The sequence below is a fragment of the Mytilus californianus genome, unplaced genomic scaffold (assembly GCF_021869535.1).
Source record: "Mytilus californianus isolate M0D057914Y unplaced genomic scaffold, xbMytCali1.0.p SCAF_8, whole genome shotgun sequence".
Lineage (NCBI taxonomy): Eukaryota > Metazoa > Mollusca > Bivalvia > Mytilida > Mytilidae > Mytilus > Mytilus californianus.
In genome coordinates this window covers 45,321,121-45,393,209 of record NW_026262734.1, presented here as the reverse complement: position 1 = coordinate 45,393,209, position 72,089 = coordinate 45,321,121, and the positions used below count along the sequence as shown (strand labels likewise).

Sequence of the window (72,089 nt, the reverse complement as noted above, 5' to 3'; positions counted from 1 at the left end):
AATCAATTTTTGTCCATTTTACCACTGTGACATTAACTTCTTTTCCACAAGCACGCATTATGTATGAATAAAGTTGGAACGAATGTAGAACAATAGGTCACAGGACAAAAAGTCACGGACAAAAAGTCACAGGACAAAAAATCACAATTCAGTTTTTGAGATTATTTTCTATGAATAAGAAAATACTTATTTGAAAAAAAGTCTTGGTACCTAAACGGCTTCATGGTGCTAAAAATATATTCTTTCACATGATTAAAATGTATACATCTTCAATTATCAAGGCTAATTGTCACAAATAGAAACTGGGTGTATCTTTTGACTGGGTAATGAATTTGCCTGGAACCACACACACACAATAAACAATGCGACTAGTCTGTACCGCCTCTGACTCTGGGACTAACTCTTGCAACAAAAGACGACTCTGGTTAGAGCGATGTATAATCTAATAAGTTCAGCATGGATTACAATTGTACAGAGTTGGAACTGCTCAGTGTAATACTAAATCCAATCTGCCATATCGAAATAATCAAACAGTTTATATAACAAACCAAAAATTACTTGAATAGACTTGATAAATATTTCTCTAAATGAGTGACAAATTCAATTAAGGGATTACAGAAAAATTAGCACATAGATAATAATTAACAATAGAACATACAGTCTTATTTAGGGAATTAAACATATACGAAAAATAGATGAGTTGAAGTAAAATGTCGCTAATTGTAAAACAAATTGAAACATGAAATTAGATTTAAGCTTAATCTTCTAAACTTGACTTAAACCTTTCACAATAAAAATAACAAAATCCCTTAGTGAAATATTGCAAATATAACAAAAACATTGATTTTACAAAATCTTTTACAAAATGTCCAAAAAGTCTCAAAATCAATTTTTGTCCATTTTTCCACTGTGACATAATGAACAATTCCCTAAACTGTAAAAGACTATATAAAAATTATGTAATAAAAAATAATTATTTCAACATCTTTCTCTTATATATTCAAACATTTGTCAACAAATTATTTGTGACTTTTTGTCCTATCAAATTTGTGACTTTCTATCATGTGACTTTTTGTCCTGTGACTTTCTGTCCGCTTGCCATTAAAAAGTGACCTCCCGCACTCAGGGAGATTGATTGATTGTTGGTTGCTTAACGTCCAGTGGCAAATATTTCATGCATGTTCAGGACGAGAACAAATTAACAATAAATACATTAGGGTTGCAGGTCGGGAAAATTTGGACTGCCACGTGAAAATGAGGGTATATTGGATAGGGACAAAAATTTAGCCTTGCAACAGGCCACCTAAGAACCACTCAAAGAGTTGTTGCAAGGGTTCTTAACGTGCAGAGAGCGTGGCACTCTCTCTACACGAGGCATCGAATTTAACGTTCCCATTCTGACCGGACATGGCTGCATACTTGATACATCCCGCACAGCCAAACGGACGCCCCACTTTTGCAAGGGTTTTACTGCCGGTCGGAAGAAGACCTGTAGTGACCATATTTCTATTCCCCAGTCACTCAGGGAGAGAAAGCTGCCGATACTACCAATGCTAATTGTTAGATAGAATAATAAGTACATCAGTCATTCTCAATTTTATATTTATATAATCAAAAAATGCATGCTGGTGCTTAAAAAACTGTTTTAAATAATTAATTTAAGGAATGCCCTGATTTCAAAAATTAAATCTTTATCTTTTGCTCTCGATTGATATCATCCTGCATATCATGTAATATTGTTCGCTGAACATTCAACGATCATAGCAAAGCATGTGCACTTCGGAATGCAGTCTATAGAAAAAAATAAATAAACTTGTTTTAGATTATGTACATTGGAAATCATGAATCGTGTGTAGTGTTCGACCGATAATCTTTTCATCTATAAAATAGTCGTAAATTACCATTAATATAATTATTCTTTCGCATCTACGTAACTCTATATGCGTGTTTTTGCCACTTTACTTAGAAAGATGTGCATGTAATTTAATTTTTTTTCAACAAAATTTCCTAATTCAATTTGCTACTTGTCTACAAAAAGAAACATTTATCTCTCAGGTAAAATATCAAAAATGAATCTAGAGTTTTGCATGTACAAGGACGGCTGTGAATTAAGGATTAGTTACTTTATGGAAAACTCATTTTCCTGGATGGCAGTACACATGCACTTGTATTTTATCGTTAGTCTGTCTTTCAATAATTTACAGTTTCAAGGAGCACTCTTCATCTTTTGCAAATAGATAAAGAATAAAATGAAAATTTGTTTTCGATTGCATTCAGGCAGGGAGAAACATATTTTTGTATGATTTCAAATAATTGCAGAAGATTTTTAGTACGGATATAAAACTATTCTTAATCTTTTCCAATTTGCCAATATAATTTGGTGTTTTTTTTCTGCACACGGTAGATGAAAATTGTATGATATAACTTTTTTCAGAGGTTGGCGAATCTTGAAAATATGATGTTCCCGGGAGTCACACGTTGCTATATAGAATTCTTGTAAAATTCAGAAACTTACAGTACGGTCATATTTTATATTTCTTCGTTTGAAAAGAAAGTGTAAAAATTTGAAGGCGAAGACGGAAAAAGGGGGAGGGTTGTTACACGACACGTTCTTTGCAATTTAATGTTAAACGAATAGGAACTATCTACAGAGACGTATTATATGTCTCTGCTATCTAACATCTTTTTTTCAAATATCGAATACACAATCAAATCTATAACTTAATCATGTTTGCAGTAATTTTTTTATTGACATGTTTCTGAAGGCATTTGATTGGACACCAGTTGAATGTAGGTGTGGCAATCTATCACTTTTATCAAATCAGCTGTCTTATAAAACAAACCTGTGTGCGATGATGCTTAAACACAGTCAACTATTTTTTTTTTACAATGAATTGATCACCAAAAGGTCATTGCTGCTGTGGGCTTGTCATATAAGAAATAGACAACGCTTATATATATATATATATATATATATATATATATATATATATATATATATATATATATACGTATTAAGAATAAAAAAAGGGATGACAAAGGAATATTACTCTACATTTGATGGAAATTTAGACTATTTCACTAGCATAGCATGTGATATACAGATGAAGAAATAACGCCGAATGTAGAGAGGATAAAACAAATTTGATGATTTTATGCTAAAATTATATATTTTGCAATCAAAGGGGAAGCGTACACTCTGTTCGCCCCCTGAATCCGACACTGACCTAGCAATTACGACACAGTTGATCAATTAACAACTAAGTTAACAAAAAAATAAATAGAAAGCGTGTTTTGTATATCCTTAAACTGGGAACATTTTATGATATTTTGTGGACAATGCAAATCTTAAATCAGTGTTTCAAAGTTATAAAAGATAAAAAAATATATTGTAATTTCTGCAAAAAAAAAAAAAAATAAATAAAAAAAAAAAAACGTATTTTAGAATCACCAAATAGTTGAAATCGGATTTGGATTAGTTTTGTGCTCAATGGAATTTAAATAGACTCTTTTTTAATATTTATTCCTTTATAGTGACTATTTTGAGATCGAATTTAATGAGGTTCATATTAAGTATGTGCCAAAACAGGAAAAATATAATTTAATCTACCAGACTTCGTTTGGATATGACATGTCTTTAAATCTAATACAGTTGAAATATTGTGGGAGGAGGGGAGAAGTTAAAGACTGAAAAGTGAAACTTTTTTCTGTTAATTATGTGCTATAAATTTAGGTACATCTCTCAACGATTAATCTTCCTCTGTGTATATTCATGGCTTGAGGGAAAGAAAAGCAATAAATCATTGCTCAATAACCCTTTCAGTTATGATTTGTCAAAAAATGATTTAAAAGTAATCAAACGGAACTCAAACTGTAGGAGATGTGGGTTATGCGTCAATATGACATCAATCAAACGACAAAAACAGCATAAGAACATCATGAGGGCAACATATAGTCTTCAACAAGAAACGGGGGTCTACACAATATGTCAATTTCTAAATCGTCACGAGTTTATATAAAAATTGTGAATACATTTAACAAAAAACAATTGAAGATCTGCCATTAAAACGCTATTCTCCAAATAATGTAACAGGCCAGGCCCCGTGTTCACTAAAGATACGATACAACATGTTGTATCGTAATTATTTATCGTTAATATACGACATGCATAAGACATGTCGTAATTTGTATTCTCCAACGTTGTCGTAGTACTGTTGTAAGTTTCTCGCAGTTGCTAATGTCGTTAATCTACAGAACAATCATTTTACGTAACAGAGGAGGATTGTGTTAAGCAAGTGCCCGATTTGAAATCCATTTATAATTTAGTACAATGCTCATCACACTTTGTCTTATAAATATAATAAATAAGAACCATTTATGCCAAACTACTAAATTATTTCAAATATTTTTCTGTTTGTAACAATTTAATATATTACACGTACATGTTCCATTAATGTGATACTTGAAAAACAGGAAATTTGTAATCAAATTACGTACTAGTAAATCAAATAAGAATTAAAATTTAACAAGAGGAAAATTTGTATGCTTTCATTACTTTAATTAATTTTGAGAACTGATAATGCGTATATTGTAAATGTTCCAAGATTAAAGCTTTTCTGTCGATTTACCCCCATCAGGAACGCCCAAACATAAAATTTATAAATCCAATCTTAAGAATAATAATTGTTGATAGTGTTGTCTATATCAAAATAAGAAGATGTAGTACGATTGGAAATGAGACAACTCTCCACAAGAGAACAAATGACCGGTAGAAGTTAGCAACTATGAGTCATCGTGCGGTCATCAACAATGAGAAAAACCTATACCACATAAGCAAGCAAGCTATGAAAGGCCCCGAAATGACAAATGTAAAGTGACAATCTAAACAAGAAAACGAACGACCTGGTTTATGTTAAAAACAATAAATTAGATAGATAGATACATTTATTCTCATAAAACCATGCAAGTACAAAGACTAGAGAAGTCAAAATACAAAATACTAGATGTGATAACGTAAAAAAATTAAATAAAGTAAATAAAAATAGATAAAAATATATAAATTGAATAGGAAATATAAGTATATATGCACAAGTAAAGTAAATAAAACGAAAAACAAATATAATATTTGGGTTTTGACATATGAATTATCATTAATAAGAAGTTAAAAAAATAAAACGTTTACAAAACAGGAACCTGATGTTCAGTAGTTGTCGTTTGTTGATGTGGTTCATAAGTGTTTTTTTATATAGATTAGACCGTTGGTTTTCCCGTTTGAATGGTTTTACAAGTTAGTAATTTTTTGGGGCCCTTTATAGTTTACTGTTCGGTGTGATCCAAGGCTCTGTGTTGAATGACCGGTAGAAAAAAGGAGCGAAAAATACCAGAGGGACACTTAAACTCATAAATCGAAAATAAACTGACAACGCCATGGCAAAAAAAAGAAGAAAAAAAAGACAAACAGATAAACAATAGAAGTTAGCAACTATATGTCACCGTGTGGTCATCAACATGAGAAAAACCCATACCGCATAAGCAAACAAGTTACGAAAGGCCCCGAAATGACAAATGTAAAACAATTTAAACAAGAAAACTAACTACCTGGTTTATGTAAAAAAAAAATTAATGAAGTATCATGAATAAGAAGTTTACAAAACTTTGAACATTTCGAAATACTACTGATTTTCTACCCTAGGAATATAGATTACCCTAGCTGTATTTGGCCAAACCTTTAGGGATATTCGGTCTTCGATGCTATTCATACATCGTACTCTATTTGATTTTTTGATATTTTTTTGTTAATTCCGGTGTCACTGATGAGTCTTTTGAATATGAGAACAGCATCTGGCATTCAAAATTTAAATCCTGCTATCTATGATGAGCCTGTTTATACATAACAAACGAAATCTGCTGAATTACAGGCTCCTGACTTGGGACAGGTCGTGCCACTTGTACCTAGGACTAATTAGAAAATATTCATAAATTGGGCGTAGTAGTTACTTTTTAATTATTATTTTGCCTTACCAATGACATTCTTAACTCTGAATGTATTTACCATATGAGGAACAAAAAAGAATTCAGTTATACCCATCTTAAGATTCAATGGTTAACGTATTTGAACAAGATTAAAAAGAAATAAACAATCTGATTTTATCCTGTTACTCGAACTCTTATTTATTTATATTCGTGCACTAATAGTTATTTTCATGATAACTTATTATTTTTCTTTTATTTCCCTTATGTGTTAACTTTGTAGATAACAGTTAATTTTTCCAGTTTTACAACTGTATGGGCTCATTTATAAGACAAAACGAAGTAGTCAGATAACTTCCCCCCCCCCTCCCCCCCCCCCCCCCCCCCCGCTGTTAGATAAAGGCAACAGTAGTATACCGCTATTCGAAATCATAAATCTATTGAGAAAAAAAAACAAATCCGGGTTACAAACTAAAACTGAGGGAAACACATCAAACATAAGAGGAGAACAACGACACACACAGAAACGAACTATAATATAACAATGACCATTTTCCTGACTTCGTACAGGACATTTTTAGAAAAAAATGGTGGGTTGAACCTGGTTTTGTGGCTAGCCAAACCACACGAGAGTCTGTTCGTTTGTTCTTTGATTCGTCTGTTTGTTTGTTTGTTTGTTTATTTGTCATTCTGTCCATCATTTGTATCAGCAACTGCTCCTTAACAGATTGATAGAATTTTAAAAGAATGTTTGAGTTAAATTTGGGAATGCATAAATATCTGCACACTGTACATAGAGCCCATTTGTAACTCTCAGAATCTTTAACATATAATGCCATTGTGCATCCTCTTAATTGTTTTTAGTCCGAATTATTTTTTGGGTTTCTTTTACCAAAACACGGAGATTGCCATTGTATTTTTCCGATATCTGTCTGTATTTTGTTTATTTACGCGAATCATTCAAGACGGAAAACAATATTATTTCGGGGTACTTCTCTTTTAGGAATATCCAGCTCCCCATTACATCTACTTGGATGTTTAAGAATGTTTCAAACCGATATTAGCATATATCAAGTTGCTCTCTGTTTAAGATGTACTTCCACCATCATAGAGACATACTCATAATTACAACTTTATGCCTTTGACGTCTGCATCTATAAATAGGAAATCATCGGGCTTTCATAGGGATAAGAACTATTAAAAAATACTCTTGTTCGTCTAATGAATCGTTCGTTTTCTCTTATATTAGCACTGCCTCCATTTTTACGATCACGATTGACAGTTACGACAGGCATCGAGCAGTCGTAAGTTTGTTACAATATTTACAACACATCGCATCGTAAGTTTCTTTTATGAATACAAGTTGCAATTTACGATATCGTAAAACTTACCTTACGACAGTCGTAACGTTACGATAGTTTTGTGAATACGGGGCCTGAATATAAAAATAAAAAAATAATTTAAAAGGTACCAATCTTTTACTACTTAAAGGCATAATTTCCCCTTTCTTTAACCTATAAGAGAAGTTTACCAGGGGCCTGGTTTTCGACATGTCATAATCGTAAGATATGTCATAACTTTTGTCGTAAACTTAAGACACCTCGAAACATGACTTATAATGGTCTTATGATTATCGTAAAAGTTACGACCTCTCTTCGACTGTTCTAAAGTGACCAGTGTAATTTACTGCATTTATCCATGTACAAGAATTAAGGACATTTCAAGGCGAGATAACTCGTGTTATTTTTCTATTCTGGTTCCCATCTTGTTCTCATCGTCTGGTGACCAGTAGATAAGAATACTAGTAGATAACTCCCCTAATAATGTCACTTTGACGTTATGTCTATAGGGTAATTTATGATATTAGCAGTTATACGATAATTCCGAACGCAATGGATTTAAGAAAGAAACCCCGCGTACACTATACACAGATGAATGACGGAGAAATTGCCGATAGAAAAGAAATAATTAAAAAAGAAAAGTTTCGCATGCCCTATGATGTAGAAAGAATATTTTCTCTTAACGATGATTCAAAAGAGATACGTTTACATGTTATTATATTTCCTATATTTATAATATATGTATATCTGTTGATGAATACTTTTTTTTAATTTTTTTTTCTTAATCTAGTAAATTTTCTTATTGTATGAAATTTGTTACCCTGTTCATACTACACACGACCTTTTCGGAAGCTTTAAGATAGTCCAAATAATTTATCATCGGTGTTTCTGATTTTAACAAGTTCAATAAAAGAAACCTTTTAAAGCCGCAGGCAAACTGATCTATCCCTGTATATTTCTTTTTTATATTAATTGAGTTAGATGAAAATCCAATATACAAATCCTTTCAACATCAAGCAGGCTTGAGTATTATCTAGATTATGTTTTATAAAAAAAAATAACATTTAACTATTAAACGTGATTCTGGAAAAGGATAGACAATTTATGAATATGACGAAGACATAATCTTTCAATCAGGAGCTGGCATGTCAGTAACTGCTAGTAGTCCTTGGTTAATTTATCATGTATCATTGTCATTTTGCTTTGTGTCTTTTGTTATCTATTCTAACATCGGACTCGGACTTCTTTTAAACTGAGTTTTACTGTGCGCATTGCTGTGTGCTTGTTTATTCTACATGGGCTAGAGGTATAGAGGAAGGGTTGAAATCTCACAAAACATGTAAATAAAAGCTACAGAAAGGCAATATCATAAATATGACAAGATGTACATTACTGTCAATTTTAGATTTTATTTGATATGGGTAGGTCACATGTATTCGATATTGACATTGTATAAGCCAGATGTATACTCCATGCTGAATTTTATTTGATCTAGGTAACACGTAAAATCATTAACACCTGTCAATTAAATTGTAATATTTTCCTGTCCTCTAGTAGTCTCTCTCTATAGTTATTAAAGGAGTAGATAATGATAAATCACTGAAATCTTCACAATTTTAGCATTTGAGTTAAATTTTAGACGGTTTCCATCTTAAATGGAAGTGGCCGCATTTGTGTTCATTCTTAATATTTAAATGTAAGTTGTATTTGATGATGATACATAACATATATAAAGGTTGAGAGTGAACACGGTTGCGGCCACTTTCATTTTTGACCAAAACCATCTGAAAAATGTATATATTATGGCATATTTGATAGATTTTTCATATTTAAGCTTGAGTTTGAGCGACTGAAATGACTAAATCAGTTCAAATCTTTCACATAAAGTAATTCAATCGAATGAAGTAGTCGTGTTTAAAATGTGTCCAAAATCTTTCATCAGATGAACCTGAAATTTGAGGCCAAAATTGGCCCTTACCGACCTACTCCTTTAACTCCTTCTACAGTTTGAATGCTAGAATGTTTTTACGTCAATTGCTGGCTGGTTTAGTGGTTTGTACATATATTGAAGGTGTGCATGTGGTCAGGGTTTTAATTTTTTTAATATTTGTTCTTTTGGGGACAGTTGAAACTATTTTAAAATAACACTTTGCATCTGCGGGGGCATCATTTGTGTCTCACAATAGAATCTCAGATAAAGTTCTACATTGTCTTTGTTATGATACAGTTACTTCAGAGTGAAGTACGGGGCATCACTTTGTCTAGTTAATTTTATAATTATTTTTTGTTGTAATTAATCTTATTTGAAAATATATTTCAGCCGTATCTCATTTTTTTTTTTTTTTTTTTTTTTTCCCACTTTATAAAATTAGTTTATATGTGTTACCCTATATTCTTATATGTAGAATACTCTTAAACATAAGAATAGAGGGCAACATATATAAATTATTATTGTTAAATCGCATTGATAAGAGTTTTCAACACTTTAGACAAGGTAAAAAAGTTAATGTGAAAAGAATATTTTCAAATATAAATAAACCGCAAAAAAATAAAAAAAGGGGCGCTCCCAACGAGCCCTTGTGCATGGACTACTATATTTTCAATATAATATTTCAATGATACCTCGTAATTTGACATATCTCAAACAGAAGAGAACCCGACTTTCAACACGATAGGGACAACAGTAAATACCAAGATGGTGCCTCGGTGGCCGAGTGGTCTAAGTAGTTCTACTACTGTAATCACTAGCCAGTCAACACTGAGGTTGTTAGTTCGAATCCCGCTCGTGCGGGTGCACTCGACTCCAATCTTAATTGACTAGGATTGTCAGTTTTCCTATCGAAGGTCGGTGGTTTTCTCCGGGCACTCCGGCTTCCTCCACTAATAAAAACTGGCCGCACGAAATAGCCCAAAAGCGGTGCTTAAAAGTGGCGTTAAAACACCAAAAATCAAATCAAATCAAATATCAAGATACAATGGATTTTATTACACCATTTCAAAGCTAAAAAATTGGTGAGATCTCTATAATTTATTAATTTTATATGAGATTTATAAAATAGACATAGTATTCGTTTATTTAGCTAGTGGTCATAATTCCCCATAGACAATAACGTTAAAAATTTTCAATGATTACGGTTCTCTGTGTGGTAGCTGATAAAGCCATCCAGCTGAGCTGTCCGCAATTCTTGTGTATGTTTGCACATGCAGCCTCCCATACTCTCATTTTGTTTGTTGTTGTGCTACTCAGTCTGCCAAATAGTAAAGACTTACTCTTCTCTATTTCGTCGATTAAAATTTGAATCTCCTGCGACCTAAAATGTGGACTCCTTTTCTTACTCACGATTATGTATAATAAATATATATATTGTTTCTTTCTTTATATAGTAGTTTATTAACGTATTAGCACGGACATTTCGTTAAGCGAGTACCAAATCTTAAAAGTATTCACAATTAAATAACACTTCATGTATAATAATACATGAACGGGCGAAGTCCTAAAATTTTATATATACAAACTAAATGCAAACAAATTATCAACTCAGATGTTATTCCTTTTCCTTATAGCTTCATGTTCATTATGATGAAAAGAATAAAATATTCGTAAATAATAAAAATGGTAATAATAATTATCTTCAAACTTATTATTTTTTTAAATATTTTTATCATTTTTTAATCATTATTTAAAATAAAAGAAAATATTTTCACTCATGACAGTCATAAGAGCATCATAGGTATGACTATCTTACATTTACATTTACATTCTATGACATATCATATGATAGTCATAAGATGGTCATAAAATTTGTCCTAAGATATATCTTAGGACATATCTTAGGATACTTTCGAAAACCAGGCCCCAGGAGTCATGGATTGAATATCGTCCACATATTTCCCAAACGGTCATGTAAATTGATGGCGTCCTGTGTTAAAACAGAAGTAGGGCACCCGAGCCATGCAGATTAAATGGCATACATGTACACCGATTTGCTTGTTCAATAACTATAACATATTAAACAAAGCCCTGCGAACAGTTCTCTTTTGCTCTCAAGCTAAGTGTCATCGTCATATGTATAATGGAAGACAATAAACAATTTGTTATGTATATACCGTCTGCTGTTAATTCTTACCTAGGCACAAATTTAAAAAGTAGTCGTATTGCGTAATAATTACGAATGTAAAATTATCGATTAGATAACTTCAGTAAAATATGCACAGTATCTCTTCACTGGCGTGTTTTAAACAGATATGTTTATCTGAAAATAAGAATACAGATTTATTCGTGATGTTGATAATTTCTCTTTATTCTTGTATCGAATTTTGTTTTGATTTTTCATTAAAACTGTACCGATAAAGAATTTGATAGACACATTCAGGGATATTTAATTGTCATTAATTTTTTTGATATAGTTGAAAATAATCTTATAATTGAACTGTGACTTTTTGTCCTGTGACTGCTTGTCCGTGAATTTTTGTCTGTGACTTTTTGTCATGTGACTTTCTGTCCTACATTCGAATAAAAACAAACAAATGCGTTGCACAGTAAATCTACTCTAATTAATGGATTTTCTTATTCTTTGAAACTTACGTTGCGAGGAAATCAAATTAAAAAAAGATATAATTGAAGGACCACGTCTCTTTTACGTCAAAGCATATTCTAATGTAGGGAGAGGACTTCAGTAATGTTGTTATACTGACTTCAATCCAATTTGCTACTTTTGCAAAATAAAATATTTTTAAACAAAAACAAAACAAAAACAAGGTAAACGAAAATAAGTCACTACTGGTAAAGTAACTAAATAGTTGACCAACATATAATCACTGTTCCCGCTTTTATACCTATTTTTCTTATCGTTCATTGCAGTTATCATTTTTTTTTTAATCATTAATTGTTTTTAATTATGCGACTCTAGGAAATGTGAGTAGATCTGAATGTGTACAGATTAATCAAATTAATCTTACATTGTTTTAATACAGGTCCGTTAATTGTATCTTATATACAAATATTTTACCTGTAAAGACATGTAGTTTCAAAAGCACGGGAGATGAAATTGATTTCACATCTGGGTGTCCAAGATACACGATGCGATGGCTCCGTTTATTGTAGTAAACCCTTATTTTATATATGTAAAAACAGCATGCGAGAAGAATTTTGATTTCACAGCTGGGTGCCTAAGATACACGGAGCTCCGTTTATTGTAGTAAACCCTGCACACTTGATGGTTATAAAAATGCCATCTGAATTTTTATTTGATTTTTCTTTGTTTTTTTATCAATGATTGTTTCAATATAAACAGATCTTTAAAAATACAGGATTCAATAATTTCCAATTTCGTTTTTTATCTAAATATTTAGTACATACCCCAAAAAAGAAAGATTATTAGTGTATATATAAGATTTGGTAATTATGCAAGAAGCTGAAAGTTATAGAAATGTGACCAAAATTAAATCTAAAATTTCCCCAACGTGATTTTAATTTGTTAACCAATTCTTTCTGAGTCTTCCGTTTAACCCCCCCCCCCCCCCCTCCACTTTTTGTCTCTTTTATTCCAGTCTATGCTTATTCTGTTAATGAATATGGGAAGGTTTTTTCCCTAATTAAATTCTTCAGTTTCTGGTTTCCTTGGTCATTGAAGAACAACGCACAGCCTAAGCAAGATAAAAGGTATGTTTTCTAAATAATCGGGTTTTTTTTTTCATTCCCTTCTCAGAATATATGAGCGTCTAGATAGGGGTTTACAGAATAGAGATCAATGAGCTAAAAATATTCAGAATGGAGAACAATGGACTAAAAACATAGAGAATAGTGGGGAGCTAAAATATAAAGAATAGAGAATAAAGGGCAAACATTATAAAGAATAGAGAAAATTGACCCAAAAAATTAAAGAAATTAATACAGAAATGAAGGATCCCCATCCATTCCCTCATATATGTATGCCCATGATATACTCATGGACAAAAAACATGTCACATTAAACATAATGTGCAAAGTTTGTTTCTCATATAAAATATAAAGATACTATTCTGTTTTGCTCAAATCTTGTGTTTAATGACCACATTTAAACGAAATGCTTAAAAAAGAGTTATTGCCTCAAGCCAAAGCAACCTTTGCATACTATGTGACATAAAATCAATTTTGAGATCCACTTTTTCAGTTTGTTCAATTAAAAAGTCCGTTGGTGAAGAATTATCAAAATTTCAATTTCAAGCCAGAAATGAGTAACAAATGACACGTGAATGAAAACAAAATTCCGGTTTCTGACCACACCCGTCTAGCTTTCCTGCTTCACCAGAAGTGATCTAAAAATTAAAAAAAAACACGGTTTATTGGAAAATTATAAAAAAAAGGAGATGTGGTATGACTGCTTATGAGACAACTCTCTACCTAAGACCAAAATGTCGGTTTTCTTACTATACAAATCCTTGGTTTTATATAAGCTCACTGCGGAACAGAAACCCACACCTTTTAAAAAGTCGGCATGTTCGACTGTCTGACCGCATAACCTCGTTATCCGTTGGGTTTTGCTCATTTTCCTGGTCTTTAGGTTTCTATAGTCGCCATTTTCTAACTATTCTTCTGTTTACTTATCTGAATTTCGAAAGTTTAATCTTAATAATGTCAGAACCGTAAAGATGTTTTCGCGAAATGTGTATACTCGCCATTCCAATTATAAAATATTAATCATTAGCAATTGCTTAACAAAGTTGTAGTGGTGCATAACGCTTGGTAAAATAGTTTTTATCCATATATCATAGTAATGTAAAGCCCAATTCTAAATCAACAATTGAGCGTCAGTGGCAAATATTTCTCGCATAGATAGCCGAAAATTCAGTACATCGGGTCTGATTCAATGCTTTTTAATAGGATTTTTATGACTTACACCGTCCTAAGATGCTAAAATACTAATAGCTGAAACGTGCATTATTTCAAGCTATATCTCAAGAAAATCAATTTCCATTTGAAATATGATATATGCTTATATTAACATAATGTTTCTAAAAGTAGATATTCAACAGAATTTTTTTCTTACTCAACAATTTTCCTTTTTAATTTGGCAACTCCTCTCTTGAAGTTCTCTTTTTGTTCGAATTTGAAGTTTTTAAAACAATACAACAGAGACTAATTATATGGCCTCAATTAACTATTTTCGTTTCCTGTCAATCATTTACATAGACTGCCTGTACATACTATAATACGGAAGAAAATAAAATGTTGAAAAAGGGGTCTATAGAAATACCGCAAAGGACCACCTTAATTAGCGCTCTAAAACAAGATTTCGCACTAGGGACTTGATGGGATAGTATAGTTGGCACAAAGGACATGAAATTTAGAGTGCATTTGTTTCTGACCCGAAATTTTGTCATCGATGACTATGATCGTTTAGTAAACGTTAAGCTGCTAGAAACAAATACTTCGTTTAATGAACTTTATCGACCCCGCGCAGTGAGACAGAAATAGATAACACACACGCACTGTAAACAAACAGGTAAAAGTGCGGGATATGAGTAACCAGGACTTTGCGAAAACAATACGTGATCGTAATTATTTAAACGACAGATGCAGAAACAAATGCATCGTTTGCACGTCTCAACGATAAACGATCAACGACTACGTGACTATTTTGCGCGTACATCGTTTATGTGAACGATGTCAACGTTGACCAAAAAATGTAAGAAACAAATGGATTAAACGACTACGCGCGTAATCGTTTACATCGTTTAGGTTAGAAGCAAATGCACTCTGTGGCACCGTTAAAGTCCAGAATTCATCTGAAGTCCACAATAAATTTCCGTTAAAGTCCATAACGCCGCTAAAGTCCACAAACTTTCGCTAAAGTCAACAAAATGACCTCCACTAAAGTCCATAAGAAAACGCCGTTAAAGTCCACAATAACAAGTTACGCTAAAGTCCACAAAAAAAAAACACCGTTAAAGTCCACACATTTTTTTATCCCGTTAGTGCAATAAAAAGCATGGCCTTTTGTTCTTGGTACTTATTTCTTTTATCAGTTTGATAAATGAAAAAAGTACAGTTTCTGTAGAAGATTTTGTTCCATTAATTTGATCTTTGTATTCTGATGATCCAATCAGTGACTCAAACAGGCCAATTTGGACATCCTTTCTAAAAAGTTTTCTAGTCATAGTAAATTCGTTAGTTATTACATAATTACTGCATTCTTCAAGTACAGTAACTGTTTTTTTTCCTTCTTATTCTTTGTATATAATCACTTTTTGACGTATCTAATATACATAGCAAACGTAAAGGGACATGTTATTGATAAATTGATTTTGTTGCTGTTTAAAAACATGAGCACGTACCAGAAATTCGGAATATGAATCGATTTTGCTAGATTTAATTAAATTGTTAATAAACATAAGCACATGGACATGGGGTCATAATAATGTATCCTGCACTCGGGCCCCTCCAGCTATTTGTTCAACTTTTATATAGATTACCGATATAAAAGTAGAAAACATAGCTGGATAGTAAAACAGCACAAATGAGTAAAAATATCAGTATAGATGACCAGGAATAGGTAGGTAAACGTTATATATGTATAAGGCTTGGAATCAGAACTTTGGCAAAATATTGCCTCGTAAAATAGGGGGAGGACAGGATATATCATCACGACTCCATGTAACTGCATGTGTAAATATTATAAGTTATTGCTATCGGATTAACGTATTTAAAAACACCAGGCTGAAGCTAGCGAACAATAACTAGCGAACAATAAGCCAGCGAACAATAATGCGATATATCTAAAAACCGAAAAAATGAATAAGACAGCAACGGCCGTTAAATGAAAAATATTTAAACAGGCAGAAATTCCGTCCAAATATTGCAATTTCAACTCTATCATGAAATGGTATTTATCCCATCCATTGATAAAACAAGTCACATCTCTTTTTAGTCTAATATTCAGTACCACAGTAAATCTGCATCTGTCAACGGATTATTTGTAGGTGTAAAACCACCAATGCACCTACTTCCATTTAGTACATATGTAAAAGTAGTCCTTCCCTGTAAAATACAGCACCTTTGATGTCATTGTTAAATTGAACTAAGATACACATTTGCAGAAATGGGGGTTGGCCTATTCCATGGCTTCTTGAGAAAAATAATGAGGGGTGTCACGGGCTATGACTATATAGGTCTTGTAGAGGAGAAACAGGCGCATCTTTTGCGCAAGGTATCGAAGGGCGCTATGTTCAAAAATCTGAAACTAGAGCTCAAAATTTGAAATTTTTTTGTTAAAAACAGGGGAAATGGCCTATTCCATGGCTTCTAGAGAAAAATAATGAGGGGTGTCACGGGGTATGACTATATAGGTCTTGTAGAGGAGAAACAGGCGCATCTTTTGCGCAAGGTATCGAAGGGCGCTATGTTCAAAAATCTGAAACTAGAGCTAAAAATTTGAAAAAAATTGTTAAAAACAGGGGGGTTGGCCTAGTCCATGGCTTCTAGAGAAAAATAATGAGGGGTGTCACGGAGTATGACTATATAGGTCTTGTAGAGGAGAAACAGGCGCATCTCTTGCGCAAGATATCGAAGGGCGCTATGTTCAAAAATCTGAAACTAGAGCTCAAAATTTGAAAAAAATTGTTAAAAACAGGGGGGTTGGCCTATTCCATGGTTTCTAGAGAAAAACAATGAGGGATGTCACGGGGTATGTCTATAAAGGTCTTTTAGAAGAGAAACAGGCGCATCTTTTGCGCAAGGTATCGAAGGGCACTATGTTCAAAAATCTGAAACTAGAGCTCAAAATTTGAAAAAAAAGTGTTAAAAACAGGGGGTTGTCCTTATTCCATGGCTTCTAGAGAAAAATAATGAGGAGCGTCACGGGGTATTACTATATAGGCCTTGTAGAGGAGAAACAGGCGCATCTTTTGCGCAAGGTATTGAAGGGCGCTATGTTCAAAAATCTGAAACTAGAGCTCAAAATTTGAAAAAAAATTTCTTAAAAACAGGGGGGTTGGCCTATTCCATGGCTTCCACAGAAAAATAATGAGGGATGTCACGGGGTATGACTATATAGGTCTTGTAGAGGAGAAACAGGCGCATTTTTTGCGCAAGGTATCGAAGGGCGCTATGTTCAAAAATCTGAAACTAGAGCTCAAAATTTGAAAAAAAATTGTTAAAAACAGGGGGAATGGCCTATTCCATGGGTTCTAGAGAAAAATAATGAGGGGTGTCACGGGGTATGACTATATAGGTCTTGTAGAAGAGAAACAAGCGCATCTTTTGCGCAAGGTAACGAAGGGCGCTTTGTTCAAAAATCTGAAACTAGAGCTCAAAATTTGAAAAAAAAAAATTAAAAACAGGGGGTTGGCCTATTCCATGGCGTCTAGAGAAAAATAATGAAGGATGTCACGGGGTATGACAATATAGGTCTTGTAGAGGAGAAACAGGCGCATCTCTTGCGCAAGGTATCGAAGGGCGCTATGTTCAAAAATCTGAAACTAGAGCTCAAAATTTGAAAAAAAATTGTTAAAAACAGGGGGGTTGGCCTATTCCGTGGTTTCTTGAGAAAAATAATGAGGGGTCCATGGTTTCTAGAGAAAAATAATGAGGGGTATCACGGGGTATGTCTATATAGGTCTTGTAGAGGAGAAACAGGCGCATCTTTTGCGCAAGGTATCGAAGGGCGCTATGTTCAAAAATCTGAAACTAGAGCTCAAAATTTGAAATTTTTTTGTTAAAAACAGGGGAAATGGCCTATTCCATGGCTTCTAGAGAAAAATAATGAGGGGTGTCACGGGGTATGACTATATAGGTCTTGTAGAGGAGAAACAGGCGCATCTTTTGCGCAAGGTATCGAAGGGCGCTATGTTCAAAAATCTGAAACTAGAGCTAAAAATTTGAAAAAAATTGTTAAAAACAGGGGGGTTGGCCTAGTCCATGGCTTCTAGAGAAAAATAATGAGGGGTGTCACGGAGTATGACTATATAGGTCTTGTAGAGGAGAAACAGGCGCATCTCTTGCGCAAGATATCGAAGGGCGCTATGTTCAAAAATCTGAAACTAGAGCTCAAAATTTGAAAAAAATTGTTAAAAACAGGGGGGTTGGCCTATTCCATGGTTTCTCGAGAAAAACAATGAGGGATGTCACGGGGTATGTCTATAAAGGTCTTTTAGAAGAGAAACAGGCGCATCTTTTGCGCAAGGTATCGAAGGGCACTATGTTCAAAAATCTGAAACTAGAGCTCAAAATTTGAAAAAAAAGTGTTAAAAACAGGGGGTTGTCCTTATTCCATGGCTTCTAGAGAAAAATAATGAGGAGCGTCACGGGGTATTACTATATAGGCCTTGTAGAGGAGAAACAGGCGCATCTTTTGCGCAAGGTATTGAAGGGCGCTATGTTCAAAAATCTGAAACTAGAGCTCAAAATTTGAAAAAAAATTTCTTAAAAACAGGGGGGTTGGCCTATTCCATGGCTTCCACAGAAAAATAATGAGGGATGTCACGGGGTATGACTATATAGGTCTTGTAGAGGAGAAACAGGCGCATTTTTTGCGCAAGGTATCGAAGGGCGCTATGTTCAAAAATCTGAAACTAGAGCTCAAAATTTGAAAAAAAATTGTTAAAAACAGGGGGAATGGCCTATTCCATGGGTTCTAGAGAAAAATAATGAGGGGTGTCACGGGGTATGACTATATAGGTCTTGTAGAAGAGAAACAAGCGCATCTTTTGCGCAAGGTAACGAAGGGCGCTTTGTTCAAAAATCTGAAACTAGAGCTCAAAATTTGAAAAAAAAAAATTAAAAACAGGGGGTTGGCCTATTCCATGGCGTCTAGAGAAAAATAATGAAGGATGTCACGGGGTATGACAATATAGGTCTTGTAGAGGAGAAACAGGCGCATCTCTTGCGCAAGGTATCGAAGGGCGCTATGTTCAAAAATCTGAAACTAGAGCTCAAAATTTGAAAAAAAATTGTTAAAAACAGGGGGGTTGGCCTATTCCGTGGTTTCTTGAGAAAAATAATGAGGGGTCCATGGTTTCTAGAGAAAAATAATGAGGGGTATCACGGGGTATGTCTATATAGGTCTTGTAGAGGAGAAACAGGCGCATCTTTTGCGCAAGGTATCGAAGGGCGCTATGTTCAAAAATCTGAAACTAGAGCTCAAAATTTGAAAAAAAAAATTGTTAAAAACAGGGGGTTGGCCTATTCAATGCTTCTAGGGAAAAATAATGAGGGGTGTCACGGGGTATGACTATATAGGTCTTGTAGGAGAGAAACAGGCGTATCTTTTGCGCAAGGTATCGAAGGGCGCTATGTTCAAAAATCTGAATCTAGAGCTCAAATTTGAAAAGAAATGTTAAAAACAGGGGGGTTGGCCTATTCCATGGGTTCTAGAGAAAAATAATGAGGAGTGTCACGGGGTATGACAATATAGGTCTTGTAGAAGAGAAACAGGCGCATCTCTTGCGCAAGGTTTCGAAAGGCGCTATGTTCAAAAATCTGAAACTAGAGCTCAAAATTTGAAAAAAATTGTTAAAAACAGGGGGTTGGCCTATTCCATGGCTTCTAGAGAAAAATAATGAGGGGTGTCACCGGGTATGACTATAAAGGTCTTGTAGAGGAGAAACAGGCGCATCTCTTGCGCAAGGTATCGAAGAGCGCTATGTTCAAAAATCTGAAACTAGAGCTCAAAATTTGAAAAAAATTGTTAAAAACAGGGGGGTTGGCCTATTCCATGGTTTCTACAGAAAAATAATGAGGGGTGTCACGGGGTATGTCTATATAGGTCTTGTAGAGGAGAAACAGGCGCATCTTTTGCGCAAGGTATCGAAGGGCGCTATGTTCAAAAATTTGAAACTAGAGCTCAAAATTTGAAAAAAAGTGTTAAAAACAGGGGGGTTGGCCTATTCCATGGCTTCTAGAGAAAAATAATGAGGGGTGTCACGGGGTATGACTATATAGGTCTTGTAGAGGAGAAACAGGCAAATCTCTTGTGCGAGGTATCGAAGGGCGCTATGTTCAAAAATCTGAAACTAGAGCTCAAAATTTGAATAAAATTGTTAAAAACACGGGGGTTGGCCTATTCCATGGTTTCTAGAGAAAAATAATGAGGGGTGTCACGGGGTATGACTATATAGGTCTTTTAGAGGAGAAACAGGCACATCTTTTGCGCAAGGTATCGAAGGGCGCTATGTTAAAAAATCTGAAACTAAAGCTCAAAATTTGAAAAAAAATTGTTAAAAACAATGGGGAAATGGCCTATTCCATGGCTTCTAGAGAAAAATAATGAGGGGTGTCACAGGGTATGACTATATAGGTCTTGTAGAGGAGAAACAGGCGCATCTTTTGCGCAAGGTATCGAAGGGCGCTATGTTCAAAAATCTGAAACTAGAGCTCAAAATTTGAAAAAAAATTGTTAAAAACAGGAGGGTTGGCCTATTCCATGGTTTCTAGAGAAAAATAATGAGGGGTGTCACGGGGTATGACTATATAGGTCTTGTAGAGGAGAAACAGGCGCATCTTTTGCGCAAGGTATTGAAGGGCGCTATGTTCAAAAATCTGAAACTAGAGCTCAAAAGAAAAAAAAAAATGGTAAAAACAAGGGGTTGGCCTATTCAATGGCTTCTAGGGAAAAATAATGAGGGGTGTCACGGGGTATGTCTATATAGGTCTTGTAGAAGAGAAACAGGCGCATCTTTTGCGCAAGGTATCGAAGGGCGCTATGTTCAAAAATCTGAAACTAGAGCTCAAAATTTGAAAAAAAAATATTAAAAACAGGGGGGTTGGCCTATTCCATGGCTTCTACAGAAAAATAATGAGGGGTGTCACGGGGTATGACAATATAGGTCTTGTAGAAGAGAAACAGGCGCATCTCTTGCGCAAGGTTTTGAAGGGCGCTATGTTAAAAAATCTGAAACAAGAGCTCAAAATTTCAAAAAAATTGTTAAAAACAGGGGGTTGGCCTATTCCTTGGTTTCTAGAGAAAAATAATGAGGGGTCCTTGGTTTCTAGAGAAAAATAATGAGGGGTGTCACGGGGTATGTCTATATAGGTCTTGTAGAGGAGAAACAGGTTCATCTTTTGGGCAAGGTATCGAAGGGCGCTATTTTCAAAAATCTGAAACTAGAGCTCAAAATTTGAAAAAAAAAATTGTTAAAAACAGGGGGTTGGCCTATTCAATGCTTCTAGGGAAAAATAATGAGGGGTGTCACGGGGTATGACTATATAGGTCTTGTAGGAGAGAAACAGGCGTATCTTTTGCGCAAGGTATCGAAGGGCGCTATGTTCAGAAATCTGAAACTAGAGCTCAAATTTGAAAAGAAATGTTAAAAACAGGGGGGTTGGCCTATTCCATGGTTTCTACAGAAAAATAATGAGGGGTGTCACGGGGTATGTCTATATAGGTCTTGTAGAGGAGAAACAGGCGCATCTTTTGCGCAGGGTATCGAAGGGCGCTATGTTCAAAAATCTGAAACTAGAGGACAAAATTTGAAAAAAATTGTTAAAAACAGGGGGGTTGGCCTTTTCAATGGTTTCTAGAGAAAAATAATGAGGGGTGTCACGGGGTATGTCTATATAGGTCTTGCAGAGGAGAAACAGGCGCATCTTTTGCGCAAGGTATCGAAGGGCGCTATGTTCAAAAATCTGAAACTAGAGCTCAAAATTTGAAAAAAAGTGTTTAAAACAGGGGGGTTGGCCTATTCCATGGCTTCTAGAGAAAAATAATGAGGGGTGTCACGGGGTATGACTATATAGGTCTTGTAGAGGAGAAACAGGTGCATCTCTTGTGCGAGGTATCGAAGGGCGCTATGTTCAAAAATCTGAAACTAGAGCTCAAAATTTGAATAAAATTGTTAAAAACACGGGGGTTGGCCAATTCCATGGTTTCTAGAGAAAAATAATGAGGAGTGTCACGGGGTATGACTATATAGGTCTTGTAGAGGAGAAACAGGCGCATCTTTTGCGCAGGATATCGAAGGGCGCTATGTTCAAAAATCTGAAACTAAAGCTCAAAATTTGAAAAAAAATTGTTAAAAACAGGGGAAATGGCCTATTCCATGGCTTCTAGAGAAAAATAATGAGGGGTGTCACAGGGTATGACTATATAAGTCTTGTAGAGGAGAAACAGGCGCATCTTTTGCGCAAGGTATCGAAGGGCGCTATGTTCAAAAATCTGAAACTAGAGCTCAAAATTTGAAAAAAAGTGTTTAAAACAGGGGGGTTGGCCTATTCCATGGCTTCTAGAGAAAAATAATGAGGGGTGTCACGGGGTATGACTATATAGGTCTTGTAGAAGAAAAACAGGCGCATCTTTTGCGCAAGGTATCGAAGGGCGCTATGTTAAAAAATCTGAAACTAGAGCTCAAAATTTGAAAAATAAATTGTTAAAAAGAGGGGGTTGGCCTATTCCATGGCTTCCACAGAAAAATAATGAGGGGTGTCACGGGGTTTGACTATATAGGTCTTGTAGAGGAGAAACAGGCGCATCTTTTGCGCAAGTTATCGAAGGGCGCTATGTTCAAAAATCTGAAACTAGAGCTCAAAATTTGAAAAAATTTGTTAAAAACAGGGGGAATGGCCTATTCCATGACTTCTAGAGAAAAATAATGAGGGGTGTCACGGGGTATGACTATATAGGTCTTGTAGAAGAAAAACAGGCGCATCTTTTGCGCAAGGTATCGAAGGGCGCTATGTTAAAAAATCTGAAACTAGAGCTCAAAATTTGAAAAATAAATTGTTAAAAAGAGGGGGTTGGCCTATTCCATGGCTTCCACAGAAAAATAATGAGGGGTGTCACGGGGTTTGACTATATAGGTCTTGTAGAGGAGAAATAGGCGCATCTTTTGCACAAGTTATCGAAGGGCGCTATGTTCAAAAATCTGAAACTAGAGCTCAAAATTTGAAAAAAAGTGTTTAAAACAGGGGGGTTGGCCTATTCCATGGCTTCTAGAGAAAAATAATGAGGGGTGTCACGGGGTATGACTATATAGGTCTTGTAGAAGAAAAACAGGCGCATCTTTTGCGCAAGGTATCGAAGGGCGCTATGTTAAAAAATCTGAAACTAGAGCTCAAAATTTGAAAAATAAATTGTTAAAAAGAGGGGGTTGGCCTATTCCATGGCTTCCACAGAAAAATAATGAGGGGTGTCACGGGGTATGACTATATAGGTCTTGTAGAGGAGAAACAGGTGCATCTCTTGTGCGAGGTATCGAAGGGCGCTATGTTCAAAAATCTGAAACTAGAGCTCAAAATTTGAATAAAATTGTTAAAAACACGGGGGTTGGCCAATTCCATGGTTTCTAGAGAAAAATAATGAGGAGTGTCACGGGGTATGACTATATAGGTCTTGTAGAGGAGAAACAGGCGCATCTTTTGCGCAAGGTATTGAAGGGCGCTATGTTCAAAAATCTGAAACTAGAGCTCAAAAGAAAAAAAAAAATGGTAAAAACAAGGGGTTGGCCTATTCAATGGCTTCTAGGGAAAAATAATGAGGGGTGTCACGGGGTATGTCTATATAGGTCTTGTAGAAGAGAAACAGGCGCATCTTTTGCGCAAGGTATCGAAGGGCGCTATGTTCAAAAATCTGAAACTAGAGCTCAAAATTTGAAAAAAAAATATTAAAAACAGGGGGGTTGGCCTATTCCATGGCTTCTACAGAAAAATAATGAGGGGTGTCACGGGGTATGACAATATAGGTCTTGTAGAAGAGAAACAGGCGCATCTCTTGCGCAAGGTTTTGAAGGGCGCTATGTTAAAAAATCTGAAACAAGAGCTCAAAATTTCAAAAAAATTGTTAAAAACAGGGGGTTGGCCTATTCCTTGGTTTCTAGAGAAAAATAATGAGGGGTCCTTGGTTTCTAGAGAAAAATAATGAGGGGTGTCACGGGGTATGTCTATATAGGTCTTGTAGAGGAGAAACAGGTTCATCTTTTGGGCAAGGTATCGAAGGGCGCTATTTTCAAAAATCTGAAACTAGAGCTCAAAATTTGAAAAAAAAAATTGTTAAAAACAGGGGGTTGGCCTATTCAATGCTTCTAGGGAAAAATAATGAGGGGTGTCACGGGGTATGACTATATAGGTCTTGTAGGAGAGAAACAGGCGTATCTTTTGCGCAAGGTATCGAAGGGCGCTATGTTCAGAAATCTGAAACTAGAGCTCAAATTTGAAAAGAAATGTTAAAAACAGGGGGGTTGGCCTATTCCATGGTTTCTACAGAAAAATAATGAGGGGTGTCACGGGGTATGTCTATATAGGTCTTGTAGAGGAGAAACAGGCGCATCTTTTGCGCAGGGTATCGAAGGGCGCTATGTTCAAAAATCTGAAACTAGAGGACAAAATTTGAAAAAAATTGTTAAAAACAGGGGGGTTGGCCTTTTCAATGGTTTCTAGAGAAAAATAATGAGGGGTGTCACGGGGTATGTCTATATAGGTCTTGCAGAGGAGAAACAGGCGCATCTTTTGCGCAAGGTATCGAAGGGCGCTATGTTCAAAAATCTGAAACTAGAGCTCAAAATTTGAAAAAAAGTGTTTAAAACAGGGGGGTTGGCCTATTCCATGGCTTCTAGAGAAAAATAATGAGGGGTGTCACGGGGTATGACTATATAGGTCTTGTAGAGGAGAAACAGGTGCATCTCTTGTGCGAGGTATCGAAGGGCGCTATGTTCAAAAATCTGAAACTAGAGCTCAAAATTTGAATAAAATTGTTAAAAACACGGGGGTTGGCCAATTCCATGGTTTCTAGAGAAAAATAATGAGGAGTGTCACGGGGTATGACTATATAGGTCTTGTAGAGGAGAAACAGGCGCATCTTTTGCGCAGGATATCGAAGGGCGCTATGTTCAAAAATCTGAAACTAAAGCTCAAAATTTGAAAAAAAATTGTTAAAAACAGGGGAAATGGCCTATTCCATGGCTTCTAGAGAAAAATAATGAGGGGTGTCACAGGGTATGACTATATAAGTCTTGTAGAGGAGAAACAGGCGCATCTTTTGCGCAAGGTATCGAAGGGCGCTATGTTCAAAAATCTGAAACTAGAGCTCAAAATTTGAAAAAAAGTGTTTAAAACAGGGGGGTTGGCCTATTCCATGGCTTCTAGAGAAAAATAATGAGGGGTGTCACGGGGTATGACTATATAGGTCTTGTAGAAGAAAAACAGGCGCATCTTTTGCGCAAGGTATCGAAGGGCGCTATGTTAAAAAATCTGAAACTAGAGCTCAAAATTTGAAAAATAAATTGTTAAAAAGAGGGGGTTGGCCTATTCCATGGCTTCCACAGAAAAATAATGAGGGGTGTCACGGGGTTTGACTATATAGGTCTTGTAGAGGAGAAACAGGCGCATCTTTTGCGCAAGTTATCGAAGGGCGCTATGTTCAAAAATCTGAAACTAGAGCTCAAAATTTGAAAAAATTTGTTAAAAACAGGGGGAATGGCCTATTCCATGACTTCTAGAGAAAAATAATGAGGGGTGTCACGGGGTATGACTATATAGGTCTTGTAGAAGAAAAACAGGCGCATCTTTTGCGCAAGGTATCGAAGGGCGCTATGTTAAAAAATCTGAAACTAGAGCTCAAAATTTGAAAAATAAATTGTTAAAAAGAGGGGGTTGGCCTATTCCATGGCTTCCACAGAAAAATAATGAGGGGTGTCACGGGGTTTGACTATATAGGTCTTGTAGAGGAGAAATAGGCGCATCTTTTGCACAAGTTATCGAAGGGCGCTATGTTCAAAAATCTGAAACTAGAGCTCAAAATTTGAAAAAAAGTGTTTAAAACAGGGGGGTTGGCCTATTCCATGGCTTCTAGAGAAAAATAATGAGGGGTGTCACGGGGTATGACTATATAGGTCTTGTAGAAGAAAAACAGGCGCATCTTTTGCGCAAGGTATCGAAGGGCGCTATGTTAAAAAATCTGAAACTAGAGCTCAAAATTTGAAAAATAAATTGTTAAAAAGAGGGGGTTGGCCTATTCCATGGCTTCCACAGAAAAATAATGAGGGGTGTCACGGGGTATGACTATATAGGTCTTGTAGAGGAGAAACAGGTGCATCTCTTGTGCGAGGTATCGAAGGGCGCTATGTTCAAAAATCTGAAACTAGAGCTCAAAATTTGAATAAAATTGTTAAAAACACGGGGGTTGGCCAATTCCATGGTTTCTAGAGAAAAATAATGAGGAGTGTCACGGGGTATGACTATATAGGTCTTGTAGAGGAGAAACAGGCGCATCTTTTGCGCAGGATATCGAAGGGCGCTATGTTCAAAAATCTGAAACTAAAGCTCAAAATTTGAAAAAAAATTGTTAAAAACAATGGGGAAATGGCCTATTCCATGGCTTCTAGAGAAAAATAATGAGGGGTGTCACAGGGTATGACTATATAAGTCTTGTAGAGGAGAAACAGGCGCATCTTTTGCGCAAGGTATCGAAGGGCGCTATGTTCAAAAATCTGAAACTAGAGCTCAAAATTTGAAAAAAAATTGTTAAAAATAGGAGGGTTGGCCTATTCCATGGTTTCTAGAGAAAAATAATGAGGGGTGTCACGGGGTATGACTATATAGGACTTGTAGAGGAGAAACAGGCGCATCTTTTGCGCAAGGTATTGAAGGGCGCTATGTTCAAAAATCTGAAACTAGAGCTCAAAATTCGAAAAAAAAATTGTTAAAAACAGGGGGTTGGCCTATTCAATGGCTTCTAGGGAAAAATAATGAGGGGTTTCACGGGGTATGACTATATAGGTCTTGTAGAAGAGAAACAGGCGCATCTTTTGCGCAAGGTATCGAAGGGCGCTATGTTCAAAAATCTGAAACTAGAGCTCAAAATTTGAAAAACAAATATTAAAAACAGGGGGGTTGGCCTATTCCATGGCTTCTACAGAAAAATAATGAGGGGTGTCACGGGGTATGACAATATAGGTCTTGTAGAAGAGAAACAGGCGCATCTCTTGCGCAAGGTTTTGAAGGGCGCTATGTTAAAAAATCTGAAACTAGAGCTCAAAATTTCAAAAAAAGTGTTAAAAACAGGGGGGTTGGCCTATTCCATGGCTTCCAAGGAAAAATAATGAGGGGTGTCACGGGGTTTGACTATATAGGCCTTGTAGGGAAGAAAAAGGCGCATCTTTTGCGCACGGTATTGAAGGGCGCTATGTTGAAAAATTTGAAACTAGAGCTCAAAATTTGAAAAATAAATTGTTAAAAACAGGGGGTTGGCCTATTCCTTGGCTTCCACAGAAAAATAATGAGGGGTCCTTGGTTTCTAGAGAAAAATAATGAGGGGTGTCACGGGGTATGACTATATAGGTCTTGTAGAAGAGAAACAGGCGCATCTTTTGCGCAAGGTATCGAAGGGCCCTATGTTCAAAAATCTGAAACTAGAGCTCAAAATTTGAAAAAAAAATTGTTAAAAAAGGGGGGTTGGCCTATTCCATGGCTTCTAGAGAAAAATAAGGAGGGGTGTCACGGGGTATGACTATATAGATCTTGTAGAGGAGAAATAGGCGCATCTTTTGCGCAAGGTATCGAAGGGCGCCATGTTAAAAAAAATTGAAACTAGAGCTCAAAATTAAAAAAAAAATGTTTAAAACAGGGGGTTGGCCTATTCCATGGCTTCTACAGAAAAATAATGGTGGATTGTAGTGTAAAAAGGGGGATTCTGCCGCACTTGCCATTTTTAAACACAAATCCTGCATAGGGACCCCAACCGCAAACATAAAATGCAAATGCATTGTGTTTCAATAGTCTAAGGGTGGAAACAAGAATATGGCTTTTTGTAAACAATAGTAGAGACACCTTAAAGGGATGTAATCCTAGGGGTAGATACAAAAATATGGCTTTCGTACAAAAGATGGAGGAACTCAGAAGTTCAAAAATCGTAGACGACGATTTTATTAATGATAATGTTTTCGAGGAAAAGGCAAAGGACCAGAGCCTGGAAACCCTAAAATGGAAGGAACTCCCAACCTGGGTAAAATATAAAATCCTAGAAGTGGTAGAAGTAGATGGGAAGTTTGGGAGGAGTAAGATCCTCACCTTGAAAAACAAAGAAGGAGAAACGACAAGGGTATGGGCCTGCAGTAGTCTGAACAGAGAGAAGGAACCCTTGGAAGGAGCCTTCGTGAGAAGTACAGGCTTAAAAGTTAGTAAAAAGACCAAACAGGAGTACTTTTCTTGCGATCTTGTGAGAAATTAATTCAAAAAAAAAAAATAAAAAATGGGGTGGGTGAGGTACAAAAAAAATTTTGCAATCCGTCATTTCTGCCGGATCGGAAAGTTTTTTTGTTTTTTTTTTTTTTTTTATGCTTTAAACGGAGCACATCGTGAAATGAAGCAGAATGGAGCACATCGTGAAACGATGTGTGTAGTGAAGCGTAATGGAATGATGTGTGACGTTTTTACGGCGCATGCGCATTATGGTCCTCACTAAAAGTGGTGGAAGGTTGTCGCAGCTGAATTTTCTCACCATAGTAATTTTTGAGGCAGCTTTCGATCTTATCAAACTCGGCATCATCAATTTGTTCATCATCAGCCAAAGCAGTACTAATACATTGTTCATCCAAGGATTTTGTGGACTGTGCCAATCGCTAGGTGTCGCGGTGTTTTTTCTTCTTTTTCATGATACGCCCTGAGATCAGTGTGAGTACCATCACGCCAGTGGCACTCAAGCAAGCAAGGGATCCTAGGGGAAGGGAGGCTATAATACCTATACCGGTCAAAGCTGAACCCATGGTGCAGCTGGTCAACATCAAACTGGCTACGGAACACACACCTTGTGTTATAGACACTACTTTATCGAGTCGTTTGTAGATCTTCAAGGTACGTTGATACTTGAGAATATCCGCGTTGAGTTGGTCTTCCATACATTCGACTCTGGTCTGCCGGTATCCAGAATCTAAATCATCCATTTATTTATAGGAGCATACCGAGGAGGGGAATGTTTTTGAAGGGCTGTTAGCACCTAAGATCAGACCGGCTCCGTCGTGGAATTGCTGACCACGCTTTATGTAGAGTCCATCACCATAGGTGATCCATGCGTTTGAGGGTTTGAGGTAGAGACCGTTGCCACTAGGTTTCACGGTATAAACACACCCACCACGTTTCAGGTACAATCCAGACCCTAAGGCCTTGTTGATGGCTACACCACCCAGACCGCTCAAGGCTCCAATACCCAAGGCAGATAGAATTGTCTTAGCTACCATGGGAAGTGCCCTCATTACCAGCCCTGCCAACATGGGTAGGAATCCACCTACTTTTTGCATGTTTTCCTTCATTTGGGCGGCACTCAGCTACAGATTCATACCACAAGTACCTTTCTGGAGAAGCTTAATAATCTTTTGAACCTGCCGAGAGGTGAGCCAAATCTTGTGTTCACCTTGCAGGTTTGCGTGGGACAAACGAATGGAGACCGGACAACCTTGCTTGACAGCCCGTTGTAGTTTATCAGCTTGACCTTTTGTCAAGGTCAAACCATGTTCGTGATGAGTCATTTATTTATACCTCACGAGGATGAAAGCGGATGGTGAGATGTTCACCCCTGAAATCGATGGGCCTACCATCTTGATCGGTGAGATACGTTTGCATGCGATTGATGGTTCGCAAGTCACCGGCAAGTATACTAGATTCTTGGGGGTTTGAATTATCTTCATACCAGGACCGTCTGCGGGAAAGAAGCTGTAGATGGTAGACTGCTGTGTACCATTCACATAACTTCCATGGATGATATCACTATTCACCAGAATGCTGTTGATGCTGATGATATTTACAATGTGTTCCCCTTGTGTATAGCCATCTGTGATCATATCGAATGTGTAAATCTGCCGCTTGAATCTCAAGACGGTGTTGATGCTATTGACAACGTTGAAGTATACTTGATAGTGTCTGGCGAGGGTTAGCGTTGCTCTTAGGGTCGCCCGGTTGATATCGATGATGATCTTTGTTTTGTGTTTGTTGAGCCGTAGCCGCCGCTGGATCTCATTGCTGATGTCTTCGATGTCATAGAAACCTGTGCTCAGTGCGATGGGAAACCAGTTGGCACCATCGTCGGGGGAGTAGCGGAAGGAATTGTTACCTGTATGAATGTTGGGGATGGAGTTATAGGTTTCCAGGTTTACTAATGTCATCTCATAGGTCTTGGATTCCTTGAGTTCAAGTGGGGGGTTGAACCAGGTAAGGATTTGACTATCGTTTCCAGAGACGATGAACGAGAACCCCTGTTTGGGGTCAGTGTTGTTTGCAATTCGTCGCAAAAATGTTTTTTATCCATTTATTTATGGTACACCATTGTCACATATTTTTGCTTCCACTCTTCGATACCGTCATACTGCTCCTTGAGTTGTCTACCAGCCTTCACCACGATCGCATAGACTTCGACAGGGCGGCTGCAAAGAGGAGTAAATTTTATCCTTTTTTTTACTTTTAGAACACAACGTTCATCTTCTGACCATCGGATTCAAACTGTAGGATTCTGTCGGAAATGATAAGTGCAAATGCTCTGGTGTTTGCCTCCACGTTACGCTCGAACTGGGCCCGGATCTGAATGTCCACCGTGGATTCTTTCTGCCACTCGGACTGGTGACTCTCGTCAATGACAAACAAGGGGTACAGATTGATGAAGTCAGAGGGGTTGATGCCACCGTTGCTGAGGAGGGTGTCCATGTTGTGTAATTTCTTCCTGAAGTACGCAGCCTCTTTGAACACTCTGGCTACCCTATTTTCGGTGAAAACGGCATTGTAGTCGACGGCCGGGTAGCGTTCAGCGTTGAGAGTGACATGGATGTTTTGCAATCGACAGAAATCGAACACGGCAACTTTGCGCTCCTGGTTCCCACTTCTCTCGGTTTGGAAGGCAACGATGATGTTCCTGGGCTTCTCGCGACCGCCAGCTGAACTGTGAGGCTTGGGGGACGGCTATGGAATCGCACTGTCTCATTCGAAATCCACAGTTGATCTTCGCTTTACTCTGAATGGTTTTGTATAGCTGCATCTTGTTTTCGTCTAAAGGAGTGACGTGGGGGACGAACCATGAGATCTTACGCAGGACAACTTTTCCCACGTCGACGGCGTGGAATTTAGCACGAGTGTGATTTCATGCCTGAACCCGTACACGATCTTGTCGTAGTCATCAGCGAACCCAAAAATGTGCTTCAGGGGGATGGCGAATGAAAACGACCCATTGTTTGGCAATGATGTAGCCACGGCGCGCTACAAAGCCGGTGTTGTTTGCATGGGCGTCGATGGAGGAATCCTTGAATCACAGTTGGTTGAGACCTTGTGATATGGAAAAGTCGTCGGGGTAGGTCAACATTCCCATCATGGTGGTGGCGACGCCGGGGTCGTTGATGTGCTCGATTTGCTTGCCGGAGAGTCGATAGCTGATGGTTCTGAAGAGATACATGATACCATTATGGACGAGGGACACGAGATCAGTGTCGGCATATGCAGTGCCGTCGTTCTTTAGGAGCCGTCCTTCGACCAAGAGATAACTCTCGTCGGGGTGTAGGAACAAATCCTGGGTTTCGATGTTGATTCGGATTTCAAAACCGGCACTGTTCAGCTGGGCACCGGCTTGTGGTTCGTATTCTCGAACCTGATATTCCTGAAGACTTTCGTGGAAGGTCAACCCTTCGGTGATTGTAAGGATGTCAGTCATAATGTATTTATTTATAGCGTTGGACGAAGTCGTGGATGGTTTTGATACCAGGGCCGGAGATAAGACCGAACTTGCTCTGGCTTCTTGCGGGTCACTTTATCAAACACATGGTCGACGGCTTTGGAGGCCCCATTTTCAACACCTTTCAAGGCTGCATTGGTGGCAGCACTCACGGCCTTACTTCCTAGGGTTTTGGCGGCAGAGTAAGTAAACATGCGTCAAGCCAAACTGGCGATTGTGTCAAACAGTCCTCTAACACCGTAGGCGTACTTTCGAGCGTAACCTTTTTTGATTTGCAACATTTATTAATAGGATGCTACGATGAAGCGCCTTATATTCCTCGATGCTGATATGTCTACCCTTTCTCATAGCATCGATAATCGACACAATTTCGTTGCGCACACCATTATTTCCTGCTCGGTATGCTGCGGCACACAGTATCAAGCGATCGAGAAGCTGTTTGAAGTTTGAAGGTAAAAACACGGTTTGCAGCCCACTGCCAAACGTATTCTTTTGGTAGATGTGGGACACGATTTCCTTCCACTTGTAACCCTTATTCGCCTTCGGGGTTCTCGAGAGGGTGGAATTGCCTTGATACATGGCACCGGAACTTTTTAGAATCTGTGCATAGTCCTCTAGGTCGTCGGGCTCGAACGATTCAGAATTCTTTTTCACCATGAGTTACCAGAGACCAAGGGTTCCTTTGTACCTCACACCATCCACGAAAATATCATCACCGTCAAAAGTAACTGGTGAGCTTCCGATAAAGATACTATCGTTTTCAGATCGCAATCCAAAGGTGTGGTCGGCGGAAGGAGTCATACTGAGCTGCAAATACTGCCGTGCCCGGGGTCCAAGGACGGTGTATGTAGCTGGTGCGATGGGTAGTGGGTCGGCAAACTCGGGCGGTGGAGGAGGAATGGCTGGCACTGCTGCAGGAAGGTCTGCGATCGTTTTGGTGATCTGTGAAGCTCCCTCTCGCTGAGCCTCAACCACAGGCTTAAACACCTTGGAAAGGTCTCGGCTAAGTCCAATCTTGTCGAGGCGATGCTGCATATTACTGGCTTGAATTTTCCGCTTGGTGTCTTGCAACTCCCTGGCAAGCGCCTCACGCTGCTTAGGGTCGGTAATCTTGATAAACGTCATTTATTTATAGGAGCGAACGCTGTTAACCGCCTCATAGCCTTGGTGTGAACGCCCCATAGCGTTTATAGATTTTTTTCCAAACACCTTATAGCGTTTGAAAAAATATCTTTCATTTAGCGTTTAAAAAGTTGTTGAAACAATGGGGGTAACGAGTATGGTTGTATTCTCTTCGAAAGATTCAAGAGTCTTAGGCATAGGTCTTTACGCGGTTGGCATGGGTGTGTACACAGCTGGTTGCCTCGAATCGTCTTGGTAGGGCATTGGGGTAGAGGAAAGCGCTCACCTTACCATACTGGCGGCCAGAGTTTCATGCGTCGAAATCACCTACACCGCTATCGATCGGGCGGGGGATCGCGCGACCACACTTCCAACACATACTCCTCATATCGACTCAGTCCCACTCGAACTTACATTTGCAGGGCCACTAAAACTTGTAGGGCTGGGGTTCCTCTGTGTCTTCATACTCCATTTCCAGGAAGAAATCTTCAAACTGATTTATTCTTTATCTTATACCTCATAGAACTCATCTAATTTGTATCGGTATTTCCCTGCTGACTTGGGGCTCGTGAGATCGATGGTTACAAATCCATAGGGTTGGGACCAGCAATGCTTACACAGAGCGTCAAATTGTTACTTGGTAAGATCGTTGCAGTGGTCACGCCGGATATGATCGAGATTCTTAGCATCTTACTGAAAGAGACAGAAAAAGTTTGCATTTTCTCGGATCGATTGTCGGGGCAGTTTGAAGTAGTTCTGGCACAGGTAGAAACAATCGACGTTGTTGTGGCGACCGCGCACGTAGTAATTTTCACAAGTGTTCTGTTTGCCTAGCATCAAGTCGTCGAACACTATGAGGTTCTTGCAGCTGGGGTCAAGTTCCCGGGGGTCTGGTACATCGCTCCCTTGCTCGAAGAAAAAAGTGTCGATACCATTTGGGTGTCGTGGTTGTGGTAAGGCGTTGACCACATCGATCAACGAGTAGAGTGACTTGCCCTTGCACTGTAGGAGGTCTCGGATATCTTCCTTAGGGAAACCTGTTCCCAGCGCTTGCTGCAACAGCTGGTAGATGGGCTGGTGAAGCGATTTTCCGAAAACGTACAATCGATCGTAGTCGAGCCATCCATCGCGCAGGAGTAGGTTGTTCAACAGCGTTGTCTTACCACAGTCCGACTTCCCAATGATCAACACTCTGATCGACCGCTGCGGTAGGAGGTAGAGATTGCTCATTTTGGGGGCTTAGTACTGTAGGAAATGTCTTGGACGTTCATTTATTTAAATAAAATAGCGATGATCTTCTGCTTGAAATGTCGTAGGAAGACGGACACAGTTAACCCTGGCGAGACAATTACCAGCAACGGGCGATGGAGGAAGTTTGGCAACTGCATGGTGTGCGGTGCCAAGAAGTCTCAGTTTGTTGCTACAACCGGTGCAGGGTTCATGAACAAACTAATCAACCGATTACCCATGGAAATGCATCTGCCCGGACACAACTTCACCGGACCAGGGACTAAACTTAGTAAGCGGCTACTCCCCGATGGAACACCGAAGGCTTAGTCAAAACCCATTAATCGAGTTCACCATGCTGCATATCACCACGATCTCTGTTATGCCCAGCACAAGGATACAGCCGCACGCAACTCCATCTGTGACAAAGCTATGCTAGCCTCGCTTAACACCATTCCCAACCCTACCACACGCGAACGCATGGACCGCAGTATCGTCGGACCCATCATCGGTACCAAAGCTCGATTTGGTCTGGGTATTAAAAAAAAAAGTTCACTGGACCGATGATTTAGCTGAGGAGTTGCACAAACCTGTTCGACGAAAGTTTCAGAAACGCCGTGTGGTAGTGGGTTGTGTGGATGAGACCTGAGCGGCCGACCTTGTTGATATGAATGCCTTTTCCAGGGACAGCAAGGAAAATAAGTTCATCCTGAGCATCATCGATGTCTTCTCCAAATATGGCTGGTTGATACCATTCAAAAACAAGAAGGGGGTGACGGTGCGGGATGCCTTTCAAGCGGTGTTCAAGGAGCGCGTTCCTGAGAAATTGTGGACAGACACAGGTACTGAGTTTTACAACAAGGATGTAAAGCAGCTGCTCCAAAAGCATGATATTGAGCTCTACTCCACTGAGAATGAGGAGAAGTCGAGTGTTGTCGAGCGCTGGAATCGCACCATGAAAGAGAAAATGTTCAAATATTTCTCAGCCAACTCTACACGCACCTACATCAATGTGTTGGATGATCTTGTTCACCAGTACAATACCGCCAAACATAGATCCATTAAAAGTGTATTGGAATTTGTATGGAGACCTCCCTCCCATGCAGCAGGCACGGTTTCGTATAGGTGATAAGGTTCGAATTACCAAGAAGAAAGGCACATTTGAGAAGGGTCACACACCGCGCTGGACCAAGGAAGTTTTCGAGGTGTCTCAAGTTCTTTCCACCCAACCACCCACTTATCATCTCAAGGATTTAAATTGGGAGGAAATTCAGGGATCCTTCTATGAGCCTGAACTTCAGAAGACTGATCAGGACGTCTACCGCATAGAAAAGATCCTCCGCAGGCGAACCAAGAACAGGATTAATGAGGTGTTTGTGAAGTGGAAGGGTTATCCTGCAGAGTTTAACTCTTGGATCAAAAAGTCAGATGTACAATAATGTCAAGCTTTCAAGCTTTCCCATCCTTTCAATCAGGACGAGAAAGGTTGTTGAGGTTACCCCAAGAGTTCCTTAATCCTATTAATGTGCTTATCCTCTTCAGACGCAACATCAAGCTCGCGCCGTGACCTTCCTCTCTTAATCTTCTTTTCGAGATCGTTTATCATACCGGTGAGGCTCATGACAAGTTCCTGCCAGTTCTTTGCATACCAGCCTTTAGTCACAGGTTCATTGGCTGATTTTGGAGTTGGGAGATTGGTGATTGGGTGTCCCAGCATATCTATTTCACCATTTACCCTTCCCCCGGTCGAAGGCAAGCACTTCGCCACATCTTTCTCGATGCCGATTAAACGTTTCTTCTCCACCTCAAGCTCTTTCGAGATTGCTTCAAGCGCAGCCTCTAGATCATTGATGTCTTGTATACCATCGTTCAACTGTTGGGTCAACCACCGTTTTGTCACGGCATCCGAGCTGTCCTTGGGATATCCTAGGCTAGTAATGCGATTGTCGTTCATATCCAAATCCTGCAGCATTCGCCAAAGGGATGCGCGCTTTCTTGCATGAGATCCAAACTTATCCTTTTATTTATAGAGTGAGAAGATTGTATCTTCCAGCGATTTTCCAGTCGCCAACACTTTCAACACGAATAGGCAAACGTGACCACACACCACCGAGCCTCGTTGCTGTAATTTGTCGGTGCTATATCGAATTTCAGGCTGTAAGTAGTTCACCATCTCTGCAGGCGGTGGCAATCCATAAGAGTCAAAGTAATACTTTACCGGTCCACGTTTATACCAGCAAGTCCAATGCATTTCAGGACCCTCCCAGCTATCATGATTCAAGATTCCACATTCGATGCGGCGCGGACTGGGTGGTAGGGTATCTCGCAAAAAACACCCCTCTAAAACTTGGGATTCCTAGGGCTGTGACGGCGTTCTCCAATTCCTTATTCGACATAGGCTTGTGGGGAAGAACTACATTTTGCACCTCGAGGTATTTAATTCTTTTCTGAGTTTTACCCATACTTTATTTATTGCAGGCGGTGTTGCTCCTCAATTTTATAATGTCCGTGAGGAAGGGTGCTAGTTCCATCGGGGAGAATGTGTCGCTTGGTATCTTTAGCCGAAAGTGCAACCTTGTTGATCTCCTGAGTGTAGATCTGATGGCGGTAACTTCGGAAAATATTCATCGGTCGGTATATTTCCTGCTGGGTGTCAAAACATCTCTTATAGTTGTCAAAGGTAATATGCTGCTTGATGACAGCCTTTGTAACTCCTTGCTTTCTTGGTAGTGTCTCCATCATCCATTTTGTACGCATATAATTTTGGTCGAAGTCCCACGAAGCCAGTCATACTTTTACCACCACATTCGTCCTTAAACATTCCAATTATCTTCTTGTTGACGCCGGATGGAATTCCTGAAGGGTGGTCAGCTGGATAGTTCGATGTATCGATTTTTTCCTGAACATGGGGGGTAACATTTTTGTAAAAATCCTCGGTCTGAATTTCATACGCCAAGCTATCTGTATCGGTAAACAGTAGCCGGGCGTTATCACCATACGTCTCCTGTATGAAACGGTAATGGAATTTATACATCAGGAACTTTGAGATGTCCAGGATACATGCTCCTAAGTAGACTGGCTTGTCGAATTTCAGCTTGGTTCTTTTCATGTGAACGGCTGCCAGATTTTCATTGAATACGACCCGGCGATCAAAATTGGGCTTAGACACCAGTTTTAGGGCTTGTTTTTCACTGTTCACCAGTCGAACATCGACCCTCTTTCGAATATTCTCCATCGTTTTTCCAAACACTGAGTTATTCATGAGTTTGTAAAAACCCTTCTCAGCATCGCTTGTAGCTTGAGCTCTGAGTTCGGTATTCAGGTCGATATATGGTTTAAGCCATGGGGATTGTTCAAATCTGATGATCCGATGAACCTTTTTCAAGATCATTCCCTGGGAGATATAGTATTATTGGTTCTGAAGATGAAGGCTATATTTTTCGCTTTTGCCTAGATGATGAGGTGCCAATTTACGAACTCCGTCGATTTCCATGGCTTCCGGCGCGAGAGGGTAGTCGTTATGACTATCGTGAAGGTGTTGAGGATATTCTAGATCACTTTCTACTAACGCCCCATATTTATGATCTTCTGAATATTTTAACATCTCGTCGATCTCCTCTGGATCTACCCATTCAAACCCTCCTGTGGGAAGGGGTTGTGCCATAGCCCCACCATAATTGTTTGCATCTAGGTAGGTCATAAACTTGGTTGGCTGCGATGGATCGTAATTACTCATATATAGATTATTGGCCTTTCCGAGTCGGTGAGATATCATGGCCACACCTCCCCTAGTCGCATTTTCGAACATCAACAGCATATCCGGATCGGCCAGAAGTTCCAGTCGGATCCTGCTGTATTTTAGCATCGCTTCGTAAGATAGCCCTGGGGATGTGAAATAGTGTGCGGGATCGAGCTTGTTAGTTTTCATACAGTTATCCCTGAAATTCTCGAAAACATCTTCTAGTAAGGCGACATCACTTTCCAAGTAAAGATTGTGATACTCTTGCATCGTCCGGCAACTTAATTCCTTGAACACCAGCTGGGCGTGGGCGTAATCTTCATTGGAAATATGTTCACCGCGAAGTTTGTTGAAAAACGCCTCCTTAGGTGGTAGCTGTGTTTCCTCCAGCTTGGTGGGACTATCTACATAATCGTATGGATATACTCCCTTCCTAATCATCAGTTCGGTGTGATCACCGAAACAATTCTGCGTTGCCTGGAATTTATCCTTGGTCAGATTCTTTGTCAAGTTTTCAATGGAGGAGAGTAGGAATCGCATGGAGTCAATAAACCTCATCTCGATATCTCCAACCTTCTTGGAGAAGCTAATATATTTTTCATCGGTATTGGAGATACAGTTAATCTTTCCTTCTCCGAATCCTAATTCCCTCACAAATAAATGGGCATCATACGCACTCAAATTATGAAATACGATGGGGACAAATTTTGGTAGCTGAAACGCTAAATTACACTCATTGTGTGCTGCACCTCGATATTTGCCAGTAAGATGATTGTGATCCCGAACCTTATCCCCACCCAAAGTGTTACCACAAATGTGACAGAGTGTGCTCGCCGCGAAATTCTCATTATCTTCATCCGTCATTACCATCGCAATTTTGGTTTCATAGGTTTTGGCAATTTCTCCGATTTCCTTTTTCATACACTCCACAAATGTCTTGGCTGCATCTTCTCCACAGTAAACGACTGAATCTTTGTAGTCACCGTGGACATATTTTATGCGGTAACAGAATCCAGATGGCTGATGCAGTTGATATGCCTTGGTGAAGGCTCGTGATGGATCTGGCTGGCAGGTGTCCATTTTTTCCGTAAAGCACTCAAAATCCGCATAGATTATGAATGGTACCCTCATCTGGCGTTGGTAGTTTCTCTAGAAGGTCTATATTCTTGATGATTCTCCAAGACTGTAAAGGTTATGAGAATGTAAAGGTTACTAGTAACCAATGGATTTAACGGTTTTCTCTGATATAGCAGGGTTACTAGTATAAAACTATGCTGCATTTTATTGTACAAGAGGTGTCGACCTGAATCAATTGGCGTGCGGGTTCTATTGAGAAGAGTCGCTTGCGGTTACATTATTGCCTGTAGATGAAATCATGATATGTATGGGTGTATCAGAGGGAGTAAAATGACTAGCTTGAAAAACGGTAGTATTGACGGGTAAATTATGACTAGTTGATTGTGAGGATTGAATGAGTTTTTAATTTGACGGTTTTTTTTAATGTAAACGAACATGTACTGATCTGTTTGCTGAATTTCTTCCACCACGTCTTCATCCGAGCAAGCTTCTATCATTAAGACCTTTCTGAATATTACTTTTCTGTGACACGGAATCTAAAATAGCTGTGACTTCCTCAATTTCTATATCGAAACTATCTCTGCAGTTATGTCTCCAAAATTCTTCCAAAGTCTTGTAAGTGCTCGTTTATGTCCGAAACGAATGGCTTTCAGCTTTGTATCCATTTTCCCTTCTTAAGATAGAAATAAAAGACTTCTTGACTATGTGATAGATGTACTAGTCATAGTAACATGTCAAAGTGACGTGACATTACATTAAGTGCGACACATAGTAAACGTCATGTGTGTGGTATTTACGAGAGGTATGATTATGATGCAACATATTACCCTCAATTTTTAAGATCTCGATATCTACTCTAGTTTATTTTAACACATCTCACTCCGTCAATCTATTGAATTTCTCTTTCTTGTTCTTACTATTTCTTTGCATACCAAAATTCATCACCTTGTCCTCTGCCATTTTATTTTCGTGAAGTTAACTAATCAAATGGTTCTGCATGTTTGAGTTTGTGGTCACACTTTTCCAGCTTGTCCATTATTTTTTCTCATGTTCTTTGATTGCTGCATCATATTCTATCTTCATTCATTTTATATCCGTTTAAATCTGGTCGCACTAGGTTTCATACGTGCTGTCTTTTACTTTTTTAATAACCCGCCATTTCATTACAGCATCCGAACTGGCCCTCGGAGCTTTCAGAATGGTGATATGGTTGTCGTTCATGTTCCAGTATTTGAAGGATCTACTCATGATCATCCCTCTTTATCAATGGCCGTTTGTGTTGTTCCATTCCTTGAAAAATGCTGTTCGGAGATTGGCGAGCGTTTCCAATGAATTTTGGCTCTTTCTGATGGGTCGTCCAAGTTCGTCCCAAAAATGTTCCATTGGCGATAATCTGGAGACATTGCTGGCCACAGCAACACACGAATATGATTATTCTCCAAAAAATCATTGAAATGTGTGCCACGTGACAACGGGCGTTGTCCTGCTGAAAAACGTGGTCAAAACGATGCCTTCGGAGAAACGGGAGAACGAGTGGAGCCAGAATTTCGTTCCTATACCTTTTTGCATTTAGGTTACCTTCAATAATTGTCAGATCGGTGCGTTCCTGGTAGGTTATTCCGTCCCATACAATAATTCCGCCACCCTCAAACAGATCCGTTTCCTGTACGCACGCATCAGAAAATCATGCATTGCACCTCCGGTAGACACTGGCTTTGCCGTCGCTAAATGTCAAGTTGAATTTCTATTCATCGGTAAAAAGGACTTGTCTCCATGTTAGCCTATTCCATCGAATCCGTACCCGAGTCCATTCAAGTCGTGACATCCTGTGACGTTGCGTAAGGATAGGTCCCTTCAACGGACGATGAGCTCTCAGGCAAACTTGATGCAGTCGGTTACAAACTGTTAGAGAATAAAGCCTGTTTTTGTTTCTTCCATGAGTTTGTCGTGCTGTTTGTGACAAGTTTACAAATCGATTCCGGAGATGAATAATGCGGATGTGACTGATTTGCCGTAACTTCGTTTCACGTTGCCTGCAACCTCGGGGACGATTATTTGTCGTGCCAGTATCTCTAAGACGAGTCTTAAGCCTTTCAATATTCATTCTAGAGACATTGGGATGATTTGCAACCTGTATTAGAGTCATTTTTGCTGCCAAAAACACAATAGCTCGTTCTCTCTCATTATGACGTAGACGTGGCATTGACTTACGTGTAACTTTTTCAATTTTTTAATGCGACCTTTTGTTAACAATAGTGCTCGACACATTTAATGACCAAAAGGACAACTCAATTCCATCTTGATACAGGTAAATGTTTGAAAAAATGCTTATTTGTTTAAAATCAGAAAATGACGTAACGTCGTCTTCGAATTTTTAACAAATTAGTAAATGATAGATAAATCATTCAGGTCACTAGTTTTAATCTTGAAAATATTATAAATTAATATATGTAAATTCTTTTAATTAAAAACCAGGGTAACGTTTCTATTTTTGCCTAGTAAACATTTATTTATATCAGACAATGCACGCACGTGGACGATGGTACTTATACCGTCTTTAAGAATGTGGCGCTTGGATTGTCAATGATAAAGTTAACTGGTCTGTATGTAGTTTTACTATCATATCTTTTTAACAACTCAGTACTCTTTGTCGATTTTGTTTTATTCTGGTACAAAACCTCTGATATAAATAGACTTTTGAAAATAATACAAAGTAGACTGTCTATTAAGTCTGTAATAGTATATAGATTTTTAGGTTGTATACCAGCTAGCCTTCGCACTAAAGTTCTTTCATCTTCATCGTTTTCTTTTTCGAAATACCCTTGAAAAAAATTCAGCCAGTGTTCAGCCTTCTTTTTATCAGTACTTACATAACACATTTTACAATCTCTTTCATCATATAATTCGGATGGGGGAATTTGGATTTTCATTTCGACTTCATATGACAAGAAATTCTTCTTTGCTGACTCTGATATGTCTTTTTCACGATTTGCACGTTCTTGTCTGACATTTGAGTTGGCTTTGTTCCTCACTAAATTTTAGTCCCTGTTCACATAATTAAACATAGCACATCTTGAAGCTTTGCGCAAACTATGCGCCTGTGTGCACTCTACAAGACCTTTATAGTCTTACCCCGCGACATCCCTCATTATTTTTTCCAGAGGCTATGGAATAGGCAAATTCCAGTTGTTTTTCCCAAATTTTTTTTGAAATTCCGAGCCCTAGTTTCAGTTTTTGGACAAAGTGCAACTCGAAACCTTGCGCAAACCATGCGCCTGTTTCTCCTCTACAACACCTATATAGCTATACCCCGTGAAACTCCACATTATTTTTTTTCTCTAGAAGCCATTGAATAGGTGTAATACAACCAATTAATGCATGGTACGTCACATCCGGTTGCATACGAAAATAGGTCGAAAAAATATTCCCTGGAATTTGACAGTTGTAGGTAATTAATTCATCATTTTATTGCAGTAAAACATTTCTGGGTCATAAACATATATATGTATCTTGGGTATTTCAAAGCATCATTTTTTTTTATTTTGGGTTTCTGTAGAATATTTTGGAAACTTGAGGTTGCATGGTTACTAAAGCTTGTACACAGGTTATATAAGGGGGGAAATTTGATTGGTTAACTGACAGTTATGGTTATTTTCTTATATGCAATGAAATTTTATGTGAATGTTTTTCTATAGTACTTGACAGGATAAAACTTTACTCATCCCAAGTATTTTTTTTAATTTGAAACAAAGATAAATTCTGCACAATTTTTTGAAAAGTGCAAATTTTAAAAAGACTAATAGGGGAAAATCAATGGTGGTATTATACCTAATATGGGGTGCTGTATATGCACCTTTGACCTTGTGAGTACTCTCATGTGTTAAAATTTCTTGCTATTCAAGTGAAATATTACAAATAATGAAATATTCTGAGTGGATTGAGTCTCCAAAACATATTTTATGAGAACATTTCCTTGAAATTGAACTCTACTATGAATATTAGTTAACAGAACAAGCCATACTTCACGGTGTTTTGGGGAGCTTTTTCTCCTTTTTTTCTTATATTCTGCTATATTAGAAAGTTTTCTATCAGAAATATTTTAATAAATATATAATTATAAGTAAATGTGATTATTTTTTAAAGCAGTACCAACAAATTATTCACTAATAGAGAAGCTTTTTATGTCCCTCTCTGGAACGCAGCGTAAATTTAAGTTTTACGTAAGGACTTATTAAAACCTCTAGTAAACTTTTATATGGATTGTTCATTCTGCTTGAATACTTCAATTACTCAATGCAATTTATTATAACATTTCTATCATAAATGAGTGAAAGTTACTTCATTATTTTTAATTATTGGCCTGAAAAGTTGAAACTTTGAGGAAATGACATGTATAAATGGACCAAAAGAGACCTTATCAAGAAGACAAAGGATCCATTAGTGGTATTTATCATCCTAAAGTCACCTTTTGTATCAAATTCAACTGTTTGTAGACAGATGAGATAAATATTTAATCATTATTGGTCCACACTATATTCTATCATGATGCGGCTTGGTTTGGATTTTTCGAAGAAATTTTGCACGAATCGCTGAAGATGTCGTCGTACATTATACTAGATTTTTCTCAAACAATTGAAATGATTATGACAAAACATGACAGGAATGCTTGAAAAAAACAGTATTACAAAGGAAAAAATCCCTTTCAGTTTATTGAATAAAAATGTCTTCTTCAGGTGTAATACCACCAAATCATGGCACGTCACATCCGGTTGCATACAAAAATAGGTCGTAAAAAATATTCCCTTGAATTTGACAGTTGTAGGTAATTAATCCATCATTTTATTGCAGTAAAATATTTCTGGGTCATAAACATATACATGTATCTTGGGTATTTCAAAGAATCATTATTGTTTTATTTGGGGTTTCTATAGAATATTTTGGAAACTTGAGGTTGCATGGTTACTAAAGCTTGTACACAGGTTAAATAAGGGGCACATTTGATTGGTTAACTGACAGTGATAGTTATGTTCTTATATGCAATGAAATGTTATGTTAATTCTTATACGACCGCAAAAATTAAAAATTTTTTGGTCGTATATTGGTATGACGTTGGCGTCGTCGTCGTCGTCGTCGTCGTCGTCGTCCGGCGTCGTCCGGCGTCGTCCGAAGACACATTAGTTTTCGCACTCTAACTTTAGTTTAAGTGAATGGATCTCCATGAAATTTTATTTTAAGGTTCAATACCACGAAGGGAAGGTTGGGATTGATTTTGGGGGTTATGGTACCAACAGTTAAGGAATTGGGGGCCAAAAAGGGGCCAAAAATAAGCATTTTTGTAACTTCCAGACAATAACTTGTGTGTAAGTGTATGGATCTCTCTGACATTGTACCACAAGGTTCCATATCACAAAGGGAAGGCTGTAATTGATTTTGGGGGTAATTGCCTCAAAATTTTAGGAATTAGGGGCCAAAAAAGGGGCAAAAAACAAGCATTTTTCTAGTTTCATGACAATAACTTGTGTGTAAGTGTTTGGATATTTCTGAAATTGTACTACAAGGTTTCATATCACAAAGGGAAAGCTGGAATTGAGTTTGGGGGTAATTACCCGAAACGTTTAGGAATTGGGGGCCAAAAAGGGGCCAAAAATAAGCATTTTTCTAGTTTCCAGACAATAACTTGTGTTCAAGTGTATGGATCTCTCTGAAATTTTACTGCAAGGTACCATACCACAAAGGGAAGGCTGGGATTGAGTTTGGGGGTGATGAATCATAAGGGGGTTCAAAAAATTTGGAGGGGGGGGATTTTTTTTTCTTTTCTTTTTTTCCTTTTTTTTTTCTTTTAAAATTTTCCATTTTAAGTTGGTTATTTCTGATTTATATTTAAAAGCAAATAATAATGATATGGTAGGAGATACACACCAAACAGGATGTGTAAATTATTATATAATAAGTATTGTGCAATAGCAAGAAATTTTCAATTGCACAGTATTGCACAATAGCAAGAAATCTTCAATTGCACAGTATTGCGCAATAGCAAGAAATCTTCAATTGCACAGTATTGCGCAATAGCAAGAAATATCCAATAGCACAATATTGCGCAATAGCAAGAAATTGTCAATTGTACAGTATTGCGCAATAGCAAGAAATATTCAATTGCACAGTATTGTGCAAAAGAAGATACTTTGTATAAATTGCTTATTTCTTGATCAATTTCAATGGGGTTTTATTCTTGAATTCTTGGGGTTCTTTAATATGCTGAATCTAACTGTGTATTAAGTTTTTGGATTTTGGGCCCCGTTTTTAAATTGGTCCACATTGAGGTCCAAAGGGTCCAAAATTTAACTTTGTTTGATTTCATCAAAAATTGAATTATTGGGGTTCTTTGATATGCCGAATCTAACCGTGTATTTAGATTCTTAATTTTTGGTTCCGTTTTCAAATTGGTCTACATTAAGGTCCAAAGGGTCCAAAATTAAACTTAGTCTGATTTTAACGAAAATTGAATTTTTAGGGTTCTTTGATATGCTGAATCTAAACATGTATTTAGATTTTTGATTATGGGCCAAGTTTTCAAGTTGGTCCAAATCGGGGTCCAAAATTATACTTTGTTTGATTTCAACAAAAATTGAATATATGGGGTTCTTTGATATGCTGAATCTAACCATGTATTTAGATTTTTGATTTTTTGGCCCCGTTATCAACTTTGTCCACATTGAGGTCAAAAGGGTCCAAAATTAAACTTTGTTTGATTTCATCAAAAATTGAATTCTTGGGGTTCTTTGATATGCTGAATCTAACCATGTATTTAGATTTTGGATATTGGACCATAATAGGTGAATGTCCAATTTAAAACTTTTAAGTTCTTAGACCACATTCATTCTGTGTCAGAAACCTATGTTGTGTCAAATATTTAATCACAATCCAAATTTAGAGCTGTATCAAGCTTGAATGTTGTGTCCATACTTGCCCCAACTGTTCAGGGTTCGACCTCTGCGGTCGTATCAAGCTGCGCCCTGCGGAGCATTTTATTTAATTTGAAACAAAGATAAATTCTCCACATTTTTTTGAAAACTGCAAATTTAAAAAAAAAAAAAAAAGAAAATCAATGGAGGTATTACACCAATAGGCCAACCCCCTCTGTTTTTTCCTTTTTTTTTTAACTTTTGAGCCCTAGTTTCAGATTTTTTAACATAGCGCCATTCGATACCTTGCGCAAAAGATGCGCCTGTTTCTCCTCTACAAGACCTATATAGACATACCCCGTGACACCCCTCATTATTTTTCTCTAGAAACCACGGAATAGGCCAACCCCCCTGTTTTTAACATTTTTTTTTAAATTTTGAGCTCTAGTTTCAGATTTTTGAACATAGCGCCCTTCGATACCTTGCGCAAAAGATGCGCGTGTTTCTCTTCTAAAAGACCTATATAGTCATACCCCGTGACACCCCTCATTATTTTTCTCTAGAAGCCATGGAATAGGCCATTCCCCCTGTTTTTAACAATTATTTTTCAAATTTTGAGCTCTAGTTTCAGATTTTTGAACATAGCGCCCTTCAATACCTTGCGCAAGAGATGCGCTTGTTTCTCCTCTACAAGACCTGTATAGTCCTACCCCGTGACACCCTTCATTATTTTTCTCTAGAAGCCATGGAATAGGCCATTCCTCCTGTTTTTAATATTTTTTTTTTCAAATTTTTAGCTCTAGTTTCAGATTTTTGAACATAGCGCCCTTCGTTACCTTGCGCAAAAGATGCGCTTGTTTCTCTTCTACAAGACCTATATAGCCATACCCCGTGACACCCCTCATCATTTTTCTATAGAAGCCATGGAATAGGCCATTCCCTCTGTTTTTAACAAATTTTTTCAAATTTTGAGCTCTAGTTTCAGATTTTTGAACATAGCGCCCTTCGATACCTTGCACAAAAGATGCGCCTGTTTCTCCTCTACAAGACCTATATAGTCAAACCCCGTGACACCCCTCATTATTTTTCTGTGGAAGCCATGGAATAGGCCAACCCCCTCTTTTTAACAATTTATTTTTCAAATTTTGAGCTCTAGTTTCAGATTTTTGAACATAGCGCCCTATAATACCTTGCGCAAGAGATGCGCCTGTTTCTCCTCTACAAGACCTATATAGTTATACCCCGTGACACCCCTCATTATTTTTCTCTAGAAACCATGGAATAGGCCAACCCCCCTGTTTTAACATTTTTTTTCAAATTTTGAGCTCTAGTTTCAGAATTTTGAACAAAGCGCCCTTCGATTTCTTGCGCAAGAGATGCGCCTGTTTCTCCTCTACAAGACCTATATAGTCATACCCCGTGACACCCCTCGTTTCTTTTCTCTAGAAGCCATGGAATAGGCCAACCCCCCTGTTTTTAACAATTTTTTTCAAATTTTGAGCTTTAGTTTCAGATTTTTGAACATAGCGCCCTTCAAAACTTTGCGCAAGATATGCGCCTGTTTCTCTTCTACAAGACCTATATTGTCATACCCCGTGACACCCCTCATTATTTTTCTGTAGAAGCCATGGAATAGACCAACCCCCCTGTTTTTAACAATTTTTTTTTCAAATTTTGAGCTTTTGTTTCAGATTTTTGAACATAGCGCCCTTCGTTACCTTGCGCAAAAGATGCGCCTCTTTCTCTTCTACAAGGCCTATATAGTCATACCCAGTGACACTCCTCCTTATTTTTCTCTAGAAGCCATGGAATAGGCCAACCCCCCTGTTTTTTACTTTTTTTTTTCAAATTTTGAGCTCTAGTTTCAGATTTTTGAACATAGCGCCCTTCGATACCTTGCACAAAAGATGCGCCTGTTTCTCCTCTACAAGACCTATATAGTAATACCCCGTGACACTCCTCATTATTTTTCTGTGGAAGCCATGGAATAGGCCAACCCCCTGTTTTTAACACTTTTTTTTCAAATTTTGAGCTCTAGTTTCAGATTTTTGAACATAGCGCCCTTCGATACCTTGCGCAAAAGATGCGCCTGTTTCTCCTCTTCAAGACCTATATATACACATACCCCGTGACATCCCTCATTATTTTTCTCTAGAAGCCATGGAATAGGCCAACCCCCCTGTTTTTAACATTTTTTTTCAAATTTTGAGCTCTAGTTTCAGATTTTTGAACATAGCGCCCTTCGATACCTTGCACAAAAGATGCGCCTGTTTCTCCTCTACAAGACCTATATAGTCATACCCCGTGACACTCCTCATTATTTTTCTGTGGAAGCCATGGAATAGGCCAACCCCCTGTTTTTAACACTTTTTTTTCAAATTTTGAGCTCTAGTTTCAGATTTTTGAACATAGCGCCCTTCGATACCTTGCGCAAAAGATGCGCCTGTTTCTCCTCTTCAAGACCTATATAGACATACCCCGTGACATCCCTCATTATTTTTCTCTAGAAGCCATGGAATAGGCCATTTCCCCTGTTTTTAACAATTTTTTTTCAAATTTTGAGCTTTAGTTTCAGATTTTTTAACATAGCGCCCTTCGATACCTTGCGCAAAAGATGCGCCTGTTTCTCCTCTACAAGACCTATATAGTCATACCCCGTGACACTCCTCATTATTTTTCTCTAGAAACCATGGAATAGGCCAATCCCCGTGTTTTTAACAATTTTTTTCAAATTTTGAGCTCTAGTTACAGATTTTTGAACATAGCGCCCTTCGAAACCTTGCGCAAGAGATGCGCCTGTTTCTCTTCTACAAGACCTATATTGTCATACTCCGTGACACCCCTCATTATTTTTCTGTAGAAGCCATTGAATAGGCCAACCCCCCTGTTTTTAACAATTTTTTTCAAATTTTGAGCTCTAGTTACAGATTTTTGAACATAGCGCCCTTCGAAACCTTGCGCAAGAGATGCGCCTGTTTCTCTTCTACAAGACTTATATTGTCATACCCCGTGACACCCCTCATTATTTTTCTGTAGAAGCCATTGAATAGGCCAACCCCCCTGTTTTTTACATTTTTTTTAAATTTTGAGCTCTAGTTTCAGATTTTTGAACAAAGCGCCCTTCGATACCTTGCGCAAAAGATGCGCCTGTTTCTCTTCTACAAGACTTATATTGTCATACCCCGTGACACCCCTCATTATTTTTCCCTAGAAACCATTGAATAGGCCAACCCCCTGTTTTTAACAATTTTTTTTTTCAAATTTTGAGCTCTAGTTTCAGATTTTGGAACATAGCGCCCTTCATTACCTTGCGCAAAAGATGCGCCTGTTTCTCCTCTACAAGACCTATATAGTCATACCCCGTGACACCCCTCATTATTTTTCTCTAGAAGCCATGGAATAGGCCAACCCCCCTGTTTTTAACATTTTTTTTTCAAATTTTGAGCTCTAGTTTCAGATTTTTGAACATAGCGCCCTTCGATACCTTGCACAAAAGATGCGCCTGTTTCTCCTCTACAAGACCTATATAGTCATACTCCGTGACACTCCTCATTATTTTTCTCTAGAAGCCATGGAATAGGCCAACCCCCCTTTTTTAACACTTTTTTTTCAAATTTTGAGCTCTAGTTTCAGATTTTTGAACATAGCGCCCTTCGATACCTTGCGCAAAAGATGCGCCTGTTTCTCCTCTACAAGACCTATATAGTCATACCCCGTGACACCCCTCATTATGTTTCTCTAGAAACCATGGAATAGGCCAACCCCCCTGTTTTTAACAATTTATTTTTCAAATTTTGAGCTCTAGTTTCAGATTTTTGAACATAGCGCCCTTCGATACCTTGCGCAAAAGATGCGCCTGTTTCTCCTCTACAAGACCTATATAGTCATACTCCGTGACACTCCTCATTATTTTTCTCTAGAAGCCATGGAATAGGCCAACCCCTGTTTTTAATATTTTTTTTTCAAATTTTGAGCTCTAGTTTCAGATTTTTGAACATAGCGCCCTTCGTTACCTTGCGCAAAAGATGCGCCTGTTTCTCCTCTACAAGACCTATATAGTCATACCCCGTGACACCCCTCATTATGTTTCTCTAGAAACCATGGAATAGGCCAACCCCCCTGTTTTTAACAATTTATTTTTCAAATTTTGAGCTCTAGTTTCAGATTTTTGAACATAGTGCCCTTCTATACCTTGCGCAAAAGATGCGCCTCTTTCTCCTCTACAAGGCCTATATAGTCATACCCAGTGACACCCCTCATTATTTTTCTCTAGAAGCCATGGAATAGGCCAACCCCCCTGTTTTTAACATTTTTTTTTCAAATTTTGAGCTCTAGTTTCAGATTTTTGAACATAGCGCCCTTCGATACCTTGCACAAAAGATGCGCCTGTTTCTCCTCTACAAGACCTATATAGTCATACCCCGTGACACTCCTCATTATTTTTCTGTGGAAGCCATGGAATAGGCCAACCCCCTGTTTTTAACACTTTTTTTTCAAATTTTGAGCTCTAGTTTCAGATTTTTGAACATAGCGCCCTTCGATACCTTGCGCAAAAGATGCGACTGTTTCTCCTCTTCAAGACCTATATAGACATACCCCGTGACATCCCTCATTATTTTTCTCTAGAAGCCATGGAATAGGCCATTTCCCCTGTTTTTAACAATTTTTTTTCAAATTTTGAGCTTTCGTTTCAGATTTATGAACATAGCGCCCTTCGATACCTTGCGCAAAAGATGCGCCTGTTTCTCCTCTACAAGACCTATATAGTCATACCCCGTGACACTCCTCATTATTTTTCTCTAGAAACCATGGAATAGGCCAATCCCCGTGTTTTTAACAATTTTTTTCAAATTTTGAGCTCTAGTTACAGATTTTTGAACATAGCGCCCTTCGAAACCTTGCGCAAGAGATGCGCCTGTTTCTCTTCTACAAGACCTATATTGTCATACCCCGTGACACCCCTCATTATTTTTCTGTAGAAGCCATTGAATAGGCCAACCCCCCTGTTTTTAACAATTTTTTTCAAATTTTGAGCTCTAGTTACAGATTTTTGAACATAGCGCCCTTCGAAACCTTGCGCAAGAGATGCGCCTGTTTCTCTTCTACAAGACTTATATTGTCATACCCCGTGACACCCCTCATTATTTTTCTGTAGAAGCCATTGAATAGGCCAACCCCCCTGTTTTTTACATTTTTTTTAAATTTTGAGCTCTAGTTTCAGATTTTTGAACAAAGCGCCCTTCGATACCTTGCGCAAAAGATGCGCCTGTTTCTCTTCTACAAGACTTATATTGTCATACCCCGTGACACCCCTCATTATTTTTCCCTAGAAACCATTGAATAGGCCAACCCCCTGTTTTTAACAATTTTTTTTTTCAAATTTTGAGCTCTAGTTTCAGATTTTTGAACATAGCGCCCTTCATTACCTTGCGCAAAAGATGCGCCTGTTTCTCCTCTACAAGACCTATATAGTCATACCCCGTGACACCCCTCATTATTTTTCTCTAGAAGCCATGGAATAGGCCAACCCCCCTGTTTTTAACATTTTTTTTTCAAATTTTGAGCTCTAGTTTCAGATTTTTGAACATAGCGCCCTTCGATACCTTGCACAAAAGATGCGCCTGTTTCTCCTCTACAAGACCTATATAGTCATACTCCGTGACACTCCTCATTATTTTTCTCTAGAAGCCATGGAATAGGCCAACCCCCCTTTTTTAACACTTTTTTTTCAAATTTTGAGCTCTAGTTTCAGATTTTTGAACATAGCGCCCTTCGATACCTTGCGCAAAAGATGCGCCTGTTTCTCCTCTACAAGACCTATATAGTCATACCCCGTGACACCCCTCATTATGTTTCTCTAGAAACCATGGAATAGGCCAACCCCCCTGTTTTTAACAATTTATTTTTCAAATTTTGAGCTCTAGTTTCAGATTTTTGAACATAGCGCCCTTCGATACCTTGCGCAAAAGATGCGCCTGTTTCTCCTCTACAAGACCTATATAGTCATACTCCGTGACACTCCTCATTATTTTTCTCTAGAAGCCATGGAATAGGCCAACCCCTGTTTTTAATATTTTTTTTTCAAATTTTGAGCTCTAGTTTCAGATTTTTGAACATAGCGCCCTTCGTTACCTTGCGCAAAAGATGCGCCTGTTTCTCCTCTACAAGACCTATATAGTCATACCCCGTGACACCCCTCATTATGTTTCTCTAGAAACCATGGAATAGGCCAACCCCCCTGTTTTTAACAATTTATTTTTCAAATTTTGAGCTCTAGTTTCAGATTTTTTAACATAGTGCCCTTCTATACCTTGCGCAAAAGATGCGCCTCTTTCTCCTCTACAAGGCCTATATAGTCATACCCAGTGACACCCCTCATTATTTTTCTCTAGAAGCCATGGAATAGGCCAACCCCCCTGTTTTTAACATTTTTTTTTCAAATTTTGAGCTCTAGTTTCAGATTTTTGAACATAGCGCCCTTCGATACCTTGCACAAAAGATGCGCCTGTTTCTCCTCTACAAGACCTATATAGTCATACCCCGTGACACTCCTCATTATTTTTCTGTGGAAGCCATGGAATAGGCCAACCCCCTGTTTTTAACACTTTTTTTTCAAATTTTGAGCTCTAGTTTCAGATTTTTGAACATAGCGCCCTTCGATACCTTGCGCAAAAGATGCGACTGTTTCTCCTCTTCAAGACCTATATAGACATACCCCGTGACATCCCTCATTATTTTTCTCTAGAAGCCATGGAATAGGCCATTTCCCCTGTTTTTAACAATTTTTTTTCAAATTTTGAGCTTTCGTTTCAGATTTATGAACATAGCGCCCTTCGATACCTTGCGCAAAAGATGCGCCTGTTTCTCCTCTACAAGACCTATATAGTCATACCCCGTGACACTCCTCATTATTTTTCTCTAGAAACCTAGGAATAGGCCAATCCCCGTGTTTTTAACAATTTTTTTCAAATTTTGAGCTCTAGTTACAGATTTATGAACATAGCGCCCTTCGATACCTTGCGCAAAAGATGCGCCTGTTTCTCCTCTACAAGACCTATATAGTCATAGCCCGTGACACCCCTCATTATTTTTCTCAAGAAGCCATGGAATAGGCCAACCCCCATTTCTGCAAATGTGTATCTTAGTTCAATTTAACAATGACATCAAAGGTGCTATATTTTACAGGGAAGGACTACTTTTACATACGTACTAAATGGAAGTGGGTGCATTGGTGGTTTTACACCTACAAATAATCCGTTGACAGATGCAGATTTACTGTGGTACTGAATATTAGACTAAAAAGAGATGTGACTTGTTTTATCAATGGATGGGATAAATACCATTTCATGATAGAGTTGAAATTGCAATATTTGGACGGAATTTCTGCCTGTTTAAATATTTTTCATTTAACGGCCGTTGCTGTCTTATTCATTTTTTCGGTTTTTAGATATATCGCCTTATTGTTCGCTGGCTTATTGTTCGCTAGTTATTGTTCGCTAGCTTCAGCCTGGTTTTAAAAACCTACATTACATACATAATTATTATAACAAGACTGGACACACTAAAATGTCTTCCCTGTTTTAGAGTTTATAATTGAATTTATTTGAAAGTGAAAAAAAGTTTTTACAACAAGCATTACATTAAATTTACAATTCAATGATCGATGAAAATGATGTCAAGGTGAGATAATTTTTTTCAGACACACATGGAGGCCGTATAAATTCATCCAATGATATACCAAATTAATCCTTTCCCTTTCACACCGGTACAGCTTACCGGTGAAGCCAATTTTAAGATATTTTTTGTGCATTTAGTTTTGTTCCATCGCTGACGTACAGATGTGGTTAAGGGCTCAAATTAATCCTCAGAATACCAGCAATGTGATTTTATGTGCATCAAATTTATATCATTATCAGTTTATAGTCAGGTCGCCTCTTACTGACATGTATTTTTTCTGTAAAAACCTTTTTTTTTTCTTCGAATTTTAAAGAATATTTTCAAAAAGTAGTGCATAGAAAACTGTTCTTTTTTGGGGAATTATGACTTTTTTCAATAACTGTGCAGTGAGTTTTTGAAGAATAGTATGAAAATAATAGTTCTAACTCGTACACTAGTTCAAAATGTAATTTTTAGTGTACCAGTGCAATCACAAACTTGAAATGCGCTAAAAATCCGTAGTCATTTTCAAAGATTTTATCGTAAAAGAGACAAAAACCAATAGAATATCCTGATATTTTTTTTTGCAAAGTTGAAATAGGTGTAACAAAACATGCTTTCGTAAGTGTTGGGGTATGATAAAGTTGAAAACACTTTTGTTTAAATAAAAAAACATGTATAATTCAATGGAAAAATGACAGACTAAGGAGTGGATTCCTCCTATATTTGCGTAAAAATCATGCATTTGGCAACAAAAACATATCATCTGAACACATAATTTCTAAAAGAAAACTAACTGGGTGAGGATCTTCATATGTTTTTTTTTTTTTTTACGTCTTGAGAAGTAGACTTAAGTACTTAAATTTCAATATATTCCTAACGATGCCAGTGGTGCAGCGGTATGTTGAATAACCCATGGCGGAAAGATCGCGTGTTCACTGCCGGAGGTGGAAAAACATAACTTATTATTTATTGACGTACAGATGTACAATTATCTTCAAAATTAAATTTCTGAAATATTTGACCAAACTTTCAATTTCAAAAAGAAAACCAACGAAATATTAATGTTTGTTTTTAAAAGAATGTGTGTGCCAAATTGCCCCCACCCCTATTTTCCCCCATTTGCCCCATCGGGTTCGGTCCAGGGTGCGCAACAAGTTATCATAGGTAATTCAATGAATTTTCCCTTGTAAAAACAAAATTTTGGTTACTGCTTGATTGAAAACGATTTAGACAAAAAACTAGTGTCCGAGTTTGAAATTGGACGAAAAGAATGTCTGAAATCAGTTATTTTGAATATGTTACATGTACGGACATCGAGATTTCAAGGCATATAACACGTATTTCCTCTTTTAAGACCAATATAATAATATGTCTGTCTTTAACAGACTTGAGGCATTGTGTTCCCACCAAAACCTTACCCTATTAGCGCAACAATATGCCTCTACACGACTTTTGGCCCAAGGATTTCGTATTTTTCCACATTTTCTCCAAACGTCACTTGCCTTTGGAAACATACCTCGTGACTCAAAAATTACGAATTATCTTCAAAATTAAATGTCTGAAATATTTGACCAATTATCTTTCATATGGGCCCAACATGGCATGTACATGACCATTGGTGCGAATGCAGTATTCATTTGAACTTTGATAGTGTCTTTTCGATAAGTAAAGGTATAAAATGCCTGAAAGGGAAAGGGTTAAGTTAACGTATCGCTAAAAGTATCTCGGAGGCAAACATCATCAAGAAATACAAACTTTGACTAATGCACCATTAAATTATGATACAGACCAGACAGACAGTCATGTACACCTTACCTTAGAGGATTGCTGCTCACACGGAAGCTATTAAACCAAGAGTTCCAAATGGTGAAGTTGAAATCATCCCGTCGTAAATTTTACGGACGCCATCACGAGTTGGTTGACCGTTATGGAATAACCGTTTCACAAATGATATCGGATATGTTCCTTATGTCGTAACTACAATACCCTTCCCTTTTCACGAATGTGACCTACCGAATTAGACTATTTACCGGATTTGTAATAACATAAGCAACACGACGGGTGCCACATGTGGAGCAGGATCTGCTTACCCTTCTGGAGCACCTGAGATCACCCCCAGTTTTTGGTGGGGTTCGTGTTGCTTAGTCTTTAGTTTTCTATGTTGTGTCATGTGTACTATTATTTGTCTGTTTGTCTTTTTATTTTTGGCCATGGCGTTGTCAGTTTGTTTTCGATCAGGAGTTTGACTGTCCCTCTGGTATCTTTTGTCCCTCTTTTACAACCATTCAATACACAAGATGTATACATGATTTTAATATTAATTTACTTATAATATCTGAGAAACTGTCAAACTATATATTAAGCATTTCAGTTTAATTCTATCAGTCTTCTCACAAGTAAACAGCTGGCTTGACGGTTTTTGTAGTAAAGTTCCTAAATATTCTAAAAACTTATATTCCAATATTATATGTACTTCCAATAACTTCAATTTCAGTGAGCATTTTAACTCAATTTCATACTAATACAGGAGATTAACTGATAAAGTTACAATGAAGCGTGACTTTTGTATTTAGTTAAAGCTTTATTTATTTATTGATTCTAGATAAATTTGATAAATTTCTTAAAATTAGGCAGACCGCACGAGTACGGTCCGAACGTTATACTTATTTTGAATAAGTACGTGTAAGGTCTGGACCATATACGCGTATGGTCCAAATGCGCATATGGTCTGGAATATCCGTACATAGAAAGTGATTAAAATTTGATATATTAATTAGTAGGTAAACTATTAAGAAAATGTAAAATAACCTTTTACATTATAAAGTTACAGTTGTATGTTGATTTTTACAAAACCAGGAATCAGACAAGAGCAGCCACTTTGATTTGTTTAGACAAACTTGAAATCAGAGTAAAAAAATTATTTTAGTGTTGTCAATTGAAAATGTTTGCTTACCAGGATATTTAGATCATCGTTCGACCTATTATAACTGATTTACCTGAAGTAAAGTGGGTGTTCAAAGGTCTTGTTTAAAGTACTCTGCAAATTCATGGTATTAGAGTCTGATAATTTTCTCATCTAAATCTGAAACCTAGTTTATGCAAGTTCAGCCAATTTTATTAAGGAGTGTTTTGATCAAAAATTTGCATCTTCAAATTGTTTTACATTGACCTACAACGTATATGTTCCAGACCATACGAGTATTTGGACCGTACATGTACGGTATGGACCGTATGCATACTTTTTCAAAATACGCATACGGTCGGACTGTATGCGTACGGTCTGCCTAAATTTAAGAAGTTGGTCAAGTGCATCAGATTGAATATTGCTCCCTGAATTAAAGTTATCGGAAGAAAACATAATTTAGGAAGAAATGCTTTTAGAATATTTATGAATTTTACTAGAAAAACCGTCGAACCAGCTGTTTTCTTGTTCATCTAATTGTAATACTATTAATTTGTAAAACTCAATAAAAGTTTTTTGAGAAATGTTTGTCTAAAGTAAACCCGTATGGTCCAAATACATGTATGGTCCAGCTCGTACTAGACCGTATGAGAATACTCGTACGGTCTGACCGTACGCGTATGGTCGGACCGTACGTGTACGGTCCAAATACTCATATGGTCTGGAACAGATACAAAATTAATGTACATTACAGAGCAACATAACTGAAATCTTAGATTAATACAAAAATATCAATTGCAATTGAAACAAAAACTTTAAGTTTTAACTATTCAAAAAAGTCACGTTCATTTAATATGTTAATCTCCTGTATTTCGCATGTCCACGGGTGTCATTCGGTTTATCGAGAAAAAAGATCGTGAAAGAATACCTAACGGTGGTCAAGTATTACGACTGGATCGTGAAAGCTCTAGTATAGGATCGTGAATTCAATCTTATCGAGAAGACGTATGCAAGGTCAATTAATAATCTGATATAATGAATTATACGGACAAATTATAAGAAAATAAAACTGTCTGTCAAAATGGTTCAACATAATCATCAGTATCTGAGAAAAAAAGTAAACCGTTCTTACAAAACTATAAAAGGCAGATTGCTCCTCGACATTTCAATGACATTAAATATGTAAACAAACAAGATTTTTGTTATAATTCGAATGACTAAACAATTTTTCTTTGAAAAATGTCATTCCATTTTAATGATTCAAATGGTTCTGATTTTTGGTAAAATTTCTGAAGATTACAAGTAAACAACTATTATAGGTAATAAGCGCAAATTTCTTGTCAGTTTTGTTCAGGTTTATCAAAGTTAAAAGCGCAAATGTCCTTTAGTGTTACAGGTAAAAACAAACACAAACGTCCTGCGTCTATCTGGTCATGCATTGTCTTTCACGATCGCGATAATGCGTTGCCCAATCTTTCACGATCAATTCTTATAATAAAAACTACAAAATTCAGTGTTTTAAAAAAACCAAAATGAACAGTTTTAAGGAAAAAAATCTTTTATTTTATTGTATTATCGGTCACACCAAAGATTCAGTTTCAAATATATCATTATATATTGGAATGTAGTCATTATAGGTGCAAAATGTGTTCTTTTATTTTTCATATATCCCATAGACTTGTGATGCACCTTTTGTGTTTTCTCCTAAACTACTGCATATTTTATTTATCTTACTGCACAGTATTATTGAGAAAGTTGAATCATTTTGACAGAAATAAAAAAATTCGAATTTGTTCCACGTTTTGAAAATACAACAGATTTTTCAAAGATTTTGATGTAAAATTTCAATTACTTAGTAATTACCTTCACGATCCGATACCTGATCTTTCACGATACTATCGCAATGCGTGACCACCTTTAGATATTCTTTCACGATCATTTCTCTCGATAAACCGAAAGACACTCGTGATGTCAGTACTACATGAAATTTAATAATGCTCGCTGAAATTTAATTTATTGTGAGTAAAAATAATGTGGAAAGAAAAGTTTTTTGAATATTTAGGAACTTTACTAAAAAATGCAAATGGAAAGGAATATGCATGAACAAAACATATAAATGTAAAAAAATCTAATGTTCCTTGTGGGCGAGAGTGCCAAAATGAAAATAAATAACTCATTTCAATTGATTGAATGTCCGCTTATTCACTTTATTCATGCAATTGTAACCATATTGGTTTAAGATTTTAACAATTGTCTGTGTAAAATCAACCCATATGGTCCAAATACACGTGTATGGTCGAGCTCATACTAGACCGTACGAGCATACTCATACGCCCCGGCCGTACGCGTATGGTAGGACCGTATGAGTATACTTATACGGTCCGAACCGTACGCGTACGGTCCAAATACTCATATGGTCTTGAACATATACAAGTCATGAAGCATTGTTGAAAATTTTTTTTTATACTTGTACTCATCATGGGTGAGACACAATACAGAACCGCTGCCGCGTATAACTTATTCAATTCATCTTCAACGCATTCTGAAACAAATACATTTTCCTTTTTAAAAACCAAACAAACATGCAAACCAATGAGTGATGGAAATCTGCCTAGCACCACAAAATGCTTGTGTGGAATTCTTTATCATTACAAGTTAAAAGTCTATTTTTGAGATTTACGGACCGTTTTGGCTGCTGTGGAGCCTAACAGACACCGAATGGATTTTTTTCTTATGTTTATAGATATTTGCAAAGAAAATTTCAATGTCAAATATAGGCTCCAAGTTATGTCAGTGTCTTCAGCATATACATAAAGAGAACGCTATGTTGGAGTTTCTTGTGTATGTACAAATGTTTACTTAAAAATAAAAAGAGCACCATAGCTAGATAACTTTTCAGAAATGTTAAAATTGAGAATGGAAATGGGGAATGTGTCAAAGAGACAACAACCCGACCATAGAACAGACAACAGCAGAAGGTCACCAACAGGTCTTCAATGCAGCGAGAAATTCCCGCACCCGGAGGCGTCCTTCAGCCTGCTTCATTGATAGAAAATCGCAATACAAAGATCAAATTTATGGGGATCTAAATAAGATACTATAATCTTTTCATTTATCAAAAATATAATTCAAGCTGATAAGAAATACTTTCCAAGAACAAAAATCCATGCTTTTTATTAGATCTATATACTATCGGGAGAAAAAAAAAGCGAATTGAATTTTTGATAATGAAAAAAAAAACTGTGTGGACTTTAACGGTGCTTTTTTGTGGACTTTAGCGGAACTTGTTATTGTGGACTTTAACGGTGTTTTTTTGTGGACTTTGGCGGAGGTCATTTTGTGGACTTTAGCGGAAAGTTTGTGGACTTTAGCGGAAAGTTTGTGGACTTTAACGGCGTTGTGGACTTTAGCGGAAATTTGTTGTGGACTTTAGCGGTGTTGTGGACTTTAGAGGAGTTGTGGACTTTAACGGTGCCACAGCGCTCTTAGAAGTAGACTATGTTAAAATAATTAATTGTACGACTTTGCCCCCAGCAGAGCTATAGAAAAACAGTACATTAACGGGTGTTACACGGACACTTTTTAGATGATACACGGACACTTTTTAGTTGTTACACGGACACTTTTTATGAATAGAATCACTCGTGCATGATCAGTGATTTCATGGGCACTTTAAATTTCAATTAGATTTGAACTTTTTGTTTCACCGACATATTTCCTGTCTTTTTTGTCAAAATATTTACGTTGGCATCAATAACTATATTTTTTCAAACAATTCCAGTATATTACTATCCATGTCAGTACACTAAGGGATTGACCATTTCACTTCAAAAGGGGGGTTATGGTTTTTTCCTAAAAAATATTCTGATCCCCAATTTTATAAGAAAAAAATATTGTGGTCAAGCAGATGACAAAATAATGTTCTGATTCCTGATTTTCTAATTTTTTGTCAATTTATGGACATGAATAGTATTCTGGACAATGCTGAAAGTAAAGAAATGCTGGTACCGACGTTTATACTTCAATAAAAAAGACAGGAAATATATATAAAAAATCAAATCTAATCAAAAGATAAAATCCCTATCAACTCACCAATGCACGATTGATCCTATAGATAAAAAGTGTCCGTGTAATACATGTTCAAATAGGCAGCAAATCTTGAAGAAAATCATTCAACTTATGTCACCAATTTTGGACGGTAAGATGCGATTGGATCATATTGTGACACGTGTTTAATCCTGACCAACACTATTAGAGACATATATAAAAACCTACAAGCATGACATTTATAAAACAAATCCAAAATATATGCCTATATATGTCTAATAACAAGACAAAATCCATTTTTTCATAACATTTCATTCACAAATGAAATAGGAAATTCATTCTTTTTATACATTTATATATTGTTATTGAATTCATATCAATTGAATTCATGTATTTGGAAGCAAATGTACGATTTTTATTATTATTTAAAGGGGGGATGGAATGGCACATCCTGCATTTTTTTCGACAAAAAAAGGATCAAGCCTGTTTATTTAAAATTTATTCTACCCCCCCCCCCCCCTTTCCGTTTCCCTCCAAATAAAAATCAAATGTTAGCTTGCTTACCTCTGAAATCTTTTTCATGCATAACTTACTTGCAAAGTTGCATTTTAAAAGTCTCAAATGTTTACGACATTTCATCTTTTACATGACATGGTCCTTTTTATAAAATTATTAGATTCTTGAATTTCTTGAGAAAAAACTCTCGGCTGAAGGGAAATGAAAAAAAAGTTTGTTTTAACTGTAACTTACATTGACTGGTATATGGCCAATTGTGTTTCTAATCTGTTTAATTTTGCTACCTCTTCTAAATGCAAAATGTATTACTTCCTTTTTGAAACGTCGTACAAGTCAGATACAAAACAAAGGTAACAAAAAACAGGCCGGAAACAAACTGCCGTATAGTTTTTCTGCACTTGTAGTCAGGTCAAGGTCCTCGGCTATCGCCTCGGACCTTGACCTGACTACTCGTGCAGAAAAACTATCCGGCAACGGTTGTTACCGGCCTGTTTCTTTGTTACCTTTGAATTGTATCTAATACATAATTTCAAATTATATAATAATCAAATCTTTAGTAATTACGAAGTAATTTAATGTTTCATCGACACGTGCCACACTCTATGTGTCGGTTAGTGTATGGAAAGGTATATACTATGAAATTTAGAGAGAGGGGCTTGCCCCGAGCTCTTAATTTCATAGTAAATACCTTTCCATACACTATCCAATTTAGCACATATTTACAACTTGAGTAATCCTGTAATTAGTCTATTGATATGTTTTGGCTGACTAGGTGTAGCTCATGTACGTAGTTTTGTAAATCTACTCACTAGTATCATTGTAAAATATTGAATCCAGAATGAAAAGATGGTAGCTGCTGGTGTAAGTATGTTTATTGACATAAAGCGGTGTTTTACTATTCATGTACTTCTTCACATGGTAAGATGACAAAATAAATTGACCAAAAGCAGGCAGTGGAAGCTTTACATTCTTGAAAACATTTTTTCAATTTCACCTAAAAACTAAAAACTATAATAAATTTTACACATATAGATAGTTTGCACTGGCGGATCCAAAAAGGGGGAGGGGGATGGAAAACGCCCTTTTTGTGATGATCAATGCTTTTGAATGAGGACATACAGTTGGACCTCCCCTTTTATCTTGGGTTGGAACCCCTTTTAAAAATGACTGGATCTGCCCTGGTATGTACCCATAGGTAGTCTAGTGGATAGTTTACATGCATGAAATATTTGTCACTGGACATTAAGCAACCAATAATCAATCAATTCATGACGAAATATATCAAATTGCTGTAATTTTCCTTCACAAGGTTTCATGGTTCACTCTTTTTTGTGTACAAAGTAATTGCATGGAAGATAAATGATTACAATTTTCAGATGGCGTTGTACTCTAATCAAGGTATAAAAAAAAACATATGTGTTACTCTTTATTTAAATGAAAGAAACTTTTAATCGTCAAAAACATTTTTAGATCCAAAGATTAAATAGTAGGATGTTTATAAATCAATTTGAAAACTAATTACACACTATTTATTTTAATTTGGAACACAGCATTTATTTCAAAATAGCCAGTAGCAATTTTTGTTTTAATATCTTGATTACGATACAATGAAATCTTACCCTTGTGGTCATTCATGCGTAGTTACTTAGTACACGGAAAAAGTATGTACTATGAAAATTAGAAGGCAAATATAAGCAATTTGATTGGACGAGAAGTTGTAAGTATGTGCTAATGATTGTCACCTGTGTGTAATCGATTGAAATTCATGTTCATCCAACCAGGATCCGTTTATTACGCACGTGTATACAGGTTGAACATGAATATATAATTTCAGCATGTTCTAGTGTTTTTGATTTATGGGTCTAATATTTTGTATAAATGTGTTGTATTTTCACGCCCCAGTTAAAGTTTTTTTTTCAACATTGTTTCATCTATTTTCCAATAAGTTCCAAAATAGAAAAAAAATTAATGATTTTGTAAAAGAATATCTTAAAATAAAAGAAAGTACAAAAACAAAGTAAACCATTATTCAACAATAACTTAAAAATTTATTATTATGACTTTATTTTCTGTGACTTTTCCTCCTACATTCGTCAATAAGAAGGTAGGACAGAAGGTCACAAGAAAAAAGTCACTAATTAGTTTTTAGATAATTTTTTGGCAAAGATCTTAAACAAAAAAAAACTTCTTACACTCATTCATATTGAATACATTTGTAGTAAAACATCAATAATTATACCATTTTTGTGAGGAAAACAAAATATCAATAGGACTTATTGAATAGTTTCATGGCACCATGAAATATATATCCTTTTTATTCAAAAAAGCTAATGTTAAAAATAAGAAGATGTGGTATGACTGCCAATGAAACAACTATCTACCAGAGTTCAAATGACAAAGATATATCAATTATAGGTCACCGTAGGCCTTGTACAACGAAAAAAACCCATAACGTATAGTCAGCTATAACAAAAGGCCCCGACAAGAAACATGCGAAACAATTCAAACGAGAATACTAACGACCTAATCTATACAATAATATTTACGAAAAACAAATATTGCAGACACGAACCAAGTTGAACGACAAACAAACAATAAACTTCATCTACGAAGATCTGGGTGGTGTTTACAGAATAGAGAATAATGTGTCAATAGTACAGAAAAATAGAGAAAAAAATAAACAATAGAGAAAAATGGGACAAAAATATAGAGGATAGAGATAAATGACCAGAAAATTCAAAGAATACAGAAATAAAGAACCCCGCATCAATACCATCATATACATGCAGTTTTCAACAACAAAAAGCGCATGTCTTTACAACATGTATATAAGAAGACAGTCTTAGAATTTTTTTAATGTCATAAAGTATAAGTAGACGTGGGGCCTGTTTATCGAAGCGCTCTTAGGACTAGGACATGCCCTAAGATCAATCGGACGTATCTTAGTCCTAAGTGGGTTTATCAAACATGTCGTAGCTTAGGAAAAGTCATAGGAATCGTCCTAACTTTAGGACACCTATGTAGGTGTCTTAAGATGGTCTTAGGATGGTCCTAACTTTAGGATATATTTTATGAGGGTTAATTTGTAAACAAATAAGACCGCCACTTATATGTTTATTTATAGGGAGCAAAATAAATAATTTTTGTAGCCATAGACCACTTAGAGACTATAATAACCCACTTTTGTATATTTGTCTTATATTATCGATCGGTCGCAGTGAGAGTGTGTCATTTGTTACAAGCACGTCATGGTGTGAACCACAGAGGCGGTTATATTTTGCACCGGGCACGCTCAAATAAAAAACATTTAAACAGGGATGTTTCAATAATAGAAAAAAAATAAATGACTGTAGCTGTAATAATTCTATTTTTATTTGTTTATAATTGTGTGGCTCTTTGATGACCATTTATGAAACCTGCATTTTCATCCTTCATTCTTCCGTACGTCTAGATTTCTACAGAAGTCAAACTATTATGAGTTTTCGGTTTTACGTCAATGATACAGCAAGCAAACCACAAAAAGCAACCAATAGACACCCAGAGGGCAACTATGGATTTTTTCGGCTCGCAGTACAAACTTTAATTATAAGTATAAACTACAGTTATTGTAAGATACTAGGAAACATAATTCGAAATATAAAAAAAATCTAAAACACAAAGACAGAAAAGAGAAAAGAACAAATAAGTCAATGCGTCAAGCTCCTTTCGTTTTACAATACAATTATAAGTCGCCAATTACCGCATGATTTTAGATAACTATACCACCTCAAAAGTTCTCTCGTTCATTTAATGCCATAGTAGAGTGACAATAACTTACTTTCATTTGACCTTTAAAGAGGAAGGATTAGTTGATGCAGATTTTGAAACTTATGATAAACCATGGAAGTATTATATTGACAATATAATACTTCCGTGGATAAACCATATAGCAAAATAAAATATTCCTTAAAGACGAATTTAAAGAAATCACAGTTTATTAGTGTGGGTGTAACTGAAACGAAGGTAACAACCTGTCTGGGAAGTTGTATGAAATACAAAATTATGTATTAGATACACATTGAGGGCGTTAGCCCGAATAAGTGTATCTAATTTACACCAATATATTAATGTCAATGCAGGGTACAGTGGCGGATTTACCGGGGTCACCAAAAAATTTTCTAACATAATTTAATTGCTACTTAATCTGCTTATCTAGAGCGGAAATTAATAACAGCTTGATTTAACTTCTCAAACCGGCCGATAATTAACCCCAGCTTCAACATGCGTGATTAATGACAACTTTTCGGGGGATGTGTAAATATTAACACCTGTGTGTAATGTCTCTTTGCAAAAGCTTTAATTTATGTAAACTACATGTACATGTTGATTAGAATAGTATGAATATTTTTATTGGTTTTTAATACAATATTACAGATTATAAGATCGATTACCAGGTGAAATCTTCTGATCAGGAAAGAAATTACCAACTGAAATCTGTTTTTTTTTAAAGAATAGGTAAAAATAGAATTTTAGTGTCAAGAATGTTGGTATCGATATATGGGGATATGTCTTCATAACAAAATACTCACATTACCTTTTCTTGTGAATGTATTTTTTTTTTCGAAACTGTCTTTTTTGGTTACTTTATTCAACAACAAACTAGTTTCTTTTTAATATCAGACGAGATTTTTTTTTAAACTGAAAGTCATATTACTTTTCTCTCTTATTTTCAAAGGAAACCAACAATTTGTTTAAAAAAAACTTGTTCCCCCAAGTCCAATAAAATGAATCGTCATTTTCTGATATATAATCATTAATAAATTGCTATTGTATTTTTATAAATAAGACCTACTTTATAACATAATCTGGGACTAATACATTTATCTAATAGCCCAAGCATACAGTAATATATGTATATTTTGCTTGTTTCAATTACCATGTACACATGTATGAGGCTATGAATGGGGTTTACAGATATGAGAATAATGGGCAAAAAGTTAGATTAGGAGCGGGACAAAATAATATAGATTACAGAATATAAAGAGGTGATGAAATATAAAGAAAAAATGATTGAGTGTTGGTTGTTTAACGTCCAGTGGCAAATATTTCATGCATGTTTAGGACGAATACAATAGAGATCAATAAAGTGAAATGTTAAAACATTTAAGATATAGAAATATAGAAACGATGATCTGAACCCCCAGCCTCCCCCCCCCCCCCCCCCCCCACCGAACCCACACTCACATATATACATCTCTTAGAATCTTAGAAAATATTTAATTTTGGTTTCATGTTGCCCCCCCCCACCCCCCCACCAGACATTGAGGTTGTGGATCCACCCCTGGGGTATCCATTTTCATTTATCGACATCTTGGTGTAAATAAAGATACAATTTTGCTTGCTAGATAAATAGAATACAAAAACATATTTCTTTACATAATTCAATCTAAAATAATTGAAAATTATCATATGGGTATTTCTTTAACATGATACCCCAGAGCCGAATAATGTATGTGATTAACGTATCAATTAGAGCAGAGATATATATACATATTTAGGCCTTTATCCTTTTTGTATATTCAAGCACCTTATTATCCTCTATCTTTTATTTTTTGGTCCATTTTTCTCTATTCTTTATATTTTTTTACCATCATTCTCTATTCTGTAAACCCCCATCCACATCTTTCTCTATCCGATGGTAAGTTATTTATAGTTTTAACACTGTCGCGTTACGGTCTAAGTGCCGTTTCAGAAGATCAGTGCACTCAGAGACATGTCTCTGGTGCCCTGATGCGGCCTTGGTGTTCAGACGCACCACTCTACGAGGTAAAAGCTAAAAATATAAACGCTTGTCCACTTAAAAATAAATTACACGGCAATGATTATTAAATTCCACGAAGTAATTATTAAGTTTAAGAGGAAAGTATCGAAAGATAACGAAATTAATGAAATGAATTATCTGACATAAAACATACTTGTATTCGGCGTTGATCGTTCCTGATGAAGTTAAATCCAGAAAGTGCTTCGAACACATGAAATTTAAAATAAGTTGTTATCACTTTTTTGTTGTTGTTACGTTTTTAATTTGCAATTACTTCTTTTCAAAGACGAAAAACTATTGCTGTACACATTTTATTCAGGATAAGGACTACACTTTTTACCGGGTTAACGCCATTTGAATTTAATTGTATAACAGATTCCTCACATCTACACACTATCCGTTTATTGTAAATCTGTTATAAACGGTACCTTTCACAACCCTTAGTTAAAATACATGTATAAATTCTTAACCATAAAACACAGTCGTCAACAAATTATCTATGAAATAAAAAAAAATGCAATATATAATAATAAGTAGATAAATACATAAATTAACATAAATTAGAAAAATAAAACCAGAAATAGTTATAGACGAATAATTTATTTCCTCGACAAAAGAAATTAACGAAACGTTTAGATATATTAATTCCGTAATCTCTTAAAAAAAAACCAATAGAAACAAAAACTAAACCAATGATTTTATGTTTAATTATTCAAAAGTTACGTTCTTAATTCTAGCATTTATATTTCATCAACATGAAGGGGCGTAACTCCTTGTATCATGCTGACAAACTGAACGGATCTTAACCCGATCTGAAAAATTTGAACGTTACTTTTGATGTTTGGTCTGAATTCGTCCAAAATCATCTTAACAGATCTTATTCGAACGCTAGAGCCTTCCGTCTTGTTTATCTTGACACCCGCTGCATTTGTTTGCACCTGTCCTAAGTCAGGAATCTGATGTTCAGTAGTTGTCGTTTGTTGATGTGGTTCATAAGTGTTTCTCGTTCCTCTTTTTTTATATACATTAGACCGTTGGTTTTCCCGTTTGAATGGTTTTACACTAGTCATTTTTGGGGCCCTTTATAGCTTACTGTTCGGTATGAGCCAAGGCTCCGTGTTGAAGACCGCACTGTGACCTATAATGGTTTACTTTTATAAATTTTGACTTGGATGGAGAGTTGTCTCATTGGCACTCATACCACATCTTCTTATATCTATGACTGAACGGACTGAACTTGGTATATCGGAACAGCGTCTGAAAGTCTGAAAAAGTCTTAACGTTTTCCTTTGCGGTAAATTCAGTCGATTAAGACTTGATCAGACCAAAATGACCGTTTCAGACTGAATTCTTGCTACTACTGACAATGCAACATACAACATAGAAACGAACTATTAGATAAAAACTGCCATATTCCTGACTTGGTACAGGACATTTTAAGAAAAATGGTGGGTTGAACCTGGTTTTTTTTGGCTAGCCAAACCTTGCGCTTTAAGGCAATGTTAAGTATACCGCTAAATGATAACTTTGTATGACGGGAATACAGTACAAATAAATGCAAGAACACTGAAGACAGAGAAATACATAAATGAATAATATAATAGTACATTTCGACATGTTAAACACAGAATAACAACGAATAGCTAAAATAATTTAGGACAGTACACAAAACAGCATAATAGAATTACGAACTGTGTGTCTGTCACACGAACGTATTGTAACGGGAGTGAAGTTTCCTTCTGGCTTCGCTGTCTTCCCGTTGTCTAACCCAAGTTCTGGGATATTGGACAAACTACGATATAAACAGAATGTTTATTTGAATAAATACATGGTTGAAATATACAAGTCATACAATAATGACATATAAAAAGATACACAAGTACGTTGGTAGCTAGTCTACATGTTGCCTAAAATGTACGAGCCAAAGTATGAGCGTCTGCTCATTTCAAATCCTCTCGTAGACTGCCCAAAGACCCGGTGAGTGACGTCATATTTATAGTTCCTAGGGACAACGAGCCCGGTCGGGACATCAGGCACGTGCAAGAATAGGAAGTAACCCGATGAGAATTTACGTGGCCGGTCTCGGGACAAATATTTGTGGAACTATAAATAATGCTAACTTTAACCAATTTCCCCAATATAATAAACGTAACAAGTAAACAAAGTGACCACCGTCACACTCCCCCTCACTTAAGATCTAATGTGCCCACACATTAGTCCAAAGATCGGTGAGATATGCTTACCTAAATACAATACATATTAGTTAATCAATAAAACAATGAATTTACTGTTACTTTCACTAAATAATCAATTCAAGACTATAAATTAAAAGTTCAGTAACAAATACATCACAGGACATCATCATGGAAGAAATAAAGTTCAAGCATCCAAACACACATCTTGTCAAGGTTCCAGGTAGGTTAAGTATCTATGGCATCCATTTAAGATATAGATCATCTATAGCATCTATATCAGTATAAAACATCAAAATCCAAGGTAGCAGTTCCAAAACTGAACGGTAATTGCATGTGCGCCAGTGTATTGTATTGATTACATGTATTGATTTGTATTATCTCCCTTACTCCATGTGTCCTATACATGTATGATTATTGATGGGTTATTTCCCTTTATTGTTTACCGCCTCACGATCATTATTAAATGTGCCTTTCTAACGATCACATGTGTTATAGTTTTCTCTGCTTACTGGCGTGGCGGCAGCGGTTTAAGAAACCCACATCTCAAATAACTCAAGAATTTGAACATTATTCCACTCTAGAAGTAAAAGGTGAGCAGGAAAATTTGTCATTTATTTTGACTAACACGACAACATTTTCTATTGTTGGACTTAACTGATCTTTACAAAATGGCAGGCACACGTGCTCCAAAACAATGGTCACTCTTAAAAGTTGAAACAATAACATCGTTTGAAGCGTGGAGACAAAACTTACAATATACCTTGTCCCTTGATCAAAACTTCGCAGCGTTCCTTGTAGATGGATTTACATGGCTGAAGAAAACCAACTCCAATCCCTTGCGTGGCATTGCTGACGATGGCGAGGAGGTTGCCGAAGCTAACCGACGAACAGCAGCCCAAAAGTGCACACATTTGGACCTTATGCTTGGTCAAATAGCAAATTACTGCCCGATTATTTCAAGAAACACTATAATTAAAAATTCGACATCAATTAATTTTATTTGGCAGTCAATACGTCTACACTACGGATTTCAGTCTACTGGTGGACACTTTCTTGATTTTAATAGCATCTTTTTGGAACCAAATGAGCGTCCTGAGGACTTATTTCAGCGATTGGCTAGTTTTATTGAAGACAATTTGCTTCGTGCCGGTGGCAATATTCATCACCACGGAGAAGTACCTGAAGCCGACGAAGAACTATCGCCTTCTTTGGAAAACATGATTGTACTTACTTGGTTAAGACTTATTAATCGTGACTTACCCAACCTAGTGAAGCAGCGATATGGAACTGAATTACGGTCAAAAACATTAGCTTCTTTGAAACCTGAAATTTCACAGGCACTTGATAGTTTACTTGACGAAATTCATTCAGCCACTGATGCCAAGTTTTTACGGGTCAATAAAAGACAAACATTATGACAGAAGTGCAAAGAAGACAGGTAGTATAAGAACTGGTCGTCAAATAAAGTGTTGTGTTTATGTAAGCAAACAGGTCGTCCGTCCCAACATTTTTTAAGTACTTGTAAATATTTACCTGATGAAGACAAACAATATATGTCCAGAGTTAGGCAATCTTATTGTACAGAAGTAGGTGATAGTGAGTCTGAGGACAATGTTGATAATTAACAAGTTTCATTTTTAAATGCTAATGTAGGTCCTAGTAAGCTTAGAGTTGTATCTGCTTTAAGACGGGTGAGCACTAAACAGTCCCCTTACTTTAAGGCATTTTATAAAAATTTCCCGCTTGAGCTAACACTAGATACGGGTGCTGAGGTGAGTATGATAAAAGCTTCTTCCGCGGATTACATCGGCGTAACAATCAAGAAAAGCAACCATTCCGCTCTACAAGCTGACGGCGTTACCCCGTTAAATATAGTTGGTGAATGTCATTTCACACTTTCGAGAGACGGAATCGAGTTACAGTTAGAGGCCCTAGTAGTGAACGACTTGGACGTTGATATACTCGCCGGTATCCCTTTCATGTCATCGAACGACATCGCGATTTTCCCTAGCAAACATAAAATCGTCATACGCGACAAGGTAACTGTTATGTATGGTAGCCCAAACGAGGAACTTAACTCTAGTAATACTCGCGTACGTAGAACACAGGCCTTTCTTATCCGGGCTCCATCAGCAAGTTCAGTAGTTTGGCCAGGATGTTACGGCGAATACGACATCCCGTCGGAAATAGAATCGGATTGCATTCTTGCGATCGAGCCTCACACTGACGCTTCTCGTACGAAAGATTGGCCCAGTCCGCAAATTGCTCAGTCTGTCGCAGGCAAAATACGCATCGTGAATAACACGTCAGTACCGCAATTCATACAACGAAATGAACATTTCTGTCGAGTACGACTTACGACTACCGTAGACAACGCACCAGAGGCTCCCGACAATATCCGTGACCTAAAAACAACAAACTACATAGACACAACACATACTTCCCACTTTTTCAAACAAGTCTCTGTAGACCCAGATAATTTACTTAGTCCAGATCTCCAAACCAAGTTTAATGAACTTCTGCGAAAGTTCAGTGAAGTTTTTAGTCCTAATTTTGAAGGGTATAATGGGACAATAGGTCCCTTTGAAGCATCTGTTAATATGGGTCCTGTCCAGCCTTCCCAAAGGAAAGGTAGAATGCCACAGTATTCAAAAAATAATTTGGTAGAACTCCAAAACAAAGTTGACAAATTGGAAAGTAAAGGAGTGTTCCGTAAACCCGAAGACGTCGGAATTTCAGTCGAGTATATTAACCCTTCATTTCTTGTCAAAAAAGCTTCCGGTGGTTTCCGACTTGTAACGGCATTTGCCGATGTTGGCAGATATAGTAAGCCGCAACCCTCTCTTATGCCCGACGTGGATTCCACACTCCGTACGATCGCACAGTGGAAATATATAATCAAGTCTGATCTTATAAGCGCATTTTACCAAATCCCCCTGGCAAAAGATTCGATGAAGTATTGCGGAGTCGCGACCCCTTATC

At 37.1% G+C, this 72,089-nt stretch overlaps 3 long non-coding RNA genes across 32 annotated transcripts; 2 read left to right on the top strand and 1 right to left on the bottom strand.

Moving 5' to 3' along the window:
* The first annotated feature begins 16,617 nt into the window (after nt 1-16,617).
* Nucleotides 16,618-27,746, top strand: LOC127711139 (uncharacterized). Of its 19 annotated transcripts, none has more exons than XR_007986523.1 (6): nt 16,618-16,637; nt 16,990-17,027; nt 17,383-18,258; nt 18,967-19,527; nt 19,878-20,229; nt 23,787-24,198. It is a non-coding gene; the product is annotated as an uncharacterized LOC127711139 (long non-coding RNA). The 19 variants fall into 19 exon arrangements; XR_007986519.1 differs by lacking the exons at nt 16,618-16,637; nt 16,990-17,027; nt 23,787-24,198 and adding exons at nt 20,268-20,405; nt 20,585-20,761; nt 27,733-27,746 and having other exon boundaries at nt 17,127-18,258; nt 19,878-19,915; XR_007986527.1 differs by lacking the exons at nt 16,618-16,637; nt 16,990-17,027; nt 23,787-24,198 and adding exons at nt 20,268-20,405; nt 27,733-27,746 and having other exon boundaries at nt 17,127-18,258; nt 19,878-19,915.
* A 16,578-nt stretch (nt 27,747-44,324) lies between these two features.
* On the top strand, nt 44,325-46,188 carry LOC127710640 (uncharacterized). Its single transcript, XR_007986254.1, has 2 exons — nt 44,325-45,541; nt 45,804-46,188. It is a non-coding gene; the product is annotated as an uncharacterized LOC127710640 (long non-coding RNA).
* Nucleotides 46,189-47,718: 1,530 nt separating this feature from the next.
* LOC127711411 (uncharacterized) lies at nt 47,719-52,806 on the bottom strand. 12 transcript variants are annotated; one of them, XR_007986686.1, is made up of 4 exons: nt 51,415-52,279; nt 49,334-50,179; nt 48,276-48,451; nt 47,719-47,744 (listed from the first exon to the last, which is right to left on the bottom strand). It is a non-coding gene; the product is annotated as an uncharacterized LOC127711411 (long non-coding RNA). The 12 variants fall into 12 exon arrangements; XR_007986683.1 differs by lacking the exon at nt 47,719-47,744 and adding an exon at nt 52,690-52,806 and having other exon boundaries at nt 47,756-48,451; nt 51,415-52,158; XR_007986681.1 differs by lacking the exon at nt 47,719-47,744 and having other exon boundaries at nt 47,756-48,451; nt 49,334-49,472; nt 49,649-50,179.
* Between the last annotated feature and the right edge of the window lie 19,283 nt (nt 52,807-72,089).